General features: G+C 32.5%; 2 protein-coding genes across 3 annotated transcripts; one reads left to right on the forward strand and one right to left on the reverse strand.

The window, feature by feature from the left end:
- Positions 1-27,356: 27,356 nt before the first annotated feature.
- On the forward strand, positions 27,357-31,898 carry LOC143080350 (transmembrane protein 218-like). The gene is made up of 3 exons (XM_076256161.1): positions 27,357-27,546; positions 30,526-30,628; positions 31,552-31,898. The coding sequence occupies exons 1-3, from the start codon at positions 27,440-27,442 to the stop codon at positions 31,687-31,689; spliced, it is 348 nt and encodes a 115-aa protein (XP_076112276.1). The 5' UTR covers positions 27,357-27,439; the 3' UTR covers positions 31,690-31,898.
- A 7,717-nt stretch (positions 31,899-39,615) lies between these two features.
- Positions 39,616-60,100, reverse strand: LOC143080351 (homeobox protein PKNOX2-like). 2 transcript variants are annotated; one of them, XM_076256163.1, is made up of 10 exons: positions 59,943-60,100; positions 54,916-55,018; positions 54,272-54,328; positions 52,359-52,530; positions 51,516-51,878; positions 49,635-49,728; positions 48,725-48,858; positions 48,159-48,235; positions 47,205-47,389; positions 39,616-42,137 (listed from the first exon to the last, which is right to left on the reverse strand). In XM_076256163.1, the coding sequence occupies exons 2-10, from the start codon at positions 55,008-55,010 to the stop codon at positions 42,007-42,009; spliced, it is 1,308 nt and encodes a 435-aa protein (XP_076112278.1). In that variant the 5' UTR covers positions 55,011-55,018; positions 59,943-60,100; the 3' UTR covers positions 39,616-42,006. The 2 variants fall into 2 exon arrangements, with proteins under 2 accessions (XP_076112278.1, XP_076112277.1); XM_076256162.1 differs by having other exon boundaries at positions 59,925-60,097.
- Between the last annotated feature and the right edge of the window lie 848 nt (positions 60,101-60,948).

Below are 60,948 nucleotides of genomic sequence, written 5' to 3' on the forward strand. Positions count from 1 at the left end.
GTCTTGAGCCGAACAGTTTTATCATTTTTACACAATTTAATCTACTGTGTGATGGTTCATATTCTGGACGCCAGTCTTTGCTCCTTTGTAATAAATCTACATACCAATTTATGGAAATATTCTTTATAAAGCACAAAAATGTCAGTATTCTCCTCAGAAACTAACAAAACCTTTAAATAGACTTATTAAAAGGGGATATAGTTACGATACTGTTGTCAGGTCATTAAAGATTGCATATTTTGGCTTTAACATTGATTCACTGATAGGGTCTTTGCATCGGAACTAAACACATTTATTTCTAAAAAAAAACAGTTGTTGGCATGACACGGGTTATGTTCTTCTCATATATTTTATGATAGTATGATACTAAACCCCTAACGGGAGGGATTGTACCTGATATTCATATGATGAAGACATAATCTTTCAATCAGTTTAATTGAGGTCTGGAGCTGGCTTGTCAGTTAACTGCTAGTAGTCTGTTGTTATTTATGTATTATTGTCATTTTATTTATTTTCTTTTGTTACATCTTTTGACATCAGACTCGGACTTCTCTTGAACTGAATTTTAATGTGCGTATTGTTATTCTTTTACTTTTCTACATTGGCTAGAGGTATAGGGGGAGGGTTGAGATCTCATAAACATGTTTAACCCCGCCGCAATTTTGCGCCTGTCCCAAGTCAGGAGCCTCTGGCCTTTGTTAGTCTTGTATGATTTTAAATTTTAGTTTCTTGTGTATAATTCGGAGTTTAGTATGACGTCCATTATCACTGTACTATTATGCATATTTTAGGGGCCAGCTGAAGGACACCTACGGGTGCGGGAATCCTCGCTACATTGAAGACCCATTGGTTGCCTTCGGCTGTTGTTTGCTCTATGGTCGGGTGGTTGTCGCTTTGACATATTCACCATTTCCTTTCTCAATTTTAATGTTTAGGTATTATACATATTTGGTTACAATCATTTGGCTTTGAGTGTTCCTGATAAAGGTAAATCCAGAAAAGCCCTTTATAATATGTTGTTTTCCTCTTTTTTTCTTCTTTTATCATTTGTTTTCTATTAAAAAAAAAAGGTTTTATTTGTGTTTTTATGAACTTATTCCAAAGTTTTATGTATAAGACTGGATACAGGCTAACCTCGAATTCTAAATAGTCTCAAAGAGCATATGGCCTTTGTCAGTCTTGTTTGATTTTTAATTTAGTTTTTTGTGTATATTTTAAAGTTAAGTTTGACGTCAATTATCACTGAACTAGTATTCATTTTTGTTTAGGGGCCAGATGAAGCACACCTCCGGGTGCGGGAGTTTCTCGCTGCATTGCAGACCCATTGATGGTCTTCGGCTGTTGTCTGCTCTTTGGTTGGGTTGTTGTCTCTTTGACACATTCCCCATTTCAATTCTCAATTTTAAAAATTGCATACGTATTTTCAATCCCAAAAGTATCTTTGATGTCCTTGTATTCTACAGCAGTTGTCCCATTTGATCACATTTGCGACCCGAAATATTTGCTTGGAAGAGGTATAATGATCCAATACTTATGTATATTTGGACAATGTTGTGTATCATTGCATTGCGTTTAACAGAACAACGGTTGAAAAGAAGTAACTGTTGATTTGTTTTCCGATTTTCTTAATGAAGAATATCAAACGCGAATCCCATCTTTCAAACAGTGCTTTATCGCAAATTCACATCTTGTCGGACGACCTGTAATTTGCAGTTTAAAAAGTTTGTGTGCAGACTAGATTCTTATCATGTTTCTATTCAAACTTAACTTTGCATAATAAAATCATTCTCTGTAAATTGACAGATTGCTGCTGCAAAGGGGGTCAATTTAGATTGTTTCGTTGTTTGGTTCAAACAACCACAATTTGATTAGTATTGTTTTCTTAATTGTCACTGTGAACTTAAGGTCCATACCACTTTTTCTTAATTTCATATAAAATTTATAGAATAAGTTTTCAGCAAGGCTTTCTTTTCTTAATCGCACAGTTGGTTAAAATGGGCTTGCAATTACAAACATGGTAAAGAAACAAAGTACTCAGTGGACTGTAGTTTGGTTTCACTATCTTTTATGTAGCACGTATACGTGTACTGTATTAATCCAAGTCCCACATTCTTTTATCGAGGAAGTAATTATTGTGAGAAATAATCTCACCCACATTAAACAAGAACTGTATCTGGTACGTACGGGATCAAAAGTACGTAAATGACCAGGCACATCTGATAAACGGAAGTGAGTATTACTTGTCTTTAATTGAGGAAATGTTTTGAAAATTTGAAAAATTAGAAGGTCATGAATATAAATTAGAAGGTCATGAATATATAATTGTATGTGCACTAAGACACATAGCTGGTAACTATAATGTAACAGTGGCTCTTTTCCGGCAATTGTTTCTTAACTTTTGGAAGAAGTACGCTACTGTAAAAATTCTATGAAACATTGGTTTATTGTTTTTAGTTTATTGTTGTTAACGAAAATTTTCCGCGTGCTATTTGTTGAATAGAATAGAAGACTGACGCACAACAGAATCCACAGAAAGGTCACTTGCAACTGCAAGCTTATACAATCCTCATAGTCAATTATCTTATATCAGCGTATGGTTTCTTCTGAACATTTCAAGGTTCCTTCTATATATTGGCAACATAATTAATATACACAAACAAATCAAATATCGTTTCATTTCGGCCAAAAAGGTATGTTAAAACTAATTTTTCAATGTTTTAATTAGCTGACTACAATCATAGAAGTTACCATTAACCTCTTAAAAAATGGCATTAATGATTTCTATAGTGTAAAGCATTATTTAAATGCCAGTAAAGTAAATGATTTCGATGATCCTTCCAATTCGGTTAACAGTATTGACTTGTCTCTCTACATGACACTTCCACATAATCTGATTAAACCTAAGGTTTCCTATTTGGTTACATGGTCCCTTATAAAAAAAAAATCGGCCTTTGCAACTTATGTTATCTGTATTGAAAGTTAAATATGCTAGTTATAGTAACCTGAAGTGTGATGAGATTATTAAAGCAGTAAAATTTCTTCTTGACTATATCTATGAAGGTTTCAGCAATAAAGGGAAAAAGTTGTGCCCTTTTAATAGCAGACAAGTTCCTCCTGTATTGCAATGAAGCACAGTGCATAACCTAACTTAGTCAAGATCCTTCTTAATTTCGTTGAATTGATAAATTGAATGTGATATTGCTTTCATTAAATGATGATTAATTCTCTAAATATACTGCAATTTACGCACTACTAGGAATGTGTTTTTTTAATTTGATAGATGGCTTTTGTGTTTTTTGTATATGTTTGTTTGTCTTGAGATTGTAACAGTGATGACTGCTGTAACCATATTTTTTTACTATTTTGCCGATTATGTCTGTTTTGTTCACGCATCGTTGTAAAAATAACGGAATTTGGTGCGACTGTCATAAAAGTGAGAGGTTGAGCGCTATAAAACCAGGTTCAATCCACCATTTTCTACATTTGAAAATGCCTTTATCAAGTGTTTTATCCTTTGATTTTGCCATTTGATTAGGGACTTTCCGTTTTAAGTTTTCCTCGGAGTTCAGTATTTTTGAGATTTTACTTTTCACTAAATGAATCTAATTAATCGCTTTCCTATATTTATTTTAGTTTCACACGGTAACTGTATATTAGTATTTGAATTTGCGAAATAAGGGATGATGTTTTGTTCCCTATTGTAAATTTAACTTTTGTTAATACAAAACATATAAAACCGCTGCATCTTTGTGCCTGTCCATTTGTATTGAGTTTAGCGTGGCGTCAATTTTGTTGAACATTGCTTTTGTTTTTAGGTTATGTTAAGCCGCCGCCGTGTGTAGTATTTTCTCACTGCGTTGAAGCCTTTTGGTAGCTTTATTTTCTGTTCTCCTGTTTGTTTGTTGTCTTTTTGACATGTATCCAGTTTCTATTCCCTATTCTGTCATATGTTTCAGTTAACGTCATCAGTGTATCACTGGTAAATTATAAAGTATCGATTTAAGGATTTTTTCTTCTGACATTTCAGTCTCGTTCAGTCTCATTGAAATTTCGTTCTGGAATTATTTCCAAAACATGTGATATAAGTGGAAAATAGCAATGAATAATCATAATTAAACTTAACTCTGTGAAACAATTGTGTATTTCCAATAAGTAGTTTTTGAGTAATGAAATTTTCAAATTCTATAACTAATTAAGTCAGTCTTTTTGAGTGAAATTTTGAGAAAAATGGGTGAGGGGTACAAAAAATGATTTTACCAGAAAAATAAACATCCAATACAATGTTTTCTTTTCAAATTTCCTAGATATGTATTTTTTTCAATCATTTATAACAAGGAAGTTGAAAAAATATGCATTTTGTTCTTCAAACAGAGAAAAATCACAAATTTCCAAAATTGACAACATAGTAACATTTTTTTGCTGTTGTGCTGTTACAACATTATACCAGGTAATAGAAGCATTTGATGGCTGCAAACATGTTAAAAATCGACATATTATTTCTGTGTCTATCACATCTCGAGAGTCTGTAATTCAGTGATTATCGTTCGTTGTGTTTTGTGTTTTTGTTGTTTTTGTTTTTGTTTTTTTGTATGCAAGAAATTGTCTTTGGTTTTCACGTTTGAACTATTATACATATTGTCATGTCGGGCCTTTTAAAAGCTTGGTATATGTTATGGGTCTTGGTGATCGTTCACGGTCGTATTGTGACCTCTTGTTGCTAACATCTACGTCATTTTAGTTTGCATCTGATGTTCACATGAGGTCGTGATATATAGGCGTCTCACTGTCTTCTCTTTCATCTTTTTTTAAGTTGCAGTCCTTGACCTGTTACGTTGTATCAAATGTCCATTTCTTTATACCATTGAAACAATCTATATATATTTTTAAAACTTCAAATTGGCAAATTTTAAAACTAATATCTATTAAAACTTAACATGTGATTTAAATGCACCTGATGCTCACATGAGGTCTTGATAAATAGGCGTCAACCCGTTACCTCCTTCATCTTTTTGAGTTTCAGTCCGACCTTGACCTGTTACGTCATATTAAACATCCACAAGTTTGAACCATTGAAACAACAAACAGGAATATATAATTCAAATTGCAAATTGAATAACTACAAGTTATTAAAATGGAACTTGTGGTTTATTTTTCAACTGACATTCACGTGAGTTTCTGATATATAGGCGTCTCCTTGTCTCCTCTTTCATCTTGTATTTTAAGTTGTAATACTAGCTTTGTTTACTCGAACCTTGACCTGTTACATCATTTCTCATGACATCTACATGATAATATCTATTGTCATATTTTTTAAGTGAAAATATTACTCATTTCGTGTAATGACGTGTGATATTTGTAAGAGGTTGATTTCCTTTCAGACAAATCAATATCATATATAAATGACAGATCAAGGGCGTTTTTAGAATTCTACTTGATAAAAACAATGAAATGATGTATGATTGCCAATAAGACAACATTTGACCTTAGAACGAAGTGTAAACAAAAAATTGTACAGGTCATCGTACGATCTAGCCTGCAATTCTGACCCAGTCTAATACTTCGTCGATAGGTTACTGTCAAGCAGTGAGCCAGGATCCCAGGCTACGCAGGATCTTGAATGATAAGGTAAACATATGCTCATTCTAAGTTACAAAAGGTCTCTTTGTTCATTGATATAAAGTTTCAGTTTTGAAACCGGTTCCTTACCATGAAGAAAAATCAATATCCCTAGATTTAAATGTTAGTGTACTTTCACTAACAATAATTTATCAATATAAATAACTACAATAAATAATGGCAACAGTAGTATACCGCTGTTCGAAATTCATAAATCGATAGAGAAAAAACAAATCCGGGTTACAAACTAAAACTGAGGGAAACGCATCAAATATAAAATAACTACGACACAACAGAAACACAACATTAAAATGTTACACACACAGAAACGAACTATAATATAACAATGGCCATTTCCCTGACTTGGTACAGGGCATTTTAAAATAAAAATGGTGGGTTTAACCTGGTTTTGTGGCATGCCAAACCTCCCGTCAAAATAAATGATACTCTGGTTCGTTTGTCGATTGTTTATTCTAAGAATGATGAATTCGATTTTCCTAATTGACGTCTTCCTAATAGTCATTGGATCATTCAATATGAAAACTTCTCTCAATATCATATTTTTTCTTTTTCGTCATAATCAGAAATCCCTAAGACAAGGACGTAAGACTAACATATGTACTTGCCTAAGGGTAGCCTGTGTCGAACTGACCATTGTCAAGAGCTGAAAATATCTCCTGTTTGGCTTTGTGAATGTTTAAAAGGTAAAATTTTAAAAATACCGAACTCCGAGTAAAATTCAAATTAGAAAGTCCGTATTCAAAAGGCGAATCAAAAGCTCAAACATACCAAACAAATTGACAACAACTATCATTTTTCTGACTTGGTAGATGATTTTCTTTTGTAGAAAATACCGGATCAAACCTGTTGTCATAGCTATCTAAACCTCTCACTTGTATGACAGTCGCATAAAGTTCCATTATATCAAGTTGCCAATGATGTGTGAACAAAACAAACAGACATAATAGGTAAAATTGTCAAAAATAGGGGTACAGCAGTCAACACTGTGTTATAACCTTAATCACTATAAAACACAACAAGGCATATAGACAAAGTACATTAAAAATCTGGAAAGACAGGAATACAAAAGTTTACCATAGAATAATAACATAATGACGGGATGTATAAGTAAAGAGCCACCTCAAATAGATATCACTAAAACAGATTAAACAGCAATATTCATAAAGACAAATAAAGAAATTCTATAACAAGTAATTAAGATGATAAACAACGTCAGTACCCAGAATCTATACTTCAAGACCATCATGTATTAATGTAAAGTTGATACGGAAAATTTATCAACAAGGTCTTGGTAACTTCCAATGAACCTTTTCAAAAAGGTCGAGACGTTCTTTCACATACCCCAGGTTCATTAATTTCTATTTAGACACTGGTGATGCTTTACAAAGTCTGAGTTGCAGCTGCAAGCTATTCAATACCGAAGAAGTTGGGAAATATATATATCGCATATGCAGGTGAAGTTGGTATATTGCTACTGAGGTGGGAGAAATTGATAATTTAAAAATTAAAATCGTCTCGTTTGTCATGAGTCTGGTACTGAGATGACCGTGTATGTCAAATTCGAGATATAAGTCTAAAATGAGGCGGAGGAAGTCGTGTCTGTTGTTTCTTTAATTTCTGTTGGATAAATTAATATGACCCAATCAGGAAACGGTTTGTATTGTTAATGGAAAGCATATCATTAATATAAAAAAAATAGAGAATGGAAATGGGGAATGTGTAAAAGAGACAACAACCCCACCATAGTGCAGACAACAGCCGAGGGCCACCAATGGATCTTCAATGCAGCGAGAAACTCCCGCACCCTAAACAAATATATACCAGTTCAGTGATAATGGACGTCATACTAAACTCCGAATTATACACAAGAAACTAAAATTAAAAATCATATAGGACTAACAAAGGCCAGAGGTTCCTGACTTGGGACAGGCGCAACAATGCGGCGCGGTTAAACATATTATTTGAGATCTCAACCCTCCCCCTATACCTCTAGCAAATGTATTTTTAGAAGAAAGAAAAAAAATACACAATAATACGCACAGTAAAACTCAGTTTAAGAGAAGTCCGAGTCCGATGTCAGAATAGGTAACAAAAGAAACTAAACAAAATGACAATAATACATAAATTGTCTGCATATTGAGTTATATTTACGAATGATGAGCGAATCGTACATGTTGAGATATATAAACACCATAACATGGTGACAAGGGAACGTCACCATCTAAAAATGGATAATAAACGATAGAAATGAAAAATCATCTCTTTTATCATATATTTTGTATTAAGCCCTCGAGGAAAGGGCATAGGTCATTGTGTGTATAAGCTTTATTTAAAGTTAGTTCAACGGGATAAATTTCTTTAGTGTACATACTGAAGTCATCATTATGGAGAGCCAATATAATATCCAAATATCTGAAAGTATTGTAAAAATTTTTTAATCAGATGTTGTTTCGATGGGTCTTTGCGGATTCATATGAAAATATTAAGACTGTCTGCAAGGAGAGGCGCACAGTCCGTTCCCATAGGAATGCGGACAATTTGTTGAAAAAGACTACTCCCAAAATTAACGAATATGTTGTCAATAAGAAACTCCAGCATTCTGATCACTTGTTCGTCTGTGTAGCATGTTTTACCTTTTGGTTCACTGATATAAATAGCCCGTATGATATCCCAAAGTAATAAATTTAATGCGTATGCTACCATTTTTATGTTGAAAAGCAATGTGGATTATTTCTTTCAGACAATGTTTCGATTACACTTTGGGAATGATGGTAAAAATATAGAACTTATTGCAGAAAAAAGATCGAAATTTAAAATTATTGAGAAGTTCTTTAGAGATTTTTAGAATCCGCATATGATTAATACCACTACGCGAGAAAAATGTTTTGCAGTATTTCTGAATAACCTCTACCAATGTTGAAGATCAGATCAAAACTGGGATTTTAAATCTTATGCTTTCTGTAAGATTAGTGCCATGTCGTTTGGTCCCGTAGGTACAGTCTAACTTCCAAATCAAATCTCTGGTGTTTTTTATTAAGAATTTGAAAGTTTATTTTTTTTATTTATGGAAAAGAAATTATTGACTCACTAATTTACCAGTTATGCATTGAATATATTGAATTAAATATAAAACGTCACAACAAACACGAGCAAAGCTTGAATAATATTTTCACCGTGAGAAGCGGATAAAGGAACATTCACACCAAAAATAGGCACATTAACAATAGATAACGAAAAATTCCACTGTGAAACTGATATACCGATTTAGAAATGGAAAATTATTGCTGATAATTATAGGTTTTTTTGCTATAAGTTTTCGTGATTAATTTCTTTGAAGTATGGTTAGAAAATTCTTGATTTCACTTGTCTATACTTAGGATAATATGACTCAGCTAGATTCTGAGGTAAGTGTTACTAATTCTTTATTATGAAATTAAAAACATCTAGCTTTTACGAATTATAATATAAATTCACATTTACAAATTAGATTCAGAAACCAGTAACAAATGCTTTCTGAGGTTAACATTCGACTTAGACATCTTTCATTAAAAACTGGATATCTTTTTATTTTTTTATTTTTGCATTGCAATTGTTGGGATTCAAATTTACAAAATATACTAAGGGGTCATCCATAATTATCAACCATTTTCCAAAGTGTACAAAACGTACACTTGGGGGGAGGGGGTTCAAAAATCAACATTTTTACAGTACGCTTTTTTTTCATCAAATGAAATAAAACAGTCAGATATGTTTCAGTTTCTTTTCAATGCAAATTTCTATATTAAACTAAACTTTAATAGATAGGATCTTTTTTTTTATTAAGAATTATTGATTCTTGTCTTGAAATCTGAAAATGGTTGATGTACACTTTCTGAGGTAGGATGGGGGGTCTGAAAAAGTGTATGTTTTGTACACTTTGGAAAATGGTTGACAAATTTGGATGACCCCTAACACAGTAGCTGTCTCATTGAAGTTGGCACATATTCCCCTTTATTCATAACCAGGGGCGGATCCAGCCATTTTAAAAAGGGGGTGTTCCTAACCCAGGACAAAAGAGGGGGGGGTTCCAATTACATGTCCCCATTCAAATGCATTGATCGTCCAAAAGAAAGGGGGTTCCAACCCCCGGAACCCCCCCCCCCCCCCTCTGGATCCGCGCCTGATAACAGTGGCGGATCCAGGGGACCCCTTTTTTGGACGATCAATGCAATTGAATGGGAGCATATAGTTGGAACACCCCCCCCCCCTTTTACTCTTGGTTGGGAACCCCCCTTTTTTAAATGGCTGGATCCGCCTTTGCATAAGCTAAAGAAATCTTCAGAAGGTCAAGCACTAAATCAAGGTTCATACAAAAGTATTTATATGACAACGATTGTACTTTAAATTTAAATTTTGTTTGTTTGACATTGACTCCACGTCATGTGCTTACGCGCGCCAAGGAAATAAATACTCGAAGATCAAAGAAATTTATTTATGTTTATTTGTAATGTACTTCCTACAGTAGGAAAAGTACATTGACTCAAACTTATCTAGTATACTTGATCATAATCAGTTAGTGCGTCATATCGTTACATTATTTCAACTAAATCTTTGATCAAATTTAGTTAAGTTGGTACAAATACTTTTAAATAAAATCTGACTGTTTTATAGTTTCATCGGTTATGAGTTTGCTATTCAGTTTCATTATGACCATTTAGCTCTTAATGCTTTTGAATGGGGACATATGATTGGAACCCCCTTTAAAAAATGCTGGATCCGACCCTGACTTCGTCTCATTTGTTTCATTTCGTCTCATTTGTTTCATTTCGTCTCATTTGTTTCATTTCGTCTCATTTGTTTGTCCATACACATGAATGAGTTTGTCAAATAAGAAATAGAATAAGTTAATGTTTAGGATTGGATTTCATTTTATTTTATCACAGATAAGATATAAGCTAAATAATTTTACACTAATTTAGAAAAGCGAAGATAAATACGTCTTTCACTCGGAAATGAAATTATTTCTTAAAAGGTTTTGATTTTATAACATTCCATGCATTCAACGAAGAAACAATGAAGTAAGAAAGAGGGTAACATAATGGACACTCGTCTGTTCGTCTGTTGTCATTTTGTTTTCGTTTAGGATTATTGCTTGAAGTTAAGTGTTGACTCCTTAAGAAATTCTTTAATTGTGTTATTTTGTGTTTTAATGCCACTTTTAAGCACCGCATTTAGGTTATTTCGTGGCGGCCGATTTTTTATTGCTGGAGGAAGCCGGAGTGCCCAGAAAAAAACCACCGACCTTCGATAGGAAAACTGACAATCCTAGTCAAATAAGATTTGAGTCGAGTGCACCCGCACGAGTGGGGTTCGAACTCACAAACTCAGTCTTGACTGGCTAGTGATTACAGAAGTAACTACTTAGACCACTCGGCCACCGAGGCCCCTCAAATCATCTACATAGCATACTGAATGATTAGAATTGATATAAACCTAACAATTCAAAAGCCTGCTAGTTTGTATAATTGCAAGGGTGCTACGTTAAATGATGGAAAATATAAAACACCCCACCATCTCTCGGCGATGCTCGAAAAATAATGTGTTCTGTCAACAAAACATATGAACATTAAAGTTTCACAGTCTCCTCTTCATCTTGTCTTTTTGAGTAAGCAGTCCTTGGTCTGTTACATCATATAAAATGAATAATTACAAACTATTAAAATGAAACTTGTGATTTATTTTTCACTTGACATTCACGTGAGATTGTGATATATTGGCGTCTCCTTGTCTCCTCTTTCAAAAGATTTTGTTTGTTAAAAGTCTTCATTTGGATCAATATCTACCCTTTTGTTCATTTGATTGTACTTGCTTTTATTTGCAACGTCACGCTCCCGCTCACGAGGAAGAACATACTCGAAGATCAAACTAAAAAAAAATTAAGTGTTCATTTTGTTGTCTATTTCCTATTTTAGTATGTTAAATATACGTGAATATGAAAGTATTGTGAACTCAAAAAGTTCATATGTCCTTAAAAACTCGTGGTATCCTCGAGTGAGATAGCTAAGTTTTGTGTTGTTCCACAGCTTGGTCTAACCAAGATTCATTTAGAAATTTGAGCAAGGTATTGTTGGCTCAAAATAGAATTTTTTTTCCCGAACATATTTAGATTTTGTTCTGTTTAACTGGGACGCTAAAAACCAGAGTTCAGTGAGTCTGTCTGTCTTTCGGTGGTATCCATTTGACGTGGCTCTGTACTTTAAACATCCCGTCATTGTGTTAATGTTTAAAGATAATTTTTAAAATTGAGAATGCAAATGGGGAATGTGTCAAAGAGACAACAACCCGACCATAGAAGAACAGACAACAGCAGAAGGTCACCAACAGGTCTTCAATGCAGCGAAAAATTCCCGCACCCGGAGGCGTCCTTCAGCTGGCCCCCAAACAATATATATACTAATTCAGTGAATGATAATGAACGCCATACTAAACTCCAAATCGTACACAAGAAACTAAAATTAAAAATAATACAAGACTAACAAAGGCCAGAGGCTCCTGACTTGGGACAGGCGCAAAAATGCGGCGGGTTAAACATGTTTATGAGATCTCAACCCTCCCCTATACCTCTAGCCAATGTAGAAAAGTAATTGCATAACAATACGCACATTAAAATTCAGTTCAAGAGAAGTCAGAGTCTGATGTCAGAAGGTGTAACCTAAGAAAATAAACAAAATGACAATAATACATAAATAACAACAGACTACTCGCAGTTAACTGACATGCCAGCTCCAGACTTCAATTAAACTGATTGAAAGATTGTGTCTTCATCATATGAATATCAGGTACAATCCTTCCCGTTACGGGTTTAGTATCATACCATCATAACATATATGAGAAAAACATAACCCGTGTCATGCCAACAACTGGTTTTTAATTGAATGTGTTTAGTTCCTATGCAAAGACCCTATAAGTGAATCAATATTAACGCCAAAATATGCAATCTTTAATGACCTGACAACAGTATCGTAACTATATCCCTTCTTAATAAGTCTATTCAAAGTATTCTTGTCTTTCATTTTTTTAATATGCTTTTTTGTGTTTCTTGATTACATATGACGTGGCTTTGTACTTAAACATCCCGTCATTGTGTTATTGTTCTATGATAATTTATGTATTATTGTCTTTCGTTTTTGCTAATGTGCTTTGTCTGTGAGCCTTTTTGTGTTTCTTTCTTGCATGTGGCGTGGCTCAGTTCTTAAACATCCCTTCATTGTGCTATTGTTTCATGGTAAATGTTAGTTAATATATCTGGGTTTTTTTTATAGTGGTTAAGATAATAACACAACGTTGACTGCTGTTTATAGTGATTAAGATAATAACACAACGTTGACTGCTGTATCCCTTTATTTTACATTTTTACCCATTATGTCTTTTTGTTTTCTTCACACATCGTTGTCAATATAATTATACGACTGTCATACAAGTGAGAGATGTAGCTAGCTTTAAAACCAGGTTTAATCCACCACTTTCTTTATAAAAAAAATGCCTGTACCTAGTTAGGAACGTGACAGTTGTTGGCCATTCGTTTGATGTGTTTGAGGTCAAATTTTGATTTTGCCATTTGATTAGGGACATTCCGTTTTGAATTTTCCTCGGAGTTCAGTATTTTTGTTATTTTACTTTTTTATAGTACTAGTCAGGGTAAAGTCATCCATCGTCAACATGATATCGTCCAGAGTAAGCATGAAATATTTGCTACATCACGTTGTTCATGTATCAATCAATCATGCATAAAGTAATAAGTCCCACACATTACTTAAAATCTTAATATGAATTAAAATTAATGCTATTATTATCTGTTAGAAATATCAAAGAGCTTAACAATATTGGAAAACGTTTATAGTCTTCAGAAGATGCTTGCAATGGTAAATAATTTATTCAATTTTTATTTTTATTTTGATTGTATGCATTACTCGGTTTCACTCCGATGTAGTGTTTCACTGGTTAGATGTGAATATATTTTGTCTTTTAGATATGATGCTGTTCTAACCTTGCTATATTTGAGTTAAAAGTGCCCCCCTTTTCGTTGCCTGTATGAAGTAAAATGGGTTTGATTATGTGATCTAATTAATATACGCTAGCTTTTAATTTTGGATTTGAGGGAAGAAAGTCTTTCTGGAGTTTATAAAACGCGTTTACTTATAAGGAGTTATAGGATAACTTTATTTGTTTTATATGATCCTTACAATGTCTACATTTCTATCAGACACGGTACACCTAACCCTCAGTGATCTAGGTTAAAATTTCGTAGTCAATTCCGTATCTCAGATACTATAAGCAATAGGTCAACAATATTGTGTGTATGGAATGGATTGTATAAAGGTGTAAATGTCCAATTGGCATGTTTTGTCTGAATTTGACCTTTTGTCATGGTTTATTAGACAATGTTAAGTTTTTGTGTGTTGAGTTTTTGTGGTTTGGTTTATATTTCTCAGATATTATTATCAATAGCAGTCTGCACTGCATGTAAGCTACTAGTCCAATGCCCAAGACTAGTAAATATTCATTCGCATTAGTGAAAATTTCCAAATCTTATGTAGTCATATAGTAACAAGTTTTGATGTTTAGTTTCCTGACTAGTAGATGAAAAAGTTTTTGGCGCAGACTGCAATAGGACCACTAGAATATTCATGTAGGAATGATTGTAAGGTAAATATGTCTCTCTGGTTGTTTCATATGACCTTGGTCTCATTTTCATGGTTCATTAGTCAATGTTTATTTTTAATGGTTTTTTTTCTCTCAGTTAGACAGATACTATAGGCAATTGATCAACTATAGTTGGTGTCTGAATGATTGTAAGATGTACATGTCTGTATGACAGGTTCGTCTGAGTTTGAACTTTTGTTTTGTTCATTGAATAATGTTAGTAATCTGACCTTGGCCTCATTTTCCTAGTTCATTGGTCAGTGTAAGTGTATGGTATGAATGGTATGTTTGCATGTCTGTCTGGCAGGGTTCATCTGACGTTGTCTACATTAACATGGATTATTTATTGATAATGTTAAGTGAATGTGATACGAGTTTTAAACCCATCATACTTGTGAATGAATGGTTTATTATAGTGCAACCTGTAGATACATATTAGTACAATATTACATTACAGCCAGCCAAACAGGCTTACGATGCACTAACTGACAAATTAAAACTCACTTTTTTTGAAAAATAGATAACTAGTATTAGAGACTTTCAACATACATTCATGATATGTAAAACTGGTGAGACGTACATATTTCAGCGTGTGCACCAGACTTGGGGTCAATTACATTGGAATGTAATTAATTAAATTACACATTACATTGCAAAAATGGTCAATTACACTAATTACACATTACACAGTTTTTGAAATGTAATTAATTAAGTTACAATTACTTTACTAAAGTAATTAATTAAATTACACATTACATTTCATCATGATATTTTTTAACAATATTTTACATGTTTATATAATGCATGTGTAAAATATTCAGTAAGCATAGTTTAAGCGTTGCATTTGATAATCATTTAATATAGTTATTCTAATGTTGAGTCAATTAGTTTGAATCTTCTGGTCTGAAAACAGCAATTGTAAATAATCTTTCGACAGGAGCTAATGTTGTGCAAGATATTGCTTGATCCGGACATGGAAATTTTATGATTAATTAGAAGATCATTATATTGATAGGAGAGGGAATTTGTTCCTATTAACTTGACAATACATCAAGGGGTATTTTGACATCTCAGAAATGAACTCATTTGAATTAAACATAATATGAATAAAGAAATTAAAATGAATTTAAAATATTTTTTTATTTTACTTTAAAAATATTAAAAAGTCAAATGAAAGTGTGCTTGTCACAATATTGAAAATAATTTTTAGTACAAACAATGCATATTATGTCTAAATATTAGCAATATTTTGCTAATTAAATAAATTATCTGTAAAAGTGGCATTGCCCCGGGACATTTTAATCTGATTAATTGCTGTTTGCTTTTACAGCTGTTAATTTTTATTCTTTTAATCCTTATGTGTATACTAATTTGACAAAATGATTGTATGCAGTGATTTTAAATTCTAAATGAACTGTCTCAGAAAGATGTTTTTCACAGTGACACATTTTATTGTTTTTGTTTAACAAGGTGTTTATTACTTATCAATCTAAGTTAGTTAAGAGATCTTTCTTAAAAACTGAACAACCCTTATACATGATTATCACATTTTTTAAATTATAAGACTATTCAAAAAAAATCTGTAGGTCAAAAAAATGATATAAAACTTCAGAATAAATTACAGACTTCATCATGTTCATATATTAAAAAAACCATTTATATTAATATTTGAAAAATATATATAATTTTACAATTTATATTATTAAACACAAATCCTTATCTATAACACCATAAAAGTACATGTAATTGAAATGTAATTCAAAAGTAATTGAGCATTACATGCTTTTTTCAATGTAATTAATTAAATTACCATTACATGTAATTAAAAAAATGCTCAATTACACATTACATTCAATTACATGGAAAATTGTAATGCATTACACTTAATTACCATTACATTTTTAATTACCCCATCCCTGGTGTGCACTTTAGTTTAATTGAAATATGTTTCAAAACTTTTATTTCATTATATTTGTTTTTCAAATTATGCAGATCGTTTTCTCCCCTGACTGGTTCACATTGTACATTTTTCATATCTGGGCCTGATATAGGTACAGTAGGGGTTTTCTCAGTGTCTTACAGTGACTTATAATTTCATACAGCAACATCAACTGAACTCTGGTAGGTAGTTGACTCATTGGCAATCATAAGACGTTGTCTTTGTTCGTTAGATTCAGAGAAAAGTAATTAAAGTACTCAAGATTATTTGGAAATGTTAAGTGAAGAGGAGGAAAGTTTTACTTCCGAATTATAGATCTATCTAATTTCCGCCAATATCTTCTTGTGAGTCTCTATCAACATGATCAAGGAAACGCAAGCCCTTGGGATTTCGTATTAACCTTGGTATATTTACTCCCTATTTAGGAGGCGTTGTCATTGCGTCAACACGTCGAGGTCATAAACACCACAATGATATTCAAATCTGATAAAAAAAATATCAGATAAACTATATAAACTTCATATCTATAGACTCAACAAATATCACCTGCCGCTACACAGACTTTTTTTGCTAAAAAAAGAACAGTTTTTATCATGTTCAGATTTCAGAAAATGTTAAACTAATTAAAAAAAAAATAAAAATACGGAACTCCAAAGAAAAATTCAAGACAACAAGTGCCTTTATCAATTCAAGACAACAAGACTAGTGCCTTTACCAATTCAAGACAACAAGTCGTCGTGTGAATCTAATAGTGGTCTATGTCCATATTTTTGAAAATGGAGATAACTCCATCTGAAAAAGTGATAACTTGTTTTTCTACCAAGGAGCAATGAAAGAACGATGATACATTCTTTTTGTATTTCCAATTGATGAATGTTGATGTTTTCTTGTTACCGATAATAACAAACACACTCCGTTTAAATAAAAAAGACAAAAAATGATTTGGAGATAGAACAATTTTATCTTTTTGGTCACATAGTTTACAATTAAAATGGTACTGGACTTGAAACAGTATAACATTAAACCAGTAAACTATGAATGCATTAGGAAAAAGATTTTAAAGGATTCCAAAATATAATTTTTAATGTATATGTTTTATCATCGTGTATTCCTGACACTATTATTTGGCAATAATGATGATTAACTGGAAAACATTAAGTAATCTTTAATTTGAACGCACAACAAAATTGTTTCAATACAAAATACAAAGCATAATCGTGAAAGATATTATTGGCAAAAATAAATTAAAGAAATACTTCTTGTATATTTAGCAAAGCAAATAACAAAATTTGTGATATATAAAAAAACAATAATCACAAACATTTGGTTTATTCAATATAGCATCTCAATAAGTTCTCAGAACTAAACCCCATTTAACCGTCAACCCAGTGAATGAGCATTTTGAATTGTTTTGGAAAACGTTAAGTCATAAAGATAGAATCTTTTATTTGAACGCAAAACAAAATTGTTTCAATACAAGATACAAAGCATAATTGTGAAAGATATTGGCAAAAATAAATGAAAGAAATACTTCTTGTATATTTAGCATAAACAAATAACAAATGGTATATAAAAAACAATAACCACAAACAGTTGGTTTATTCAATGTAACAACTCAATAAGTTCTCAAAACTAAAAAGTATTTAACAGTCAACCCAGTGAATGAGAATTTTGAATTCTTTTCAAAACAATTTTTTTAACAAAAAATGAAACACAAATAACATTCAAGATGTAAAGGTCCAGCATCCTTAAAGTTCCTTCAGACCATAATTCTGATAACATCCTACACTGTCTGACAATGCAATAGTGATCAATAATGAGTCAACGTCTTAAAGCTTACTTGTAACTCTTGAAAACTGTTTCATAATACTTTCTGTCATCAAGGGGCATATACTTTAACATATCTTTCAAATCTTTGACTTTTTCTTTTGACAACCAATTTGATTTGGTCAACATATTAACTTTTGGCATGACAACAGTTTTCTGGTTTTTTTTCTTGTATTCTGTGCAACAATGGAAACCTCTTTGAAACTCTCATCAGAAAATGATACCTTAAACAAAACGTGTAACGGCTTCTCAACTTCTAACTTTAAATACTTAACCTTAGTAAAGGGCACAGAGTTATATTTAAATGTCCGACTAGCTGTCTGAAAATCAAAGAAGTGTTCAGGCTGTAATTGAATCACTTTCATTGATCTTTTACGAACTTTTGTCAGAATTCGCAAAAAAACTGACAGGACTAAAAATCTCGCTGAGATTCAATGCTTTCTCAATGTGACTGTGTACACAGTCAACTTCTTGAATAGACGAGTGGCCTGGCTCAGAAAATGTTTGTTCTACAGACTTAAGTGAATATGATCTGTTACTTCTCATAAAATGCTGCAGTGCAGTAACAACTATAGAGTTACGATTCTGGGGTATGCAAGAGTCCGACCATAACGTTATGGTTTCTAAAGAAGGAAAATCTTCTAGCACTTTTTCTAAAAATTTTAGTAAGGCACTCGAAATTTCCTTGGCACCTCTGCCTGCTATATGTTCTGACCAAACTGCATTATTAGCACATTTATTTAACGAGAAATGTCCAGTTAAGTTGAACACATTCAATTTTCTTTTGTAAAAAATATTTGAAATATTTGCCCTTGGACAGGTTATAACATTTTCCATGTCAAAGCAAAGAACTGCCTTGTCGGAACTTCGTTATCTCTTTCCATTTTTGGTATTAGATTTTCCAGCTATGTGTAGTTCATACTTCATTTTCAAATCTTCACCATAGTCACATCTGTCTTTCTTGGGAGTGTGGAAACCCAAATTAAATTCAAAATTAAATATGTTTTTATATGTATGATATTTTTCTGGAGTAACATCTGTTGTATTACATGTTAAAACATAAAGCTCATACATTTTTGCTATCGACAAACATGGATCAAGATATTGTCTTTTTACAGAAGACCTACAATAGTGGGAGTCCATTCGAGGAAATGAATTGATATGGTTTCTGATTCTATCTTTAGACTCATCTGATATTTTCCTCTTAACATGTCTTCCCCTTTTGTCCTCAAACTGTGGAGACTTTTTATCAAAAAACCATTGAATCCTACGGCCACTTATATCTAAGGTTGAAAGAAAAAACTCTTTACAAATACAGAGTTTACTACACTCCTTAAGTAAATGATATTTATATGTAAATTGTTTTCTTGAAATTTCTTTGTTTGTTCGCTTCCTTTCTTTCTTTAACTTTTCAATATTATTTCCATAAAATGCATTTTTTTCAGAATCGCTATATGACAAAAAAGTTTTAAAAATCGCTTTCCTTTCTGTTTCTGATATATTTTTACTGCATTTAAACCTGCATCCACCTTTACAGTCCTTTGTTCCTTGTTTAACTTCTCTCTTTCGCTGTGTTTTACCTCTAGTATTTACATATTCCATACCTGACTGCCGTCTTCTTTTCCTTAGATTTTGTTTCCATAATTCTGATTATCTTTTCCTTTTTCTCATCGTTTCATCATTTTCATTAGTCTCTATGTTTTGTTCTTCTATTGTGTCTTCATTTTGCTCTTCTGTATTTTTTACATTTTGATCATTTTGTTTCCTTGTTGTATTGTTGCCATTACCTTCACCTTGATGACTTGGGTCTTCATCAATTTCTTCCGCATTTCTTGAAGCTATGGTTTTGTTTTCATTAGGTAATGCTACTGCAGTATATATAAAATTATCAGTTGAATCACTTTGCAATTCATTAGAACATGTAGAACTGGTTGTAGGATTTAGAATCTGTACATTTGCATAAATATGTTCCGTGCTATGTTCCACATTTAAATCAAAACTTTCATTTAAATTGGTTTCAAATATATTGTTTACAGTTGAATCTGTAAACTGAAAATTGTTATTTTCATCGACTATTATAATAGTACAGTTGTCATCAGTGTTTTGAATTATAGAAGCTAATTCTTGATCATTGGATACTGTACAAATCTCCTCAATATTATAGTTATCAGGATCCATTGTTAATTATTAAATATTTGTGTATATATGTGATAGGAAAGGTATGTGTAATTAAAGTGTATCTCCCTGTGTAAGTCCTCTTCATTCACAGATGAATCAACACTAAGGTATATAGACATAAGTGTCCAGTAACACTAATCAAAAATTGATGTCACTTCAAAAAATTTCAAAAATATACCACTTATATCTAGAATTTCTAATTGAGGTATACAGGAAACAATATCTTTGATTGTCTTTGGGTTTACTTTATCAAATGAAAGATATAAGTTTTGAAGTTGATGACACTGAGATACTGCATGAAAATCACAGTCAATCAGATTTTCACACTCTGAAAGATCAAGAATTTCAAGATTTGGAAGGTACTGTAAAAAGCATGTGCTTGATATTGAAGTTCTAGTTAAATTCAACCATGTGAGTTTTCTTTTACAGCTCAAACTTGAAATGAAACTATAATCCAACACAGACAGACGGCCTGAGTAGGTACAATATCCAATATTCAAAACTCTGAAGCTCTTTAAGTGTCTAAATATGTAAGGTAAGTCAACTTCTTTTATAACTTGAGGCCAATAAAATTCAAATACTCTCCACAAGACAGGTGTTGATTTAATTTGGTGGTAAAATCTTTTACAAACTCTATTTACTACAAGCACGAGATCTTCTAGATCTAAGAAGAAAAATATCCTTATCAGAGAAACGTCGGGTAGGTTCAAGATTGGCAGCAAATTTAAGTGCCTTTACCAATTCAAGATAACAAGTGCATTCATCAATTCAAGATAACAAGTGCCTTTACCAATTCAAGACAACAAGTGCCTTTACCAATTCAAGATAACAAGTGCCTTTACCAATTCAAGACAACAAGTGCCTTTACCAATTCAAGATAACAAGTGCCTTTACCAATTCAAGACAACAAGTGCCTTTACCAATTCAAGATAACAAGTGCCTTTACCAATTCAAGACAACAAGTGCCTTCATCAATTCAAGACAACAAGTGCCTTCATCAATTCAAGACAACAAGTGCCTTTATCAATTCAAGACAACAAGTGCCTTTACCAATTCAAGACAACAAGTGCCTTTACCAATTCAAGATAACAAGTGCCTTTACCAATTCAAGACAACAAGTGCCTTCTTCAATTCAAGACAACAAGTGCCTTCATCAATTCAAGACAACAAGTGCCTTCATCAATTCAAGAAAACAAGTGCCTTTACCAATTCAAGACAACAAGTGCCTTTACCAATTCAAGATAACAAGTGCCTTTACCAATTCAGACAACAAGTGCCTTCATCAATTCAAGACAACAAGTGCCTTCATCAATTCAAGACAACAAGTGCCTTTATCAATTCAAGACAACAAGTGCCTTTACCAATTCAAGACAACAAGCGCCTTTACCAATTCAAGATAACAAGTGCCTTTACCAATTCAAGATAACAAGTGCCTTTACCAATTCAAGACAACAAAGTGCCTTTACCAATTCAAGACAACAAGTGCCTTTACCAATTCAAGACAACAAGTGCCTTTACCAATTCAAGATAACAAGTGCCTTTACCAATTCAAGACAACAAGTGCCTTCATCAATTCAAGACAACAAGTGCCTTTACCAATTCAAGACAACAAGTGCCTTCATCAATTCAAGACAACAAGTGCCTTCATCAATTCAAGACAACAAGTGCCTTTATCAATTCAAGACAACAAGTGCCTTTACCAATTCAAGACAACAAGTGCCTTTACCAATTCAAGATAACAAGTGCCTTTACCAATTCAAGACAACAAGTGCCTTCACCAATTCAAGACAACAAGTGCCTTCATCAATTCAAGACAACAAGTGCCTTCATCAATTCAAGACAACAAGTGCCTTTACCAATTCAAGACAACAAGTGCCTTTACCAATTCAAGATAACAAGTGCCTTTACCAATTCAAGACAACAAGTGCCTTCATCAATTCAAGACAACAAGTGCCTTCATCAATTCAAGACAACAAGTGCCTTTACCAATTCAAGACAACAAGTGCCTTCATCAATTCAAGACAACAAGTGCCTTCATCAATTCAAGACAACAAGTGCCTTTATCAATTCAAGACAACAAGTGCCTTTACCAATTCAAGACAACAAGTGCCTTTACCAATTCAAGATAACAAGTGCCTTTATCAATTCAAGACAACAAGTGCCTTCACCAATTCAAGACAACAAGTGCCTTCATCAATTCAAGACAACAAGTGCCTTCATCAATTCAAGACAACAAGTGCCTTTACCAATTCAAGATAACAAGTGCCTTTACCAATTCAAGACAACAAGTGCCTTCATCAATTCAAGACAACAAGTGCCTTCATCAATTCAAGACAACAAGTGCCTTCATCAATTCAAGATAACAAGTGCCTTTACCAATTCAAGACAACAAGTGCCTTCACCAATTCAAGACAACAAGTGCCTTTACCAATTCAAGACCACAAGTGCCTATACCAATTCAAGATAACAAGTGCCTTTACCAATTCAAGACAACAAGTGCCTTCATCAATTCAAGACAACAAGTGCCTTTACCAATTCAAGATAACAAGTGCCTTTACCAATTCAAGACAACAAGTGCCTTCATCAATTCAAGACAACAAGTGCCTTCCTCAATTCAAGACAACAAGTGCCTTCATCAATTCAAGACAACAAGTGCCTTCATCAATTCAAGACAACAAGGGCCTTCATCAATTCAAGACAAGTGCCTTTACCAATTCAAGATAACAAGTGCCCTTACCAATTCAAGACAACAAGTGCCTTCATCAATTCAAGACAACAAGTGCCTTTACCAATTCAAGACAACAAGTGCCTTTACCAATTCAAGACAACAAGTGCCTTCATCCATTCAAGACAACAAGTGCCTTTACCAATTCAAGATAACAAGTGCCTTCATCAATTCAAGACAACAAGTGCCTTTACCAATTCAAGACAACAAGTGCCTTTACCAATTCAAGACAACAAGTGCCTTTACCAATTCAAGATAACAAGTGCCTTTACCAAGACAACAAGTGCCTTTACCAATTCAAGACAACAAGTGCCTTCATCAATTCAAGACAACAAGTGCCTTCATCAATTCAAGACAACAAGTGCCTTCATCAATTCAAGACAACAAGTGCCTTCATCAATTCAAGACAACAAGTGCCTTCATCAATAAAAGACAAGTGCCTTTACCAATTCAAGATAACAAGTGCCCTTACCAATTCAAGACAACAAGTGCCTTCATCAATTCAAGACAACAAGTGCCTTTACCAATTCAAGACAACAAGTGCCTTCATCAATTCAAGACAACAAGTGCCTTTACCAATTCAAGACAACAAGTGCCTTTACCAATTCAAGATAACAAGTGCCTTCATCAATTCAAGACAACAAGTGCCTTTACCAATTCAAGACAACAAGTGCCTTCATCAATTCAAGACAACAAGTGCCTTTACCAATTCAAGACAACAACTGCCTTCATCAATTCAAGACAACAAGTGCCTTCATCAATTCAAGACAACAACTGCCTTCATCAATTCAAGACAACAAGTGCCTTTACCAATTCAAGACAACAAGTGCCTTTACCAATTCAAGACAACAAGTGCCTTCATCAATTCAAGACAACAAGTGCCTTTACCAATTCAAGACAACAAGTGCCTTCATCAATTCAAGACAACAAGTGCCTTTAGCAATTCAAGACAACAAGTGCCTTCATCAATTCAAGACAACAAGTGCCTTTACCAATTCAAGACAACAAGTGCCTTCATCAATTCAAGACAACAAGTGCCTTTACCAATTCAAGACAACAAGTGCCTTCATCAATTCAAGACAACAAGTGCCTTTAGCAATTCAAGACAACAAGTGCCTTCATCAATTCAAGACAACAAGTGCCTTTACCAATTCAAGACAACAAGTGCCTTCATCAATTCAAGACAACAAGTGCCTTCATCAATTCAAGACAACAAGTGCCTTCATCAATTCAAGACAACAAGTGCCTTCATCAATTCAAGACAACAAGTGCCTTTACCAATTCAAGACAACAAGTGCCTTTACCAATTCAAGACAACAAGTGCCTTCATCAATTCAAGACAACAAGTGCCTTTACCAATTCAAGACAACAAGTGCCTTCATCAATTCAAGACAACAAGTGCCTTTACCAATTCAAGACAACAAGTGCCTTCATCAATTCAAGACAACAAGTGCCTTCATCAATTCAAGACAACAAGTGCCTTCATCAATTCAAGACAACAAGTGCCTTTACCAATTCAAGACAACAAGTGCCTTCATCAATTCAAGACAACAAGTGCCTTCATCAATTCAAGATAACAAGTGCCTTTACCAATTCAAGATAACAAGTGCCTTTACCAAGACAACAAGTGCCTTTACCAATTCAAGACAACAAGTGCCTTCATCAATTCAAGACAACAAGTGCCTTCATCAATTAAAGACAACAAGTGCCTTCATCAATTCAAGACAACAAGTGCCTTCATCAATTCAATACAACAAGTGCCTTCATCAATTCAAGACAACAAGTGCCTTTACCAATTCAAGACAACAAGTGCCTTTACCAATTCAAGACAACAAGTGCCTTCATCAATTCAAGACAACAAGTGCCTTCATCAATTCAAGACAACAAGTGCCTTCATCAATTCAAGACAACAAGTGCCTTCACCAATTCAAGACAACAAGTGCCTTCATCAATTCAAGACAACAAGTGCCTTCATCAATTCAAGACAACAAGTGCCTTCATCAATTCAAGACAACAAGTGCCTTCATCAATTCAAGACAACAAGTGCCTTCATCAATTCAAGACAACAAGTGCCTTCACCAATTCAAGATAACAGGTGCCTTCATCAATTCAAGACAACAAGTGCCTTTACCAATTCAAGATAACAAGTGCCTTCATCAATTCAAGATAACAGGTGCCTTCATCAACTCAAGACAACAAGTGCCTTTACCAATTCAAGATAACAAGTGCCTTTACCAATTCAAGACAACAAGTGTCTTCATCAATTCAAGACAACAAGTGCCTTCATCAATTCAAGACAACAAGTGCCTTTACCAATTCAAGATAACAAGTGCCTTCATCAATTCAAGACAACAAGTGCCTTTACCAATTCAAGACAACAAGTGTCTTTACCAATTCAAGACAACAAGTGCCTTTATTAATTCAAGACAACAAGTGCCTTTATCAATTCAAGACAACAAGTGCCTTTATTAATTCAAGACAACAAGTGCCTTTATCAAATGGGAAAATCAAAAACTCCAACACATCAAACGAAATAAAAACAACTGCATATTCCGGACTCGGTACAGGCATCTCCTTATCAGAGACATATAATCTATGTAATATTTATTATATGTCTCTGTCCTTATGTAGGAAATGGTGGATTAAACCTGGTTTTATAGCTAAATCAAGCTCTCACATGTATTCTAGTCGCATATGAATAGACTTATAAAAAAAAACAATTGACCTTTCCTATGATTGTTATTGTGTAAATGTCGTATTGAAGACGAAATCGATATAGATCTATTCTGGAACATATGTGGGCCCTATTGTTAGACATACTGTTCCCAGATGATCTATTAGAATGTCAAGGATATTAAGAATAAGTTAACACACACACATAAAAGAAGATCCGTGTCCCAGTCTTTGCAGGCGACAATATTAATATCTGACTATATATTACAAAAGGGAAGTGGCTTTTTTTCCGGCATCGGCAAAATAGCAAATTTGTTATTTTACCGGCTCTGATTTAAATATCTTAATATAATTCGAGCACCAGCAATAGAGTGAATTTGTTATTCTGCTGGTTCTTTATGAAGAGTGAATATTAATAAACTTGAGAATGGAAATGGGGAATGTGCCAAAGAGACAACCACCCGACCATAGAGCAGACAACAGCATTTACTTTTGAAAAGGAAAGTACTATAAAATTATATATATATAATAGTTATCAAAAGTACCAGGATTATAATTTTATACGCCAGACGCGAAAGTGTGCAGTGTAAATATTAAAGATTAAAACATTTACTGGTACATGCAAACCAGTAGTTCAATAATAAAACAGCTACTATAATACTTGAGACCGTGAGATATAATCGTCTATAAACATTTATCAGTCAAATTTAAATACTAAACAGCTATTAAAAATTTATTACAAGAAAAAAAAGATAAAAATTAACCATTCAATTGTTGCAATGAAATCATATATGACATGTAGTTGAAATTATTTCTATATAAAATAACTCAGTCCAATGCTTAGGCAGCAACCATTTGATTTTCTGGGGGGGGGGGGGGGGCTATGGGTTTTTTTTCTGTACAAACTTTTTTTTTCGCCTGTGGCGAAAAACAATCTATTTTTTTCGCGACAAGTCGAAAACAATTTTTTTTCTTTCAATTTTAGCATTACATATAGTGGCAGCTGGGGGTGAAACAAACAATTTTTTTTTCTCAGAATCAAAAACAAATTATTTTTTTCTCCAAAAACTGGAAACAAACTTTTTTTTCCAAAAAAAAACCATAGACCCCCCCCCCCCCAGAAAATCAAATGGTTGCTGCCTTAACATGTAGCTTAACATGTACAATGTATGCATACGAATAAAATCTCGTATCTTTTAGCTGAAAACAGGAACATACATAAAGATATACTGTTCCCAGACGTAAGTTAGAAAAAAGTTAATCTTGTTGCATATTATACAAGGAGTCATACAATATAACAAAAGCATCACATACAGTGTATAACTTCAAAACAAAAATGTTTAAATAAAACTTGCTTTTGAAATGAGTCAGTTATTTGAATATGCATATGTGTAAACAAAATAGTTTTTAACTTGGCTTCCGCTTTATACCTAAAGCCAGCAAAATAACATATTTTCTGTTTTTCCAGCGTGGCATATATAAATCACTATATTGCTGGTGCCAGCAAAATAGGCATTTCTATAGAGGTAGGCTATTTTCTCGGCTTGATTAAAGATATTTTAATCAGAGCCGGGAAAAATTATAGCCTCTGCCTGATGATTTTTATAATAAGTTTGAATATCCCGCTGAAAAATATTTGCGATAACTAACAACCAATCGATATCTAACTGACATCGACCAATAATAGTAAGCCTTACAAACGTAACATGGAATTGTTGTAAACAAGATGTTTTGACTTGTCAAGCAAAAATACTATAACCTAAACTCTAGACAGCAAAATGGCTACAGTGCTCGGTGTTGGGCCAGGATTGTTTACTTTAGCTTTGATATGGTCAATTTGTCTTTTGCTCTGTTTGCTTCTCTCAAGAGCGGAAGGGGCGATTGCGTAAGTTACAGGAAAAATATTCCAACACTTGCAACAGATTTTAAAATATAATTTGGAGAGATCCTCATAAATGAATGGGTATTTTCAGTGATTAAAAGACATTACTTTAGATTGCAAGATATTTGCTGTCATGGTTCAAACATTCAGTTGAACCAAGGATTTGCATAGTAATTAACATGTTTAAGATTACTTTCTATAAATAGTAAGGCCAAACAAAATAATACATGTGTTTCTGCTATTAAATGTGCTGACAAAAAATAGGTTAGGTACATGTAGGTAGGCAATATCATTTTATGTTACAAACATTTTTTAGATGGTTTCTACTACGAATTAGTCTGACTTTAACATAGTCATAAACGTCTTGAAAGACTATATTATATTTTTTTCTTTAATGCCGCAGGAAGGTGTCAAAGCAAAAATTTAAAATAGACTTCCAAGACGTCATAATTATTTGGACTAACTTGAACACTGCTTTTTCCAAAATGGCATAAAAAGTGTTCAGGTATGCACTAAAAATTAGGGTAGGTAAAGTAAGCGGAAACACATGTATTATTTTCTTTTTGCCTTACAATACAAATCCTTGGTTAAATGACAACATTTTGCCCTAAGACACCATACAACTGAAATATATTTTGGGTATAAAACTACATAGAAAACTGGATACTGAGGAATATGAACTCTACCAGAAAAAAACTAGTGTGATTCAGAATGGTTAGGCTCAGGGCCGTTAGCAGACAGTGCTGTACATGTCATGAACTGTTCTTACTATAAAATATGTGAGTTAGTTTCATCAAATGATTGGGCATCATACTGATTCATGCATAAGCCACTTTGTAGTTGGATCTTATCTAACCAATTTGAAGACATCACCAAATTAATAAATAATCAGTCATGTAATTTTTCTAACAAGTCATAAGAAGGCTGTCCAAGCAATCTTGGACTATAATGTGAAAAAGCAGTTATGTAGAAAATACTGCAATAAAATTTTGCACCATTTATAAACATCTTAAACATATTGCAGTTGCGCTAAGTGCTTTGTTACTTATTACATTATGTAAAGAAAAAGGTACTTTTTTGGGTGGCTAATTCATAGAATAACTGTGGACTCGGGATCCCAAAAGGGATTTGATCGAACTAAATAGGTTAAGGTTTATGTACCCTTCTGTAGCCATTTTTGTACAAATTTTTCAAACCTCAATTGTATCAAAACTAAAGATATAATAAATAATAGAGATAGACCATTTAGTACATGTTCCAAGGGGAAACTTGATGCAAAGCATTATTTTTTACTGATTCATTGCATTTGATAGAAAAAGAGGACTTTGTGGCAAATAAATCAAGATTTTTATAGAATCCACAGCCTTTAATACAGAGATTTTTGTTATAAAATTTGAAACATAAATTACTCACTTGATTTTCTATGATGTGCTAGTGTTTATTTTTTACAAAAAGTTCTAAGTAACCTGTAAATTCCAAAACACCTCATGCTGAGTCACTAAAGTCGAGCGCACCCTAAAAGGTGTACTTGATTTTGGCCATATTTATACTTGTCTTAACCAATAACTACATTTATAAACTTGTTTTAAGGAAATCAATGCTAGCACTGCATGCAATAATCCTATATCTATCAGTCATCAAATTGCCAAATATGAGAGTACAAGGATAAAGGCTGTGGATTTTCTATAAAAATCTTGATTTATTTGCCACAAAGTCCTCTTTTTCTATTAAATGCAATGGAACAGTAAAAAATAATGCTTTGCATCAAGTTTCCCCTTGGAATATGTACAAAATGGCCTATCTCTATTATTCATAATATCTAGTTTTGATACAATTGAAGTTTGAAAAGTTCGTACAAAAATGGCTACAGAAGGGTACATAAACCTTAAGGATTATGTACCCTTGTGTTGATTCAATGCTAAACATATGGAAATTTTATAGAAAATCCACAACCTTTATCCTTGTACTCTCACATTTGGCAATTTGATGACTGATAGGTATAGGATTACTGCATATATACAGTGCTAGTATTGATTTCCTTAAAAAAAAGTTTATTAATGTAGTTATTGTTTAAAACAAATAAAAATATGGACAAAATCAAGTACACCTTTTAGGGTGCACTTGACTTTAGTGACTCAGCACGAGGTATTTTGGAATTTACAGGTTGATTAGAACTTTTTGTAAAAAATAAACACTAGCACATCATAGAAAATCAAGTGAGTAATCTATGTTTCAAATTTTATAACAAAAATCTCTGTTTTAAAGGCTGTGGATTTTTTATAAAAATCTTGGTTTATTTGCCACAAAGTACTCTTTTTCTATTAAACGCAATGAAACAGTAAATATTAATGCTTTGCATCAAGTTTCCCCTTGGTACATGTACAAAATGGCATATCTCCATTATTCATTATATCTGTAGTTTTTATACAATTGAAGTTTGAAAAGTTCGTACAAAAATGGCTACAGATGGGGTCATAAACCTGTTTCACTGGTTAGTGTGATGGGCCTAATTCCATCCTTTGTCCTGAAAACATCAATATGAGAATGGTTCATTGGAAAATTGAGATTTTCTAAACAGAACAGAGAGAAAAGATTAAGAACTTGTATAATTTATTTTAATTTGAAATTCATTGAGTCCTAATTGTACTCTTGCTATTATTCTTTAACCGTTGTTTTTAATTTTAAATTTCATTACTTTTGTACAAATTATTTCCATATTATAATAAATAACAAATCCAAAACCTGAGAAGTGTTTTTGGTTGTGTTCTACAAAACCAGAAGAGAACCTCTCGACTACAAATTTATGAAAATTATTCATCCAATTCTTTCAACCTTTATAATTATTAATAATATATTAAATACTTTTTCAGTCATCATGGTTAAATATTGAAAATGGATGAAATGATACATTGTAATCATATGTCTATCTCCTACCCCTATGTTGTTGGTGTCTTTTAATTATAATTTGATATTTTTTTGTAGATATGCTGGTATAGGATCTGTTTTATTTGCTGGATTGATAACTGTTATATTAGTGGTATTACCAAGGGAACCTAAAGTACCTACCATAGAAGAATCCGTCACTGTAAGTTACTGTACATCCAAGACAGAGGCCATGTTCGCACTAAATGCCATGTACAGTAAACATGTTTACAATTAGTTTAATGTACTGGACATTGGTTTCACATAGAATTTGTTCACACCTATACATAGGGTTTAATTACCTGTACACAAGATTTGTTCACACTTGTGAACTGTATGTCATTTAAATGTTCAAATTCAAATTTCTTGGACAACTTTTCTAGCAGTTTGGAAACGACCGTTTGACTTCAAAATACAAATGTAAAAGGGGGCGCACACAAGGCCTACATTGACTATCCACTGCATGTAGACAAAACACAATTTAAACTACATGTAAACATTGAGTTTTATCAATGGAAACAACTGTGCTTAGTTACATGTGAATTACACTAAAACAAAACACCAAGTTTAGGCAGTGGCGGATCCAGGGGGAGGGTTCTGGGGGTTGGAACCCCCCCTTTTTTGGACGATCAATGCATTTGAATGGGGACATATAGTTGGAACCCCCACTTTGTCCTGGGTTGGGAACCCCCCTTTTTCAAATGGCTGGATCCGCCACTGTTAGGTCAATGTGAACAAGGCCTTACATATATATGAACATGTTGAAATGTAATATGTGAAAATTTCCAGAAAAATACAAAAATGTTTGCTTGATGTTAGATTTACAATAAAATGTATATCACTCAGGTATCCAATTTAAGATATTGGTGATATTCTAAATGAAGAAATAAATGAAGAAAATTAAATCAGCAAGTTCTGTGGTCAAGATATAAATGGGTAGGCAACATTTTCAAAGTGACAAGTTTTCAGATATTTATAAGAACAAACCTTCAAGGTATATTTATAAGCGAATTAATTTTGCCAGTATGACAAGTGTTTTAATTTATACAATGTATAGTCAATTAAAAATATGTCTGTTTTTTCCAGATTTTTGACTATGGAATAATATACAGATATTTAATGATAGCAGGATGTGCATTGTTTATAATAATTGGACTAGTTGCATATTTGTCAGATCACATGATGATGCCAATTTATGCTAAACCAATCAGAAGGCTACGTTAGATAATATAGTGCTAGTACCATAGATACAAATAGAATTGACACTTTCCTTATTGGATAATAAATACAGAGACTCAACAGGAGATATTGTTATTTGTTACTGTGATAGTTCAAATGATTTTAAATGATATTGTTTTTATTTATTTTCATACATTGTACGCATATTATATATACTTTTGTAAGTTAATGATAGTAAAAATATATAAATGATATCTATTCTGTTTGCATATATATACATATTTGAAGCCTTGAGATAAGAAAAGATAGAGGTTTTAAATAGTTTTCTTAAAAGGAAATCAATCCAAGAATGAGTCAATAAATGATCATGTTTGACCTTTGTAGTTCTAGTCTTGTTGGTCATTTTTTATGCCCCATTTGTGGGCATTATGTTTTCTGGTCTATGCGTTTGTTCGTCTGTCCCTCTTTAGGTTAAAGTTTTTTGTGAGGTAGTTGTTGATGAAGTTAAAGTCCAATCAACTTGAAACTTAGTACACATGTTCCCTATGATATGATCTTTCTAATTTTAATGCCAAATTATAGTTTTTATCCCAAATAACAAGAGTGCACACACTGAAATATCTCGCCTTCTTTACTTATCATTGATTATGTTGGTAGTCCTAAATATAAAGCTTTACTACAACTATCACATAAACTTGACATGATCCAAGTAAATGTGGTCAAAGTCATATAAACCAAACAAGAAATACATTAAAAAGACCAAAACTCAAAAACTTAAACTTTGACCACTGAACTGTGAAAACGAGGTCAAGGTCTGATGACATCTGACAGCTAGACATGCAGACCTTATAATCATTTCATACACCAAATATAGTATACCTATTGCATTTAGTATAAGAAAACAGACCAAAACACAATAACCTAACTTTAACCACCGAACCATGAAAATGGGGTCAAGGTCAGAAGATACATACCAGTTAAACATGTACACCATACACCAAATATACTAAACCTATTGTTTATAGTATCTGAGATATGGACTTGACCACCAAAACTTAACGTTGTTCACTGATCCATGAAATGAGGTCGAGGATCAAGTGAAAACTGTCTGACAGACATGAGGACCTTGCAAGCTAAGCACATACCAAATATACTCTTATTACTCATAGTAAGAGAGAAATTAACTTTACAAAAAATCTTCACTTTTTCAAGTAGTCACTGAACAATGAAAATGAGGTCAAGGTCAAGTATGAAGCATCCAGGCCTTCCACCTTCTAAAATATAAAACTTTTTAGAAGTAAGCTAACACCGCTGCCAGATCACTATCCCTATGTTGAGCTTTCTGTGACAAAAAATTGCAGGATAGACAAAATCAAACAAATTTTGTATCTTCAATGCTCTTCTACTTTGTACTTGTTTGGCTTTATAACTATTTTGATCTGAGCGTCACTGATGAGTCTTATGTAGACAAAGCAGTGTCTGGCGTATTAAATTATAATCCTGGTACCTTTGATAACAATTTACACCACTGGGTTGATGCCACTGCTGGTGGGCGTTTCATCCCCGAGGATATCACAAACTTCAGTGTTGACATAAATATCAATTATATGGTCATTTTTACAAATTTCCTGTGTACAAAATTTTGAATTTTTCGAAAAACTAAGGACTTTCTTATCCCAGGAATAGATTACCTTAGCCGTATTTGACACAACTTTTTGAAATTTTGGGTCCTCAATGCTCTCTAACTTTGTACTTGTTTTGGCTTTATAACTATTTTGAGCGTCACTGATGAGTCTTATGTAGACGAAACGTGCGTCTGGCATATTAAATTATAATTCTGGTACCTTTGATAACAATTTACACCACTGGGTTGATGCCACTGCTGGTGGGCGTTTTGACCTTGAGGGTATCACCAGCCCAGTAGTCAGCACTTCAGTGTTGACATGAATATCAATTATATGGAAATTTTTACAAATTTCCTGTTACAAAACTTTGAATTTTTCGAAAAAACTAAGGATTTTCTTATCCCAGGAATAGATTACCTAAGCCGTATTTGGCACAACTTTTTGAAATTTTGGGTCTTGATGCTCTTCAACTTTGTACTTGTTTGGCTTTATAACTATTTTGATCTGAGCGTCTACATAAGACTCATCAGTTCCAAAGTTCTTTTAAAAAAAGTCGATCGTCCACCATTTTAGAATGATGCCTGGTATTTCTATGTCCCTGCAAAGAGGGACAAAACTAGAGGCTCTAAAGAGCCTGTGTCGCTCACCTTGGTCTATGTGAATATTAAAGGAAGCAGATGGATTCATGACAAAATTGTGTTTTGGTGATGGTGATGTGTTTGTACATCTTACTTTACTGAACATTCTTGCTGCTTAAAATTATCTCTATCTATAATGAACTTGGCCCATTAGTTTCAGTGGAAAATGTTAGTAAAAATTTACAAATTTTATGAAAATTGTTAAAAATTGACTATAAAGAACAATAACTCCTAAGGGGGTCAATTGACCATTTCGGTCATGTTGACTTATTTGTAAATCTTACTTTGCTGAACATTATTGTTGTTTACTATTTATCTCTATCAATAATAATATTCAAGATAATGACCAAAAACAGCAAAATTTCCTTAAAACTAACAATTCAGGGTCAGCAACCCAACAACGGGTTGTCCGATTCATCTAAAAATTTCTGAGCAGATAAATGATGACCTGATAAACAATTTTACCCCATGTCAGATTTGCTCTAAATGCTTTGGGTTTTGAGTTATAAGCCAAAAACTGCATTTTACCCCATGTTCTATTTTTAGCCATGGCGGCCATCTTGGTTGGATGGCCGGGTCACCGGACACATTTTTCAAACTACTAACCCAAAAGATGATTGTGGCCAAGTTTGGATTAATTTGGCCAAGTAGTTTCAGAGGAGAAGATTTTTGTAAAAGATTACTAAGATTTACGAAAAATGGTTAAAAATTGACTATAAAGGGCAATAACTCCTAAAGGGGTTAACTGACCATTTCAGTCATGTTGACTTATTTGTAAATCTTACTTGGCTGAACATTATTTCTGTTTATAGTTTATCTCTATCTATAATAATATTCAAGATAATAACCAAAAAGAGCAAAATTTCCTTAAAACTACTAATTCAGGGCCAGCAACCCAACAACGGTTTGTCCGATTCATCTGAAAACTTCAGGGCAGATAGATCTTGAACTGATAAACAATTTTACCCCCACGTCAGATTTGCTATAAATGCTTTGGGATTTGAGTTATAAGCCAAAAACTGCATTTTACCCCATGTTCTATTTTTAGCCATGGCGGCCATATTGGTTTGATGGCCGGGTCACCGGACACATTTTTCAAACTATTAACCCAAAAGAAGATTGTGGCCAAGTTTGGATTAATTTGGCCCAGTAGTTTCAGAGGAGAAGATTTTTGTAAAATATTACTAAGATTTACGAAAAATGGTTAAAAATTGACTATAAAGGGCAATAACTCCTAAAGAGGTCAACTGACCATTTCAGTCATGTTGACCTATTTGTAAATCTTACTTTGCTGAACATTATTGCTGTTTACTGTTTATCTCTATCTATAATAATATTCAAGATAATAACCAAAAAGAGCAAAATTTCCTTAAAATTACTAATTCAGGGGCAGCAACCCAACAACGGGTTATCCGATTCATCTGAAAATTTCAGGGCAGATAGATCTTCACCTGTTTAACAATTCTACCCCCATGTCAGATTTGCTCTAAATGCTTTGGTTTTTGAGTTATAAGCCAAAAACTGCATTTTACCCCTATGTTCTATTTTTAGCCATGGCGGCCATCTTGGTTGGTTGGCGGGGTCACGCCACACATTTTTTAAACTAGATACCCCAATGATGATTGTGGCCAAGTTTGGTTTCATTTGGCCCAGTAGTTTCAGAGGAGAAGATTTTTGTAAAAGTTAACGACGACGGACGACGCCGGACGCCAAGTGATGGGAAAAGCTAAACTAGAGGCTCTAAAGAGCCTGTGTCGCTCACCTTGGTCTATGTGAATATTAAAGGAAGCAGATGGATTCAAGACAAAATTGTGTTTTGGTGATGGTGATGTGTTTGTACATCTTACTTTACTGAACATTCTTGCTGCTTAAAATTATCTCTATCTATAATGAACTTGGCCCATTAGTTTCAGTGGAAAATTGTTAAAAATTGACTATAAAGAACAATAACTCCTAAGGGGGTCAATTGACCATTTCGGTCATGTTGACTTATTTGTAAATCTTACTTTGCTGAACATTATTGTTGTTTACAGTTTATCTCTATCAATAATAATATTCAAGATAATGACCAAAAACAGCAAAATTTCCTTAAAACTAACAATTCAGGGTTAGCAACCCAACAACGGGTTGTCCGATTCATCTAAAAATTTCTGAGCAGATAAATGATGACCTGATAAACAATTTTACCCCATGTCAGATTTGCTCTAAATGCTTTGGGTTTTGAGTTATAAGCCAAAAACTGCATTTTACCCCATGTTCTATTTTTAGCCATGGCGGCCATCTTGGTTGGATGGCCGGGTCACCGGACACATTTTTCAAACTACTAACCCAAAAGATGATTGTGGCCAAGTTTGGATTAATTTGGCCAAGTAGTTTCAGAGGAGAAGATTTTTGTAAAAGATTACTAAGATTTACGAAAAATGGTTAAAAATTGACTATAAAGGGCAATAACTCCTAAAGGGGTCAACTGACCATTTCAGTCATGTTGACTTATTTGTAAATCTTACTTTGCTGAACATTATTGCTGTTTATAGTTTATCTTTATCTATAATAATATTCAAGATAACCAAAAAGAGCAAAATTTCCTTAAAATTACTAATTCAGGGGCAGCAACCCAACAACGGGTTGTCCGATTCATCTGAAAATTTCAGGGCAGATAGATCTTGACCGGATAAACAATTTTACCCATGTCAGATTTGCTCTAAATGCTTTGGGTTTTGAGTTATAAGCCAAAAACTGCATTTTACCCCATGTTCTATTTTTAGCCATGGCGGCCATCTTGGTTGGATGGCCGGGTCACCGGACACATTTTTCAAACTACTAACCCAAAAGATGATTGTGGCCAAGTTTGGATTAATTTGGTCCAGTAGTTTCAGAGGAGAAGATTTTTGCAAAAGATTACTAAGATTTACGAAAAATGGTTAAAAATTGACTATAAAGGGCAATAACTCCTAAAGGGGTCAACTGACCATTTCAGTCATGTTGACTTATTTGTTAATCTTACTTTGCTGAACATTATTGCTGTTTACTGTTTATCTCTATCTATAATAATATTCAAGATAATAACCAAAAAGAGCAAAATTTCCTTAAAATTACTAATTCAGGGGCAGCAACCCAACAACGGGTTATCTAATTCATCTGAAAATTTCAGGGCAGATAGATCTTGAACTGATAAACAATTTTACCTCATGTCAGATTTGCTCTAAATGCTTTGGGATTTGAGTTATAAGCCAAAAACTGCATTTTACCCCATGTTCTATTTTTAGCCATGGCGGCCATCTTGGTTTGATGGCCGGGTCACCGGACACATTTTTCAAACTACTAACCCAAAAGATGATTGTGGCCAAGTTTGGATTAATTTGGCCAAGTAGTTTCAGAGGAGAAGATTTTTGTAAAATATTACTAAGATTTACAAAAAATGGTTAAAAATTGACTATAAAGGGCAATAACTCCTAAAGGGGTCAACTGACCATTTCAGTCATGTTGACTTATTTGTAAATCTTACTTTGCTGAACATTATTGCTGTTTACTGTTTATCTCTATCTATAATAATATTCAAGATAATAACCAAAAAGAGCAAAATTTCCTTAAAATTACTAATTCAGGGGCAGCAACCCAACAACGGGTTATCTGATTCATCTGAAAATTTCAGGGCAGATAGATCTTCACCTGTTTAACAATTCTAACCAATGTCAGATTTGCTCTAAATGCTTTGGTTTTTGAGTTATAAGCCAAAAACTGCATTTTACCCCTATGTTCTATTTTTAGCCATGGCAGCCATCTTGGATGGTTGGCCGGGTCACTGGACACTTTTTTTAAACTATATACCCCCAATGATGATTGTGGCCAAGTTTGGTTTAATTTGGCCCAGTAGTTTCAGAGGAGAAGATTTTTGTAAAAGTTAAAGACGACGACGGACGACGACGACGGATGACGGACGACGCCGGACGCCAAGTGATGAGAAAAGCTCACTTGGCCTTTTAGGCCAGGTGAGCTAAAAAGGTTAGGGGCAGTTAATAATAGTTAGGTTCAAATATTATATTAAAATATCATATTTGTGTCAATTCAATGGTTAAAATTTCAAAAGATTTGGTATTATTGCATAGCAATATAATATTTCCCACAGAAAGTAACCAAAAGTTAGCATGCAATAAATTCTATTATTACCTAATAAAGAGTATTTTACTGTTTTATTAATATTTCTATATCATTTGCTATTTTTCTGCCATTTTTTGATCCATGGTCTATTGCACTGGAAATTATCTTTCTATTGAACCTATGTGCAGTCTATTGCACTGACCTGTTATGACCTCTAAGCCTTATTCTGAAAACTGATTAGGTGAAAGGTATTCATGTTGTCCAATCAAATTGGGTCTTTTAAACATTTTTGGGTTTATTGTTTCATGTCCGTTTTATTTAATTTCTAAAGTATTGGTTGTACATGTATGCTCCTTACACATTATAATTAATACAGTTGTTACTTTCATATGTTTTAATTCTAAGAATTAGTTAGAACTGACTCAGTATGTATTAGGTAATAAAACAGTGCAATAAATCTTCAAAATTCATGACGTCATCAATGACAAAATCTTAGTTCAAACTAGTTTTTACTTTCAAATATTATATTGCTATACAATAAAGGGTTATTGCATGAATATTGGGGAATATTGTCCCTTGTAGAACATATATTGCACTTGAAAGCTTGTGCAATATAAAATTCTACTTGGAACGATATTCCCCAATAATCATGCAATAACCCTATATTATTATACAAAATAAAATATCTGAAGGACTTACAAAAATTGACCAACAAAACATGAGAATGAGGACTTGTAAAATTATCCCTGTGGATAGATGTACACCTTAAAATAGAAACAAGAGTCCACACACTGAAAGGTCTCCCTTTCTTTATTTCCCTTTCATTTTATGTTGATAGTCCTAAATATAAAGCTTTACTTTACAAGTATCACTTAAACTTAACATGATCGAAGAAAATGAGGTCGAGGTCAGATAACCCAAACAAGAAATACATGTTCACCTCGCAATCATTCAATACACCAAATATAGTTGACCCTTTGCTAATAGGTCATAAGAAACTGACTTAACATGGAAAACTAAATATTGACCTGTGAACCATGAAGATGAGGTCAAGGTCAGATGAACCATGCCAAACAGACATGAACATCTTACAATTGATCTATGCATTAAATATAGTTGACCCATTGCTTATAGTATCTAAGTAACAAACTTAACCATGAAATCTTAACATTGACCAACGAACCATGAAAATGAGGTGAAGGTCAGATGATACCTACCAGACAGACACATATATACCTTACAATCCTTTCATTTTTCTAGTCTAAAATGGGAAAGATACAGAATGATAAACAATGATTTTTTCCCATGTCTTTTATTGTACATCATTAAATAACAAATATCTGTTTATAACAGATTTCAATAACAATATATCAATTATAAAGCTGAATTCATTGGATTTCAGGGGAGGTAAGTCATTCTATTTCCTCCAAAATACATCAATAAATAAACTTTTAACCGTAAATTAATTTTGCTACTCCAGCACAATTGCCTTTGTGATATTTTCACAAAGTTTCATGAAAATGACATGTTGGAAACTATAATTTAATGTCACAAGTAAATATGTCGTCTTCCAAATCAAATGTTACATATAATGATAAGAAAATAATAAAAATACTTTATGATAAGTTTATTTTTGGCATAGAAGATAAAATGTTGTCTTTTAATGAACACTTTTAAAGAATTAAGATGAAAATATTTAAACCTCTGCATTCTGGTGAACTGTGATGTAAGTATTACCTAGTTATCTCATTGAAATATGCATCTGTGTTCAAATCAATATACAACAAAAGCACAATTCATCTAGGACACAAACACAAGATGAGACATCTGATAGTAAACACTTTATAGTTAACCAGATAATAAAAGGTAATTGTTATGTTGACCCAGTGAGCAGATAGCATTAAAATAAGGTGGGAAGAGTTTTTCTGATAAAACATGTTTTTAGGGTTTTTTTCTGGGGCACTCCAAGACATAAAATTGTTACCAAAACACAATGTAGGAATCTTTCAAATTTGACTTTATAAAGCTGATCCAAATTATATTTAGGCTGTAAAAAGATATTTAATTGTTTACTTTTTATACATTGTGACTTTGGTGGAGAGTTAACTTGTTGGCACTTTTTATATATAAGTTGTTATTTAATAAGGAACTGGAATGAAAATGACCTCTCAAAGGGATGAACATCATTAATAAACTTTGCCATTTGTCAATTCGTCTTTTCAGAATCCAATGCATTTTGGGTATTATTTTCAAAAGTGTACACCAAAATGTTGTAATTGGTTTAAAATGGTCTGAACAATGGAAATTCAACCTATGACATAACAATATTTTCATTTTGGTGTACGAACCACAAGATTACCCATAGTCCTTTAGATTCTGAAACGGTGAATTTAAACAGATAAGACTTATTTACAATCTTATGTGAAGTTACAATATATGAAGGCATGATGGGGAAATAAAAATAATTCTATGACATTTCTTTGTTATATCACTGTTTAACTGTACAAAGTGTTAAAAGATAAGAAAATATTTAACAACGCTGTATCCCTATAAGTCATTAACACTACAACCATCAACAAAACAATTAAACAAATATGAAATATAAACAAAGCTCAAAGCAATATGAAAACAATTACGGCTGTAAAAATAATCCTCATATAAACAATAAATCCAGGTTAAAATATGTAAAAATACGTATGCCAAAAAAACAAACATACTTATCCAAACACATGTATACATATCCTACACAGTCAAAACACATGTATACATATCCTACACAGTCAAAACACATGCATAAAAACTTATTCATACCCATGGTCATGTACATATTCATACACATGTTTACATACTTAGTTTAACACATATATACATATTCAAAATGCATGTCCACATACTTTTCTTCGAAACATCCATTTACAAACTTATATTATATTACCAACCGTGCAAGGACTGTATAGCCAGTCAAGGTCGTTAAAAACTTCCATTTGTTTGTTGTACAAACTTATTCAAAAATTACATTAAAACAAACATTTACAAAATCTTAGCCAACAATTAAAGACTGATAGTGAGTAAAACAAAAACACTTCTGTGAAAATTAAAACAGAAAATTTCCAAGTAAACTCTCTTTGTGGTAAATAAAACAGATGAGTTAAAATCAAATTTTTTGTGACAATTAAAAGCAAAAGGAACATCGCCAAATATTTCATTTGATTTTAGTTGAAAACAAACTTAAGTCAGGAATCTGATGTACAGTAGTTGTCATTTGTTTATGTAATTTATACGTGTTTCTCGTTTCTCATTTTTTTATATAGATTAGACTGTTGGTTTTCCTGTTTGAATGGTTTTACACTGTCTAGTAATTTTGTGGCCCTTTATAGCTTGTTGTTCGGTGTGAGCCAAGGCTTCCTGTTGAAGGCTGTACATTGACCTATATTGGTTTACCTTTTTTAAATTGTTATTTGGATGGAGAGTTGTCTCATTGGCACTCACACCACATCTTCCTATATCTATTACCTACAGAATATGTTGAAACCTCTTATGCTCCTTTCCAAACAAATCATTAATGCATTAAATATTTACATTGGAAGGGTTGGGGAAGATTTTACTTTCTATAACATTAACCAAAAGATACAGAACTTTGCCATTTCAGAATCTAATGCCATCTTTTCTGTGTAAAATTTGCTGAAATGTATACCAAGTTATGATTGGATAAAAGTGTCCTATGCAATGACATAATGATTATGATTGGTTAAGAGTGTCCTTAAGAATGGTTTACTGATTATGATTGGTTAAAAGTGTCCTTTACAATAACATGATGATTTTGATTGGTCTACAATATCCTGTATAATGGTTCTTTTGTTTTGGTGTACAAACAATATATTTATAAACAAAGCATTAGTTTCTGAAATGGCAAATTTACATGTAATTTTACATTGTAGTTTTTTTGACAAAAACAAATAGGACAGATTCCAATATTTAACCAGAATCTCTATAAACAAATGCTATGAATTATCATCAATTGTCAGTGCTGAACTGTCTGTTACAGGAACAGGAGATAATGACTGGTTCACGGTTTCTGTGTCCTCTGTCTTTTCACTATTACTGTTCATATCTTTGAAACCTGGTTTTTCTTCTGAAAGTAGAAAAAATATTTACCAAATGAGCTGTGTTGGATTGGAATTGACCTGAAGGATAAGGATTATTAATACATCTGTTAACCTATTTCAGGTAAAAAATCTCTATGCAAGGTCTGGAATCTTTTGTGTCAGATTTCTTTGATTTGTTTTATATTTTGCAACAATTTTCAGTTTGTCAGTTCATACATCTTTAATACTTAAAGAACATTAATCATTCCAATCCTTCATGCAAACTTAACTATAGCCAAATTAAGGTTTTTTCAGGTTACATTTGTTGATATGGTTCAGAACTTTTCTACATTTATTAATACATCCTGGCTTTGAAACAAATTGGGTTTTAGTCTTTGTGATGAAGATAAATCCAGAAAAGCACATCAGAAGAACACAATTATTAAATATTATTTCAATTTATTATAATATCTTTTGCAGTTTTAAGAGAAAATCACCAACAAATATTTATTGTTGTGGGGTTTAAATTTCATGGTTTTGTCTCTATATAAGATTCACAATTAAAAGAAACATAATCAATGAATAATGTTTCTAGTATTGTTATTCTAGTGTTTTGTAAACAAAATGTATGTCAATCAATCTAATCAGCTGATTTTCCCTTGGTAGTCAGTGGATTTTAACAGGGCACGTCAAGAGAAGCTTGGAATCTTGATGGTTTATGTAACAAGCAATATTTAATGAATAAAATTATTATGTTGTTAACCCTTACCATGCGGATCCCGTCTTTTGACGGGTTTGACGTCGTCGTTCTCAGTGCGGAACCTGTCTTTTGACGGGTTACACTGGCAATTTTCTGACCTTTCAAAAAACCTTAAAATCCTCGCATAATCACAAAACTCTGAGTTTAAATTTGAATGGGCCATCAGATCTATATCCATTATTCAATTTGAACCATTTTAAGTCTTTATAATAAACAAATATACACTTTAATTTTACTTTCAGGAAAATAAATTGTTTTTGGCATGACGTAAAAAATCTAAAAATACATCTAGGGAAATCCTTTTCGTCCTCGCTCAATTCTTGTTCATTTGATTATCAAAACTATATGTCTGGGTAAATAGAAGAATATTTTGACACGTGTAAAAGTTCTTTTGTGAAAAAAAATGGAATTATTTAGGTAAAAATATGAAATTAAAGAGTTTACGTGAAATATGAAATTCCCGCGCACATGCCCCGCCCTTTCCTGTATTATATAAATAGATTTCGTCTAAAACCGTAAGAATAAAATATTGTCTTAAAGTTGAATATCAATTTATCGTTGTTATTTGATTGATATTTTGCAAATTTAGAAGTTTGGTGGTAAAAATACATAAATTGTATGGAAATATCAACCGGAAGTTTACTCGCTTGAGAGACGTTCCGAAAGAGAAAATGAAAGTTGCCGCACAGTTTGTTACCAACAATTTATAGTTTTTTTCAGTAACTCTATCAGTGTCCATGCTTGAGGATACACATTTCCCATAAAATTAATAATGCCTGAACACAAATCCATCTTTCTAGGTGCTGTTAATACCTATATTCCATCGTAAAGCTTTGAAAACTTGGAATTCTTTTCCGAAATAAAAGAAACGTGAATCAAAGAAACAAAATGTGAATCCGTTGTCAAATCTATTTATCGTCTGATATTTTCCCATATTTATGGGCTTTTCAGGTATATTCAAGAAAAATAAATTGATAAATATGAATGAGTTTTGTTGTTTTTCCAATGAGTTATCCAAAATATGCAGCTATTTTTTTCTATCTTTTCTTTTTCGCAAAATAAAATAAAAAGGGGGCGTTTCTGTGTTTACTTTCTGATAATGGCAGAAGCCAGCACTTCTATTGCTGATTATATATGTGAACTATTTGCTGACACTGATAGTGAAAATGAAGAATTTGAAGGATTTACTGAAAATGACTTTGCTGAGGATGACCTAAATATTGACAATGTTTCTGAAAGAGATGATTTGTTTGATATTGATAACTGGGTTATGGGTGAAAAAAATCCAGAACTTCTACCTTTTACGCAAACTCCAGGAATTAAGTGTGACCTCCCAGACAATGCGTCCGTTTCTGATTATTTCTATTTATATGTCAATGAAAATGATTTTGAGAACAATTCTGAGGAAACGAACAGATACGCAAAGCAATATCTTGATAAAAACAATAACTTGAGCAGATTTTCAAGGTTTAGAAAGTGGACAAACACTACTGCCACAGAAATGAAGCGTTTCATTGCTGTAGTTTTTGCAATGGGTATTCTGTCACAGTCAGACGTGACTGATTACTGGAGTAAAAATCCTGTCACTTCAACACCATTCTTTCCGTCAACTATGCCAAGAGACAGATTTCTCCTAATGTCATCTTTCTTCCATCTTGCCAACAATGATGAGTTTGTTGCTAGAGGTCAACCAAACTACAACCCACTTTTTAAACTTGGAACTTTCTATGGTCGTATTGTAAACAGATTTCACTCAGTTTACACACCTGGTCAATCAATTTCATTAGATGAAGGAATGATTCCTTGGAGGGGTAATCTATCATTTCGAGTTTACAGTCCTGACAAGCCAGTTAAATATGGAATCAAAGCCTACATGATCAGTGACTCCAGTAACGGTTATGTTTCAAAATTTAAATTGTATACAGGAAAGTCGGGTATCAGTCCAAGCTCAAATGGCGCGACGTATGACTTAGTCATGGATATGTTAAGAGGCATGTATGAAAAGGGTTATAATCTGTATTGTGACAATTACTACACATCACCCCAACTATTTTGGGATCTCTATGGTCTAGGTGTAGGAGCGACAGGCACTGTTAGGTCTAACCGTCGTGGTATTCCACAATTTTTGAAAGACAAAAAACTTACAAATAAAGGAGATCTTTCTGTGATGAGTAATGGTCCTTTGAATTGTGTCAAATTTCTTGATGGAAAGGCTGTTTTTATGCTTTCAACTATACATAAAACCAATTTGGTCAACACACACCGTCGTGACTGTGAGACAAATGATTATATAAGAAAACCCAGTGTTGTGAACTACTATAATAAATATATGGGTGGTGTTGATCGGTCTGATCAAATGATTACTTACATTAATAGTGTTGTTAAATCATTTAAGTGGTGGAAAAAGGTAATTTTCCATGTTCTTGCTATTGCTGTTCTAGATGCATACACTTTGTATAAAGCTGACCACCCCAATATAACACATAAAGCGTTCAGAAGACAATTAATAACTGAACTTGTATCTAATAACCCAATAGAAAGTGATAAAGTAGGAAGGCCTTCAAATGCAAAATTAGAACGCCTAAGTGAAAGACATTTCATTTCTAGAATTGTAGGGGTGGGCAAAAAAAAAAACATTGCACGTTTATGCAAAGTCTGCAATGAGGCTGAAAAGAATGTAAATATGAACAACCTACAAAAACGCAAACGGCCAGGTCATGAGACTTGTTACAAATGTAGAGAATGTAATGTTTCTTTGTGCATTGAGCCATGCTTTAAGATATGGCATACACAAAAGGAATATGTTGTTGCTTACAAGAGATGGAATAATTCTTCCGTCCAATCAGTTGATGAGGAATAGTTTCTTCGTGCATGTTTATATGTTATAAATAGCAATTTAGTTATTATAAAATTGTTGTTATGGATTATTGTTTTCAATTACAGTATCAAATGACCTTTTCATAATTTTTAATTAAGAACAGTACTAGTCAGTAGACAAACAAGGAGATATGGAGTAAATGTTAATTAGGAGGCAACCAATCTTTTCAGTTGTGTACATTCAAATGATCTTACAAAAGTCAATGATTTGGCAGGGTTTTGTCTGCTTAAAGCGGTATGGTATATACAATTTGTTGTCAGTATAGTTGTTTGTATAAAGGAAGAGTATTTTTATTACCTGAATTTGATTGGAACATAACAAAAAATCCCATTCCTTTATCAGAAAAAATATGTTTAAGACGTTTAAGTTTGTACATCTACAGATAACTCTTGTGTATAAAAAAGAAGATGTGGTATGATTCAGATTGCCAATGAGACAACTCTCCACAAGAGACCAAAATGACACAGAAATTAACAACTATAGGTAACCATACGGTCTTCAACAATGAGCAAAGCCCATACCACATAGTCAGCTATAAAAGGCCCCGAAATGACAATGTAAAACAATTCAAACGAGAAAACAATTAAAATTTAAAATTGCTTAAACTAATCAAAACATCACATAATCATATAGCCGAACACAAAACTAGTTATAACTTGAAATTATTCAAACCTGGACAGAAACAGAGGTAATAAGAATTACAAACTGAGTTGTCATATGTGTCAAAAATAAAATATCCTGCTTTCTAGGTTACAAATGTCAAATTTATGTTGCACTTTTGTCCTAATAATGCATATTCCCCTGCAATAGAAACTAAGGAAACGAAGATGTTACCATAGCAACCACTTTTTATTTGTTTGAATACTTAAACTGAATTAGTTCTTATGATCTATTACATGTTTATTATAGTGTTGAGACTGTTTGTAGTAAAGCAAAAATTTGTTATCTTATAAATTTCTTGTAACAATAAGAGCATCTTAAAACAGGTGAGTCAAATATTATTTACATTAAAATTTCACATTTTTGTGATATAAGTATTTTTATTTTCAGTAATTTTCAGTTTACTACATTTTAAAATTTTATTTAGATGGATAAGAAATGATTATATGGCTAGACTAGCCAGTAAAATACATTTTAATGCAAAAAATACTAATAAAAAGGCAAAAATGTTTGTTACCATAGCAACCATTTAGACAAATTAAAGTATAGTTCTTCAACTATATGGATATCAAGTTTTGGACCAATCGGGGCGTTTATCATTTAGTTTAAGACAAATTAATAATGATGGCATTTTTTTTTTAATTTAAACAAAACAATTCAGCATACAGACTACATCTGTAGAAAACAAGTCAGCATGGTAAGAGTTAAGTAAACAGAAGTGAAATTATGTGAAGGTTAAATTTTCACATGGATTTACTTTCATGAATATATTCTTTCCACAAAATTTATTTCTGCTTTAACAGTAATATGACAAACCTGTTGATTGTATAGAGGCTATTGACATAATGGCAGGAGCAATCTGTGGCTGGAGATTTGCAAGACTCTCTGGCCAAAATCGTTGTAATGGTCGAGTTTGAGGTTTGGACTTTTTTGTTTTGACTTGTTCTGGATTGCTGGCTTCTAACATTGGCTGAAGTATTCTTCGCCTAGCATTTATAAACCTGAAAACAATCATTTTGTAATTAAAATAAAAGATTAATCATGCACTAAATGAAAATTTGCCATCCGTGGGGTAGAACCAGGAATGATGAGAACCTTAATTAGACTTGTTTTGTAAAACTGAATTTATCATTGCTATTGCATTTATATTTTAGAATTCAACATTTTTTCAATTCTTTTTATTTCTTGTGATATTTATTATTATTGTATAGCAATATAATATTTCCCACAGAACGTAACCAAAAGTTAGCGTGCAATAAATTCTAATATTGCACTAGTGCAATAAATCTTCAAAATTTATGACGTCATCAACGTTTAAATCTTAGTTTAAACCAATTTTTACTTTCAAATATTATATTGCTATACAATAAAAGGGTTATTGCATGAATATCGGGGAATATGGTCCCTCGTAGAACATATATTGCACTCGCAAGCTCGTGCAATATAAAATTCTACTCGGGACAATATTCCCCAATATTCATGCAATAACCCTATATTACAAGATCAATGAAGTCAATTATATATCAAAAGTTATCCTTATAGAGGTTTTTAATTTCAATGCAATATAAACTTGAATTATATTTGTATGAGTAAAAGCAGTTCACAAAGTTTAAATTGTATGGTTTAGCATGCAAATGTTTGGGTGATGGCCATTAAAAGTACTTTCCCTGGTTATAAAGGGTTGCCACACGAATAAAACCAATTACTACTAAATTTTGGAAAACTGAAAAACACACAAATATTCCTTTTAATTGTTATTTAACTACTTACCAATTATTGACTTGTAATAAAGTAAGATTAGTTTGATTAGCAATCTGTCTTTTCTCATCTTCTGTTGGATAGGGATGCTAAAATAAAATACAGTATGAGTATCTATTTATTAAATCAAAACACTTAAAATCCAAATACAGGATTACAGTATGAGTATCTATCTATTTAACCAAAACACTTAAAATATGACAATCACCTTCCAAACATTTAATTTTAGCAAACATAAATAAATATACAATATTAGGTCAATGTCAAGAGAAAAATATCAACTTTTTTTGTATGAGGCTTAGAAAATGGGGTTAGGCAAGGTATACCAAGCCATTCAACTGTTTTCCTCTGGATAGTTTTCTAAAATTGACCTTCATTGACCTTATACTGTTATTAAAGTGCATCTGAAAATGGCTACAATTATGAGATCTGAAAATATTTTATATTTTTCTTCTTTATGAATTTGTTCTTTTAATTGAAATTAGTTTTTAATATGTGAAATGAAACAGTATTTTTTTCATGGCAAAATATATGAACACCCCCTTTTTATCTTATTTTGAAAGTTTTACTATACATACAACAATATGTTGGAATAACCAGGATTTCATCACTTGAGTTGCTGACTTTGGTAAAACTCCTCGTTTACTCTTCTTTTTATCACTACCATCTTCATCATCAGAACTTAAATGACCTGCTAATGCTGACAAAGCACCTGTAATTACCATGGTAACACTATAAACAGTAACTTATACAAAATTAAGGCTACTATATGAGCGTGCGATTGCATACGAGAAATAATAAACTAGAATAATTCAAACACATAAAAATACAGTTAATAGTTCTGTAGTTAAAATCATAATACAAGCTTTTCTATATATATTTAAGCAGGAGTATAATTAAAATGAAGAAGTCTATAAGAACAATTTTCCTACTGTTTTTGTCAAATTTACACATTTTCACATAATGGAAAATGAGACTTTAAACATGTTTAATGTAAAGTATTTATCTGCATACCTTATTTTAACTGTTTATCTTGTCAAAAAATTTACACACAATATGACCATGATATACCAATGTGTAATATTGAATTCTTATATCAAAATGCAGACAAAATTATACATGTATCTGTAATAAGAAGTTTAGTACTGGGGAACAAAATTTACAATTATCTATGATAGTAAAATGAAATCATGTCATATGAATGAATGCACTATGTTTATACCAAATTGTCATTCTAATTAATTTAATATGCTACATGTTCATGTTGTTTACATGTTAACAATTTGTAGGAGAGGGACATTTAAACATACATCACATAATTTTGACTATGACTTTTGTCATGTATGTGGCAGTGAAGCTATCTGAAACAGCAATTACAAAAGTATTTAGTTTTTTTTTTCTAAGAAAAGTATTGAAACTACAAACACTTGAACTCTAGGTGATACTATAATGCCTTTTTGTGAATATTAATTGCTTAAGTGATAGAACCTGCACTAGATGCTGGTGTAACAGAGTTAACCCCAATCTGTGACATTGGTGTGCCTCCATGAACCTGGACTGGATTTGATTGTGCTGCTTGAAACTAAAAAGAAAAAGTTAGTTATATCATTCTTAGTAGATTCCCATGATACAATACCTAATGTTATATCAATTCTCTTCAGAATTTATAGTGATAAAATGCTTATCAATAGTTTGTTTTGTATCATCCTTGTCTGTCCAATTAATCTTTAAAAGAGCAAACACAAATTTTATAGTCCAACTTTCTATATCATAAATTGTTAGTTACATTAGTTAGATCCTGCTTCCATTTGTCTATACAGAAAATAAATGCTCACAATATCAAATTTTTAGCTTTAAATTTGTTGTGTGAATTTATTTCAATTGTTCATTACATGTATCAATTTCTTCGTCTGTTGAAACCTTTCAGATTTATTTATTTTTGTTTTGAAAGGGAAGTAACTCTCTAATGCCAACACACACTAACAACTTGTTAACTTTAATCATGTTTTATGAATCTATTTCAACCTTTCATCAATTTCCTCGTCTGTTGAATTCTTTCAGATTTTTCACCAACAATGTGTTGTTTTTATAAAGCAGGGTTGGCAAAGTATTACCCATCTGGGAATTCCCGGGCGGGAAAACCCGGGTTTTCCCGGGCTGGGCAATACTCCCAGAAATGGGTAATAGTGGGCATCACTGGGCAATATGATTTTTTAAGCTCATTTTAACACATAATAGTAAAGACTTGTTATAGTTTCATAGTATAACAGCTACATATATACTTTTTATACAGATAACCATTGACAGTCATTTCTAGAAAATTCAATTTCATTCTCTTCTCTATTAATTTTATATGTAGGCAGAATACAAGATTTGAACATTTAAAGATACCTTTTAATTACCAAGTATTGTTTCAATAATCCAAACTTTGAAAAATGCATTTTATTGCAGTGTTTAAGTGAATTGTTAATTTTAATTGTTATACATTCATATTGCTAAATGAACACCCTACAGGGTCATGCCATTAACACTTATAAAATTGAAAGGACTGATTATTGTTACATAAACAAATCTGTGTTCTTATCTGAATAATTACTTTTTAATTAGTGACAGTACATATTCATTATTTAAATGTGATGTTTCTTTAATACATGTAATTGTTAATTCTTATATAATAGGAGCTATATTCATTTGAAAAAAATGATTTATTTGCTTTCTATTTACAGTTTGCCAATCTAGACAAATGCTAAAGAAACAAAATAGGGTATAAATATTTTATTAAATGTATTGCATTTGTGTTTATCACTGAATCTTCTTTAAAATTCAGACCAATTTTTTATTACCCAGTATTGCCCAGTATTACCCACTAGAACCCAGTAAAACCCGGGTTTTCCCAGTATTTCCCACTGGGCTGGGCAATACTCATAAAACCCGGGTTTTTGCCAACCCTGTTATAAAGGGTTGTGCCATCTGTTGTGTTTTGAAAGGGAAGTAACTCCTTACCAACCCCATATGGTTGCTAACCCTATATGGTAACTAACCATGTATTTTTTAGGACACCCTATTTGAAATATACATAGTCACCATGTGTAGTCCATTAACCAATTATATCCCCATAAATCTATAGAAGGTAAGATAAGACTATTTATGGTATTTCTATGAGGACATAGTCACCATGTGTAGTCCATTAACCAATTATATCCCCATAAATCTATAGAAGGTAAGATAAGACTATTTATGGTATTTCTATGAGGACTAAAAAGATAATTTTGCATTATACATTATTAGACAATATATAACATTGGTTAGTTCTTAGCTTATCACTGTAATCATGGTGATAGATAATTTCTAATTATAACATTCACATACCTGTATTGGTTGAGCCACCAAGCCTTGTGGTGTGTGGACCATTTGATATATCGTACCACCGGACATAATTTGACCTGGACCTAACTGTGGCATTGACACTGAGGCTGGAGACACTGTCTGTCCTAACATGACATTGTTGGCTGTAGATGTTAAATTTGGTGCTATCGGTACATTTTTTGTACCTGAGGGTGGGGGTGAACCAACATCGGAATCGTCAAAGTCTGATTCCACTTTTAACAATTGTTCACTTTGAAGTTTTCCTCTTAGACAATTTATGTAACGATTACAAAAGTCTTTACATAGTTCATTCACTTTCTCCAATTCCAACAGATGAATCCGTAATACCTGAATAGCTTTGACCATCTATAAACATGACATAAAAATCTGTGATTAATAATATCAAAATGCAACAATTTAGTTTCTGAATTAATTTTATCAAGATAGTTCAAACTGACATTTCATACCTACATGCACTTTTTAAAGACCAGGAGAAAAAAATCCTTAAGAATAGCTACATTATGTGTTTCTGCTTAAAGCAGCCTACAGTTGTTAATTACTGTGTTATTTGGTCTCTTATGGAGAGTTGTCTCATTGGCAATCATACCACATCTTCTTTTTATATATCACCTGTATATATGTACATACAAGCATAACTGATCCCTATATAAAAAGTTAACATATCTATTTATCTCAAAATCTCCATTGTAGCTTGTGAAGCATATTGTTTATTTAATTTGGACAAAGCTCTAGGTCACTTTTACAAATTCTAAAAAAATACAGGTAAAGTAATAAGAGAGGCCATTATATTCTTGCCCATCAAACTTCACAGTGACACAAACATACCAAATTATCTAAATCTGGGTCTTCACTGAAAAAGGGTTTTCGGTCTTTCTCTTGTCGTTGTACGAAGGACTGAATGTCAATATCAAAACTGTCAGAACTTGGACAATCTGCTGACTGTGAGGCCTGCTCACATTTCTCAAATAACAACATTAACAATGGAAATAATGGATGGCTGAAATAGAAATTATATTAAGTAATCAAGTATCAGTGTAAAACAATAAGAGTAACCCAGCACTTTGTTGTACATTGTAATATTTTTATCTAAAACTTCAGTTTCCCAAAAGTTATTGAAATATCATTTCTGGTTTATAGATTGTTCATTTGGAAATAGTTGTTTCCAGGTTCGACATTACTTTTTGTCAATTTTGCTATTTTTTTGGATCATAAAAAGAGTTCTGGACCAAGTTTCATACAATCATGACAAGTTCAGGAAGATATGAAAAAATTATTGATGTTTAAAAACCTTTAACCACAGTCTTAATTTTAAATTGTTTATACTGCTGTTGTGAGAATTATAGAATAACTAATCGAAATTCAAATAGAGAAAAATATTCAACGAGTGACCGAACAACACATTAATTCAAGAATGCGTGTAGCGCATGAGTTAATTATCAGTGTTGTTCGGTCACGAGTTGAATATTTTTCGATATTTGAATTCTTTAATTAGTTATTCTTTTTATTACATTGGCTAATAGCTTTTTTTTCATTTTTAAGAAATTAATATGAAACATGTACAGACTACGCGAAATACGTCGGACCGTCGGACAAATCCGGTGAATAATGGATCGGTCTGGTAAAATTTTGTTGAATTCCGGTCCGAATGTCCGGTGTTTTTTTTCATGGAACATTCTAGCAAAATTGCCAAACGATCTCAAATTCATTTTCATCTTTATTATTCACCACAGCGATGTTTATTTTGTTCAACCGCTAGCTTTATGCCGAACATCGACAACCAGTAATGTGTAAATCCGGGTAAAAACATATCTGACTGTCAAAAACAACAATGGATGCCATCATTGGCACAACCGGAAATGTAAATAAAACCGGATCAGATTCTGGGAACGGATAAGGATAATTCCGGGTTTGCCGATTTAAATACAATAAATGAATAAAAATCCAAGCAGATCACAAAATTTAGCTATGAAATATAACCACAAGAATTGAAAACCAAAAGATATATGAAAAAGAAAGAAGAAACAGGAAATAATATTTTATACAGAAACTCTAAATTATGTTTAGTTCACAAACATTGTCAAAATCCAATAAAATGGGACATTACTCTTCACTGAAATGCATTCAAGCAATTGTGCACAACTTTCATAACAATATCCCCTCTTGTTACATCATTTTGTTTTAATTTTTGCATTTCCGGGAGGAGTAGGGCACAACAAAGTCATATGTTTGTTGTTTTTTGTCGGATAATATACAATTAGATGTAAAAAAAAATTGGTCTGGTAAAATTTCATTCGGTCTGGTAAAGCTAGGATGCTTACCAGACCGAATGTCCTGTAAAAATAAAATTCATTCACGTAGTCTGCATGTAAGGAACTGTATCTTTTTTCTATGCATTCACAATGTTTTGATCCGCCGTTATTGACGTCTAGACAGCGCCTACTGTTGTATGACATCAGAGAATGAAATAACCACGTTTATTTCACATGTGAAATTATCGGTTTTTATTTAACTGGGAAATCAATGTAATTCATTGCAACCAATGTAATAATGTACAATAGCTACAAGTACAAAATATTGCAGATACCAATCCTGGATAGGAGTCTGATCAAACTAAATTGCTACCTGCATATTCAAGTAATTGTTGGTTGCCTAATGTGTATTGAAATCTGATCTGTACAACAAGGTAACGTATACATTTAGGCAATGACCATGACAACTGGTTCCCTAATTTTTCTTACCTATAGATAGCCTTTTTTTCATCCTCTGTTTCTGAATTACTCTTCGTTGTTTCAGTTCTATAACAAAGTAAACATACATAAAAGTCAACAATAAATTACTGAATAGAATCAAGTTTTCTCAATATTGATATTTTGCAGTACATTGTATCTTGGAATGATGATAAGCTGTTTTAAAATGGTTTTAATTGACTGTAGTGTATTTTTTTGGTTTTCTTGATCAAATCAATACATTTTGTATCTTTTTTAAATTGCATGCTTAGATTTATATCTTATATCAAGTCCAGGTCAAATGATTACAATATTGCATAGACAGGTGAACCATATTTTATTTCAATAAGAAATTTGGAAATCATTGTTACTCAGTTTTCACAAAAAGGGAAAAGAAGAAATTATTATTCCATTTCATCTTTATTCTTAACAAAAAGCATTACAGTACTGTACATTGAATTCTAAATCTTAACATTTTTAACATTTCAATTAACACTTTTGTTTTCCTTCAATAATTTAACAGTGAAAAGCAAAGTGCAAATGAAGTTTAGTGGTGTGAAAATTTCCAAAATGTTTGCTGCTGCGTCTGTTGTCTGTTGTGTAAGGAGGCCTTCAACAACACGAACAATGAGCAAAGTTACAAAATAAAAACTTACCCATCACATTCCTGTATTCCTGCTGTTGTAACGATGGCTGCTAACAAATTCACTCCTGTGTACTGTGAAATATCTGGTGGTAACACAGACATCATCTACACCCCTGAAACATGTCAAATTTCAATCATTAAAAACATTTTTTTTTGTTTAGAAAATCACATCATAGCCCAATAAGCTTATTTTATAGTTATAATTGATTGTGAAGCAGGCAGTGGCGGATCCAGAAATTTTCATAAGTGGGGGCCCACTGGCTGTCTAGGAGGGGGCTGGTCATGCTTCAGTGATTTCCTATTTAGTAAACAAAATTTTTCCCAGAATCTAAATCTGCCTCTGGTAGGATCGGCTTACCCATCTGGAACATCTGAGATCACCACCTCCAGTTTTTGGTTAGTTTGTAATGTGCAGTCTTTAGTTTTCTATGTTGTGTTTTGTATACCATGTATACTGGAGATTGTCATTCGGTCTTTTTTTTTAAATTTCATGGCATTGACTGATTATTTTCCACTTATGAGTTTGAATGTCCCTTTGGTATCTGTCGCCCATCTTATTCAAAACAGATATAAAAACTTGGTGCCACAGGACACATCTGTTAACATGGTTAGTAAATATAAATGTATTTACAAATTTATTTTTGGTTCTCTTGTTATAATTTTGTACTTATATGCAGTGTTCTCCCCATGATTTTTTGATAGCGCTGTGGTAAGCGCGAGATAATAGATTGATTCACCATTTTAACAGAATGTTAACATTTGGCTTTATAAATATTTTGATAAGATCGTCACTGATGAGTCTTATGTAGACGAAACGCGCATCTGGCGTACTAAATTATAATCCTGGTACCTTTGATAACTTTTTATTTATAACTAGTCTACCATGTTGGTTATACATTTGTATTATATTAAATAGACCTATAATTTTTATACATATCCTTTACAGAAATTGAAAAAAGTTACATTTTAATCATTAAAAGTTTTAAAAATTAAAATGCCTAGATAATTTATATAATTTGATTTCATTACCACCCTTCCAATCCTTTTTTGTAAGAGTAAGTATGAACTTTTAGTTGTCATGGTTATTTGACTTATAAACTAGTTATATATCAATTACAACTTCATAATTTATTGACACATATCTATACAGAAAGTTTTCAATGTCAAGATTTGAATTTTTTCATTAACTTTTATTTAAATCATGATCTATCAAATTACAACTTTGCAATCAAAATCAGTATATAATTACCCTTTCCATAATATTGAAATGTTATTAAAGACTTGCTTATAAAATGCTTACTTATTCTAAGATCATGAAGATTTATATATGATAGAAAATTAGAAATCCTAAATGTTTTTTGAAGAATTTTTTTTTTTATTATAAAAGGTGGATTATCAATTAAATAAATAGATTACTTCCACTTTTAAAGGTTGTGTTTTATAATCCTATAAACATTTGAATCCTTGCCATTAGAAATTATATAAGTTATATGTATCAAAATATTCATTCTAGATCAGAATATCAGTCAACTATATAAAAACAAAATATTTAGATGTGATGGAAATGTGTTGGAGTTATTTTTAAATGAAACAATGTTTACATCCACTTGTATTTTTGTCCATCTGATGAGTTAAGCCTTTTTCAACTGATTTTTATAGTTCGTTCTTATGTTGTACTGTTATACCACTGTCCCAGGTTAGGGGAGGGTTGGGATCCCGCTAACATGTTTAACCCGCCACAATATTTATTTATGTGCCTGTCCCAAGTCAGGAGCCTGTAATTCAGTGGTTGTCGTTTGTTTATGTGTTACATATTTGTTTTTCGTTCATTTCTTTTTTTTTACATAATTAAGGCCGTTAGTTTTCTCGTTTGAATTGTTTTACATTGTCTTATCAGGGCCTTTTATAGCTGACTTTGCGGTATGGGCTTTGCTCATTGTTGAAGGCCGTACTGTGACCTATAGTTGTTAATGTCTGTGTCATTTTGGTCTTTTGTGGATAGTTGTCTCATTGGCAATCATACCACATCTTCTTTTTTATATTATATATACATTGTATATATTATTTCACATTCTTTAAATTAATTGTTTTCATCATATGAAGAGAGGTGGATTTAGGGGGTGCTTATCTACCCTTTTATAATTATAAGTTTTTGTAGAGAAAATTTGATTGATTTTTTAAGGAATCAGTGAATAGTCAAGGGTCTAACTTAAATAAGTTATTAGAGAAAAATAACAAACATGTCGTTATTGTGGGCTAAAATATCAAAATACTGTAATAACATATGTATGTGACATGTTTCAAAGGGACAATATATAAACTTTATTTTGTTAAATTTTTCACAAGTTCTATTGATATTGTAATTTTCTTTATGTATACTTAACTTTGCAAAGGTATAGCAGTTCATAGTTTACCAATCATGCATATTACATTGTACACCTATGTTATCACAGAAAATATATTCCTGCAATAACCAAAGGGTGTTTTTACAGCTTCTCTATATCTCTTTAAAGCCTTTGCTCAGGCATATATCACAATGTAAGAAATGATGATCAGAACTTGTAACGAGGCACTGCGCAAGATTCCAAGTAATTCCAAAGTGTCTCATTTACTCTAATATTATAGTGTTATTAACTGGCTGTTGCTGTATTGGCACTGGTATAGATTCAAGGTTTGTTGTATTGGCCTCGAGACCCGAAGGATCGAGGGCCAATACAGCTGACCGAGAATCTATACCAGTGCCAATACAGAAACAGCCAGTTCATAACACTTTTATTAAATGATTATATTATAAGAAAATTAAAAACCGTAATCAATACAGGGCCAATATGGCTTTTTTCCCGCTTTTTTCTGTATAGGCCCTGTTTTTCTTGAAAAACCGTGATTAATACAGGGCCAATACAGCTTTTTTCTGTATTGGCCCTGTTCGAAAAGAGCAATATCAAATCTTGATTTATATTGACAGTGAAAAGTTTTCAGCATTGCACATGCTGATTTATCCGTATAAGGGGTTATTTGCTCATGTCATTTAATAAAGTAAGTTGTAACACGCCTGTAATACCTACGCCTTGTTATTACAGCTTAATTTTCCCTCAAATGCATTGTCTCATTGATTTACTATGGATGATCAAAATTGTATTAATGAAATTAGATTGATTGATTAATTGTTGGTTGCTTAACATCCAGTGGCAAATATTTCATGCGTATTCAGGACGAGAACAAGTTCACAATAAATACAATAGGTAGATTGATACAATAGAGGCCATCTGGGATGATGGTCGGGGAAATTTGGACTGCCACTGGAAAATGAGGGTATATTTGATAGGGACAGATATTTTGCCTTGCAACAGGCCACCTACAGACCCCTCAAAGAGTTGTTGCAAGGGATCTTAACGTGCAAAGAGGGTGGCACTCTCTTTACACGAGGCATCAGATTTAACGCCCCCTTCTGACCGGACGTAACTGCGAACTTGATACATCCCGCACAGCCAAACGGACGCCCCACTTCGGCAAGCGTTTTACTGCAGGTCGGGAGAAGACAAGTGACCATATTTCTATACCCCAGTCACCCTTGGGGTTAATAAACTTAGAAAATTAGTTTATCAATGTAATATATTAATCTACTGTGCAAAGTTTCAAGAATTCCCAAGTGCCCACAAAAGATAAAATATTTATGATATATTTAACTGATAATAAACATATGAAGGAAAAAACAGTAGACAACTCATGAAAGTGTCTGTAATAACACATGCATGTGATTTTTCTCTAAAAACTTATTTAAGTTAGACCCTTGACTGATTATCATGACTGAAACAGCCCCCTCTTAGGCCATCAGTGGGACCGCCCCCTCTTGTGAAAATTTCTGGATACACCACTGATGATCTATCTTGTTGCACATTTTTTCTTCTTCTATCTATTTTTTTCTTCTTGTTATTTCCTGGCAAAAATATTGTCACTTTAATGACTTATTAGTGAGACCCAGAAATTAACAAGATTGAATAATGTAGATAAAAATGCATTTTATTTTAAAATGAACAGTTATCTCCTTTACTATTGAATATTAAAACGAGATTAAAACATGAACCTGTATTTACAGTACAATATATATATATATATATATATATATATATATATATATATATATATGTTTTTTTTCTATCTGTATTTTACCATGTTTACAATTAAAAAATCACTTTCTAATTTTAAACCCTGTATAAATGTATCATTTCAATATAATAATGGGCTGTCTTGGAATCAATTTATTCCATATCCAATGAGTTTTATCCATATTTAACTTGTTTTAAACTAATATAACAATCATATAACTATAACGTAACGGTACCCAAATTGCACCGAGTACCCAAATTGCACCTATTTAGCAAAAATAGCAGCGGAAATCTTACAACATTTCCTAGAGACTAAACAATTTGTATTTTTATTATTTGATACTAGTTAGAGGTTGGAGGTTAGTTCAGACCAATTTTTCTATGATTCCATATGGATTGAAAATCAAATTGATGTACCTAAATAATAAAGAAGGACAAGGCTACAAAATAAACACAAAATGGAAAATTTTGTCTTAAACATAAAAAAACGTAGTTGAAAAAACCATCAAAATAGGTGCAATTTGGGTACCGTCACGTTAATCTTTATTTACACAATATCACGGTCTGTTGACTTTTATCAATTATCTTGTCCAGGTCAAAATTACACAATCAATATTCATTAAAACAAAGGGAGAAATATTAAGATTTTTCATATTCAAGTTAACAGCCGTGCTGAAAATAAAATCAGGTTGATTATACAGATGTCAAACCATCTCACCGTCTATTACACCAAGTTAAAATTTGTTAAAATCGTTGAAATAAAAATCTTTTTACAGCATACACGGAACACTGTTTACCGTGTAGGCTATTTCAATCAACTAAGATTTAAATGACACACAAGAGAATAGTAAGAATTACATAAAATACTATAAGAAAAAGATACATAAATCAGATCAAAACATGCCAATCTTACATATAATTGACAGTTTACCCTCGCTTCTAGACGTTGTCACTCTTCGTCAAAATGGCGGGCATCAATTTGCCGACACTGCCCACAAAACCACGTGACATTGACGTAAACTCCACTTTTTAACACTTTTTACATAGTAATTCATTAAAGTACACATTGTTTTTACAGTAATTTAATGTAAATTGTTTGATTACATTGTAGAAAAATCTTGCACAATGAATTTAATTTAGGAGTCGTCTTAATTAGATTTGATTTATGATGATTAGCACATCCCATTGGACACCCTCATATCAGTGTTCTCATTGAATGACACGTCTTGATTGACAATGACAGGCGATCAAATAAAGGTTGATGACCACGCATTCTGCGTTTCCAACTGAAATATGAAAGTAAAAGTAAGCGCAACAATAACAAACCTAGAAATATCTTAATGTTTGTTTGTTAAATCGGTTCATTAGCATATTTATTCAACTTGTTAATAAATTGCTGATAGTCGGCCGTGACCTATTGTTGATCGATTGACACTTTCAAAGCTTAAGGTGAAAGGCACAGTTAGGGTTGTCATTGTATTAAAACTATAATCAATTAATGGTAATTAGACTTATAATACACCAGCATTATATAATTCAATTAAGTGATGGATGTTTGATTAAATGTATCTAGGTAAAGGAAATCTTCAAAGGTCCAAACAAGTATGATAATAACGAAAAAAGGGGGAGGGGTGCTAGCAATACGGTTCCAGATATATACTAACTGGCAAGGATTTGTATAGTAAACCCTTACTATACAAATCCTTGGATATTCTTATACAATAAAATATAAAATGTATCTAGGTAGAAGAAATCTTCCAAGTCCTACAATTTGACAAGTATGAGAATAACGAAAAGGGGGAGGGGGAGAGGGGATTCTAACAAAACGGTTCCAGTTATACTTATCCTGCTTATACAGCATGAAAGATTATAACAAATGACATATATAATGTTTTCCCGCTTGTTCCTAACATAAAAAAAAAAACAAGAATTAATAC

This window comes from Mytilus galloprovincialis, chromosome 6 (genome assembly GCF_965363235.1).
Source record: "Mytilus galloprovincialis chromosome 6, xbMytGall1.hap1.1, whole genome shotgun sequence".
Classification (NCBI taxonomy): Eukaryota; Metazoa; Mollusca; class Bivalvia; order Mytilida; family Mytilidae; genus Mytilus; species Mytilus galloprovincialis.

What these genes read in the sequence shown, in the direction of transcription:
- LOC143080351 (XM_076256163.1), bottom strand. Translation starts at nt 55,010, where the DNA reads ATGATGTCTGTGTTACCACCAGATATTTCACAGTACACAGGAGTGAAT. An exon ending in TACACCAGCATCTAGTGCAG is followed by an intron (nt 48,859 to 49,634) that starts GTTCTATCACTT and finishes TGGTAATTACAG; the next exon opens with GTGCTTTGTCAGCATTAGCA. An exon ending in GGTTATTCCAACATATTGTT is followed by an intron (nt 48,236 to 48,724) that starts GTATGTATAGTA and finishes ATTTTATTTTAG; the next exon opens with CATCCCTATCCAACAGAAGA.
- LOC143080350 (XM_076256161.1), top strand. Translation starts at nt 27,440, where the DNA reads ATGGCTACAGTGCTCGGTGTTGGGCCAGGATTGTTTACTTTAGCTTTG. An exon ending in AGAGCGGAAGGGGCGATTGC is followed by an intron (nt 27,547 to 30,525) that starts GTAAGTTACAGG and finishes ATTTTTTTGTAG; the next exon opens with ATATGCTGGTATAGGATCTG. An exon ending in CCATAGAAGAATCCGTCACT is followed by an intron (nt 30,629 to 31,551) that starts GTAAGTTACTGT and finishes TGTTTTTTCCAG; the next exon opens with ATTTTTGACTATGGAATAAT.